At 40.4% G+C, this 72,089-nt stretch overlaps 1 protein-coding gene and 1 long non-coding RNA gene across 5 annotated transcripts; one reads left to right on the top strand and one right to left on the bottom strand.

Moving 5' to 3' along the window:
* Positions 1 to 22,177: 22,177 nt before the first annotated feature.
* On the top strand, positions 22,178 to 35,019 carry Arrdc3 (arrestin domain containing 3). 4 transcript variants are annotated; one of them, XR_004115679.1, is made up of 8 exons: positions 22,178 to 22,738; positions 26,237 to 26,318; positions 28,100 to 28,247; positions 29,128 to 29,230; positions 29,546 to 29,802; positions 30,070 to 30,232; positions 30,495 to 30,687; positions 32,343 to 35,019. XR_004115679.1 is itself a non-coding variant. In XM_031360120.1 (8 exons), the coding sequence occupies exons 1-8, from the start codon at positions 22,459 to 22,461 to the stop codon at positions 32,397 to 32,399; spliced, it is 1,245 nt and encodes a 414-aa protein (XP_031215980.1). In that variant the 5' UTR covers positions 22,178 to 22,458; the 3' UTR covers positions 32,400 to 35,019. The 4 variants fall into 4 exon arrangements, 3 of the variants coding, with proteins under 3 accessions (XP_031215980.1, XP_031215982.1, XP_031215981.1); XM_031360120.1 differs by having other exon boundaries at positions 30,533 to 30,687; XM_031360122.1 differs by lacking the exon at positions 22,178 to 22,738 and adding an exon at positions 24,910 to 25,024 and having other exon boundaries at positions 30,533 to 30,687.
* On the bottom strand, positions 23,171 to 24,946 carry LOC116083346. Its single transcript, XR_004115680.1, has 2 exons — positions 24,751 to 24,946; positions 23,171 to 23,720 (listed from the first exon to the last, which is right to left on the bottom strand). It is a non-coding gene; the product is annotated as an uncharacterized LOC116083346 (long non-coding RNA).
* Positions 35,020 to 72,089: the final 37,070 nt, after the last annotated feature.

Consider the following 72,089-nt stretch of genomic DNA (forward strand, 5'->3'; position numbering starts at 1 on the left):
GCACTGTGGGCAGACACGCTGCACTGTGTTGTATATAAGCAGTGCTGATTATTGGTTCGACCCTTTTTTTCCCTATGGATGAGGACAATAAACGTTGCTGCAGAAGGAACCTAGTGTCTGCATGTCTTCTTGCTGGTGAGACGACTGCGCGGGCTACAGTCAACAAAGATGAAAAAGGAGTTGAAGATCTGAAGACCACTTTGACAGCAGCCATGGAGATGCAGAGTTTGGAGTTTGCCCAGCTGGTTTCCTGTCTTGTTTTGGGGATTACAGTTAAGTGATTGGATGAATGTCAGAAGAGACTTTAAACTTTGGACTGTTAACATTGTTAAGACTGCTATAGACGATGGGGACTTCTGAAGTTGGACTAAATAGATATTGCATTATGCTATGTTTAGGTAAGGCCCCCATAGACTCATGAACAAGCTTATGGGGGCGAGGGAGTGGAATGTGATAGTTTGCATATGCTAGGTCCAGTGAGTGGCATTATTACAAGGTGTGGCCTTTTGAAGTGGGTGTGGCCTTGTTGGAGTAGGTGTGTTACTATGGGTGTGGGCTTTAAGACCCTTATCCTAACTCCTTGGAAGCCAGTTTTCTGCTAGCAGCCTTCAGATGAAGATGTAGAATTCTCAGCTCCTCCTGCACCATGCCTGCTTGGATGCTGCCATGCTCCTACCTTGATAATAATGGACTGAAACTCTGAACATGTAAGCCAGTACCAATTAAATGTTGTCCTTTATAAGACTTGCCTTGATCATGATATCTGTTCATAGAAGTAAGATCCTAACTAAGACAAGCCACAATGGTTGAAACTTTGTTTTAATTTATGAAACTGTTTACCATAAATTTTGAAAATCACAAGAGGAAAAAGATTTGATTTTAAGCATATAAGATGATAACATTTAGTAATTAGTCTAGCACAAAAATTACCCAGGTGTTTTGAAAAATAGTTTGTTCCCCCATTAATCTACTGTTGTTTGCTGGAGTTATATGAGCAATAATGTGTGCATCTACAAATCCAAATAAACTAAATATCCCAGACTTCCTTAACAACAGATTAAGTTCATCTTAAAAATCTGTTCTTCTTGCTGGGCAGTGGTGGCACACGTCTTTAATCCCAGCACTTGGAAAACAGAGGCAAGGGGATTTCTGAGTTCCAGGCCAGCCAGGCCTACACAGAGAAACGCTGTCACGAAAAAAAAAATCTGTTCTTTTTGATGCTCTTCTTCTGACTTTCTATTAGAGGTGGACTCTACAAATCATTAATGTGCTAGCCTTGCCATTTTAGCTTCTCTAGTTTTACTTTTGGCTAGCTGTTCTTGTTAACTGAAGAATGTCAACCCAGAGCATAGTGTTTGTGCTTAAAAACCCACCTGAGAAAGGCTTGCTGCTACACTGAGATCCAAAACACCCAGTGTAGTTGCAAGCTGACTAATAAAAACTTTCTATTGGCTATAAAAAAAACAAACAAACAAATAAAACTATCAAGAGGATGAGGGGATTAAAGAGAGGGTAATGTGGTGAATATCTTTATAATACATTCCACACATGTATGAAATTGTCATTAAAAATAAAAATTAAACTTTCAAAACAAAAGATTCTTAATATGTAGTGCAACCAGAAAGAGTTTAATTTAGGAGTCCTGGCTTCCAGTAACTGCCTCAATCCAAAAAATAAAAAACCCACCTATCTATCTAATACCAATATAACAACTCATGCTACAGCAAAAACTTGAGCAACTGCTACAGTTCTAACGCCCTCGTTTTTTTTTTCCTAAAATGTTAGTGTTAATGTCTTCAGCATCTTAGCCATTTCTTCATTTCCTGAGTTGGAACAGGAATGCCTAGTTTGGAGGGTTGTTGTGGAAGGTGATAGAGGCCAGCTGCTAAAAGTAAGGAATTTTGTTCTGTTCTGGGTACAAGATGCCCACCCACCTTATCCATGCATGGTGCATTTAATTTAATTGACAAAACCATCTCTAATGATTCTACAGTGTACACATAGGCCCAGGTTGCTAGCACACTGTAATCTTGGCTCCAAGGAGGGAAGAGCAGAGGGATTGAGAGGTCCAGACCAACCTGAACTAGAACGGGAAGACTCTATTAACTTAGCTGATGAGTTAAATGTTCACATATGCACATAAACCCCCTAGTTCCGTTTCATACATATTTCTTATTTAACATGCCAGTGTCTCCTTTACTAAGAAGAACTCTTTTATATTAAAGAAAAGGTTTCACTTTTGTGTATTCCATTCTCAAGAATGAAAAACAAATATTGAATCTGTCATGTAACTATATTTTTCTTAATCTGTCTTTGGAATTTGTAAAAGTTCCTGAGAGTGACATTTTGAATAATTTCACTTGTTTATTAATGATGTTCATTAGAACTTATGACTAAACCGTAATATTTCCTTTGTAAAAAAATCATAGGGGGAAAAAAACAATAAACCTCCAAAGAGAAACTTGATGTTGAGCCAGCAGATGGCGCCAAGTCCTCAGAAATGCTTAGGCAGGCTTCCTACCACATTCCAGAAGAGCCAAATGTTTGAATCATTTGTTTGCTTGGTTTGTTTGTTTGTTTGTTTTTAATGGATGTGAGTGCTTTGCCTGAATGTATGTACATATACCACATATACCATGCCTAGTGACTGCAGAGGTCAGAAAAGGGTGTCAGATCTAGAACTGGAGTTTCAGTCTGTTGGGTTTTGACTTTTGAATTTACCTGTATAATCACCTTGAATCATGAGAAACAATTTCCTGTGTGCTAAGACTTCTTTATGGAGTCTCAAACAGATTATTGGTTGCCATTTCTGTTTCAATATCTCCTATTGAGAATTTACTTCTCAGCAAACAGACCCATAAGCTTAATGAAGTACTTGTTCAATAAATAGTAAGCTGTAATTTTTAAAAGGGGGGAGGGTAAATAAAATGTCTTACAGATGGGAAATTTTTACTTCAAATTCAATAGAACAGTATAAACACTGAGATAATCAAATAAAAGAGAGTGTTTTAGTTCTATGTTTGAGACATGAAAATGTCCTTTGGGTACTTCCACTGGCCAGATTCAGAGCCGTGCACTGTAAATTGGCTTGTAAAACATGTTTTACATGGTTCTGTTGGAGATACTCTGAAATTCTGAATTTTAGTTTCCTCTTTAATTTTTAAAGATAAAAAATAGAATATGTTGAAGCAAAAGTAGTTGACATGTTCAATTAATTAAAGTAGAAACCATGGAAAAATAAAATTAGAGGGCCAACAAGGTAGCTTGACAGGTGAAAAGCCTGTAGTGCACTCCTGGTAGCCTGGAGGAGGAGAGAAGCAATTCTACAAGGTTGTCCTCTCCAGTCTCTACACTACCGGCATCCCATCGCAGGCAAGCACACATACACACACACACACACACACACACACACACACACGCACGCATGCACACGTACACTTACATACACAGGCATGCATGCATGCGAGCACACACAGATTCACATAATCACACACTCACATAATCACACACTCACACACACACACACACTCACGTACACTTACATACATAGGCATGCATGCACATGAGCACATACACACTCACATAAATCACAAACTCACAAACACACACACTCACACACGTATGCTTATATACACAGGCATGCATGCACATAAGCACATACACACAAGCACACTCACATGTGTTTACACACATGCACACACAATTTTTTAAAAACAAAGCATTACTAAAGAACAAGTTTCAGTCAGACAATGTGAAGACAGACGGTAGAAATGACTGTGCAGTAGGCAGGGGAAATCAAGATGGCTGAGTATGAACACACTAGACATGTGACCACATCACTAAGTTTCTCTGGGCAACAAAGGTTTTAAGAGACGAAGAGAGAAAATGTGTACAGGGGGCAGCTTGGAAAACTGGGGGATAGGAAGAACACAGCTTTCACAGATGCCAATTCCCACTTCTACCAAGAAAGGTCTTTAAAGGTAAGTTCCATTGTCAAGTACCACCATCCCTTCTTAATCACAAGAAGCAGCGAAAACAGTCTCAAAAGTAAAACATGACTATATAGCCATATTGTGTCCACTGTACTGTGGACCAGTAAAAACTACGACAAGACAACCTTTGTGTGTAAGGATACGAAAATGCAAAGTTCAGCCTTTGATTAATGACAGAGATAAAGAGTCCTCAAAGTGAAATTTCATCCAGTTCCAGCCAGTCACTACTATATATCCTTAAGAAGAGAGCAGACTGGAACTGGCGGGTGGGTGAGAGGGAAAAGCTAGAAAAAGAATTTTGAACATGACTACAGTAATCAGAATGTTGGGGGCTTGGTTAAGATGCACAAGAACAAACAAGCAAAAGGAGATCACAACATGAATGGGGCGCGGCGGGAGGGCTAAAGTAGACTTTCTTTTCTCACTACAACTGTCTTTCTCTCTCTTATTTTTTTTTCTTTTAATGATTTGTATAGAAATCAATGTTCTTGAATGTCTGGTGCATCAAAATGTTTCACAGATGTTGAACATGCTGTATAAATGAACCCATTACTCAGCAATGAGAAAAACCATTTGAACATCCCACCCTGGCAGGGCTATCACTTAACCCTTCGTCTGGAGGACTTAAGTCCTTGGTGGTATAGCAAGTAAGTCTTGCTTACGTAACTGTGGTCACACTCAGATTGTTATGTGTTATGACTCGTTCGGCCACACAGGAAAGGAATACTACTTAAGCAATAAATGATTGGTTATGTGTACTCTGGGGAAAAGCATTGCTTGTATTAGAGAGCAAAAGTTATTGTCACTAGGAACATTTTTATCCTCAAGTAGCTTTAACCAAAATAATTTAGTAATTTTCTTTGACATAACTTAGTACTTTGTTTTTCTGGGAGGGGGTGGATAAAGCTTTTTTTTTACTAAATGATCTCAAAAAATACATTTTTCTCCCTTTTTCTTTTCATGTGAATGTGTCTATATGTCTGCTCAAAGGTATGCAGATACACATGTACATGTGGATGATCATGCTCATGTGTACACCTGTATAAAGAAGCCCACAGTTGATGTCAACCATGGCTCTTCTTTGAGGATTTTTCCATGTTACTCTTTGAGACAAGGTCTTTCAATCAAATCCAAAGCTAGTCTCACTAATCAATTCACCCCAGGGATCTCTTGTCTCTTCCTTCCAAGGCTGAAATTATAGAAGGTAGCCAGCCATATCCACCTGACACTCCTGAGTTATTCCCCCAGGCCAAATCCACCACATTCTTTGTATATAGAGTACTTCAGGGCTGTAAATAGACAGACACCATAGCCTAGTCAGATGCCACAGGTAATCAAACTCATTGATCTGATCACCACAGTTGGAGAAAATGCCATTAACTAATGTTTTTAAGCAACAGCATCAGTGAATTTTACTCCAACTGTCCTACATTGCTGCAGATAGAGATTTGTTGGCTTCATGTCGTTTAATAAAATACTCAACAAAGGGGAGAGAGAACGTGTAGAGACCATATCCAGAGGTTAGGCACTGCCACTGGTTGAGGGATGGGGCCACCCACCAATCTCAAAACTATTAACACAGAATTATCCCTGTCTAAAGGAAATGCAGGGACAAAGAGTGGAGCAGAGACTGAAGAAAAAGCCATCCAATGACTCCCCTACCTAGGGATCCATCCCATCTGCAGACACCAAACCCAGACACCATTGCTGATGCCAAGAAGCGCTTGCTGACAGGAGCCTGGTATAGCTGTCTCCTGAGAGGCTCTGCCAGAACCTGACCAATACAGATGTGGATGCTTGCATCCAAGCATCAGACTGAGCATGGGGACCCCAATGGAGGAGTTGGGGGAATAACTGAAGAAGCTGAAGGGTTTTGCAACCCTATAGGAACAACCACATTATCAATAAACCAGACCCCCCAGAGTTCCCAGGGACGAAACCCCCAACCAAAAAGTATACACGGAGGGACTCATGGCTCCGGTTGCACATATAGCAGAGGATTGTCTTATCTAGCATCAATGGGAGGGGAGGCCCTTGGTCCTGTGAAGGCTCAATGCCCTGGCATAGGGAAATGCTAGGGCAGTGAGGTGAGAGTGAGTGGGGGAGCACCCTCATATATGCAGGGGAGGGAATATGGGATGGGAGAGTTGTGGAGGACAAACCAGAAAGGGGGAAAACATTTAAAATGCAAATAAAGAAAACATTTTTAAAAGATAATGTATTGTTGTGTCACTAAACATAAAATTTCATTCTATCAAACTGCTGGTGGAGAATAGCTATCAGCAGTCCAATCCAGCTGTAAACCCTGCAAACTACAGAATGACTGCCCCAGCAAGGTGTGTTCAGTGGTATAAATGGTTGCATTAATGTCTTGGAAACAACCAACGGCTGTCTCATTGTATTTAAGGACCCCTGTCTGAGTGATACTATTGCTATGATGTTGAAACACCACGACTAAAAGCATGTTGAGAATGAAAAGGTTTACATAGCTTACATTTTCACACCATAGGCCATCACTGAAGGAAGTCATGGCAGGAACTCAAACAGGGCAGGAACCTGGGGGCAGGAACTGATGTGAAGGCCATGGAGGAGTACTGCTTACTGACTTGCTCTCCACAGCTGGCTCAGCCTGTTTTCTTATAGAACGTAGGACTACTAGCCCAAAGGTAGCCCTATCCACAATGGGCTAGTCCTCCCACATCAATTACTAACTAAGAAATGCTCTATAGGCTCCAATCTTATGGAGACATTTTTTCAACTGAGTCTCCCTTCTCTCCAATGACTCTAATTTGTGTTAACTTGGCACAAAACTAGTGAACACACCCACTCAATAAGAAAAAACTTATGCCCGGTACTGTTAACCTAACCAAGAATCTGTGACTGGAGAGGTAAGAGGTCCTAGAGGAGACCTACTACTACCATTTTGCTGAATTGATATAGTATACAAGTGCCTTCCAATACTTATCTCTATACCTATAGGTAAGTGCTGTTTGCAGCCATCTTTAGAGAATCTCCTTTTTTCAACAAGCAGAGGCTATTACAGAGAACATAACTGGTTAAAGTGAATAGAATAAGTGACTATAGAGTGCACATTAAATTCCAATACTTGGAGAACATCACAGAAGAGGGGGCAGACAACACAAAGAGCCTGAAGACCACTTCAAAATAGGGCCTTCTGGACATGACAGGAGCACTTTTTATGAATTCTCAACAATATGGTTACCTGCATAAGAACACACTAGTCAACATTCCTACATATTTAGGGGAAGAATTCCCTAGTTGAAAAGCTGCAGGCAGTCTGTGACTACTGAGGGAGGGAGAGATTCTGATTTCTTCAGGTCCAGCCCACTGGTAGTTGTCCATGCCTAAATAGTCAGTCCTATACCAAGTGCCTATGGGCAACATTACCTGAATGTAGTAGGAGGAAGAGGACATGAACATGGGGGGAAATGGGATGAGTTGGAGGGGAAGAGAAAAGTGCATATAATGAACATACATTGTTATACATGAAAGTCTAAAACTAGTGCAAAATATTTTTGGAAAATTTAGTCCTAATTTAATAACAATTAAGTAATTCACAAAAATCACAATTGGGTGATAAACATTTTACAAATATTTTACTTAGAAATGGAAAGGGGCTTTATATTGACAATCTGCACTAAAAATTGCTCAACTGAGTGTGTACATGGGTTGGTGGTAAAGCACTTGCTTAACATGTGGGAAAGTCTTTCATTCAATCTCCAATACCAAAAAAAAAAAAAAAATAGAAAACAATTGTTTATAAATGTACAACTTCAAAAAATAGAAAACAATTGTTTAGAAATGTACAACTTCATTAATAAAGAATAAGATTTTAAACTCTACCCAAAATCCTGAAGAAGCTTTAGACTCTGCAATAATTATATTGATTGTCAACATGGCAAGATCTAGAATCATCTTAGGGACAAATATCTGAGCATATGTAGGAGGAAATTCTAGACTTGTTTGAGGTAGGGACTATACAAAAGGGAGAACTTTTGTTGGTATAGTTATTCACTACTCTGTTTCCTGTCTGTAGATGCAATATAACCAGATTCCCTGAGCTCTCAAGTCATAAGTTTCAGACTAGGACAGAATATGCCCTGGAACTATGAGCCAAGATATACCCCTTCTTTCTTAAGTTGATTTTGTCAGAATTTTTGCCCAGCAATGTATAAAGTAACTGTGGTGGTTTGAATAGATATGTCCTGCATATACTCATAGTATATGGCACTATTAGGAGGTGTTACCATGTGGAATTAGATATGGACTTCTTGGAAGAAGTGTGTCACTGTAGACTGGGCTTTGAAGTCACATATGTTCAAGCTATGCCTAGTCCTCTTCTGCTGCTATGGATCAAGTTGTAAAACTCTCAGCTTCTTTACCAGCACCATGCTGCCCACATACTGCCATGCTTCCTACCATGATGATGATGGACTAACCTCTGAAACTGTAAGCCAGCCCCAATTAAACACTTTCCTTTATAAGTTGCTTTGATCATTGTGTCCCTTCATAGAAATAAAATCCTAACTAAGGCAGTAACTAATGTAGACCTTATGATAAATGAAAATAATTTCTGAAAAAGGTTGACTACTGATGTGCAACATCAGATGCCAAGATAAAGTATTCGAGGTTGAGTAGATTAATTTGATGTCTGCTGCACACCATGGATGCTATAATTGAGATATGTCTACTCCCAAAGTTCATGGGTTAGAAGGTTGGTCCCCAGTCTAGCATTAGATTGAAATAGAAGGAAATATAGGATTTAAAGTCTAATGGAAGCATATTGAGGGGCTTTATCTACATCAACAGATTTATGCTATCTCCTGGAGTGAGTCAGATTTCAAGAGATGAGATCATTTCTAAGGAGAATAATTTATAATACTGTAGTGTGCCTGCTCCCCAACCTGTGTGTGTGTCTGTCTGTCTGTCTGTTTGTCTGTCTCTGTCTCTGTCTGTCTCTCTATCTCTGTCTCTGTCTCTGTCTCTGTCTCTCTCTGTCTCTCTCTCTCTCTCTCTCTCTCTCTCTCTCACACACACACACACACACACACACACACACACACACACACACACACACACAAGCCTCTTGCTTTATTATGTGACTTTTCTGTCCTCTCATGAATCCTACCATGGTGCCAGGGACCATATTGTATTAAAATCCAAATAAACCTCTTTTCTGAATAAAGTACAAAGCCTTTGGTATTTTGTAATAATTACATGAAACAGATCCATACAGAGAAATTGATTAGATAAGTAAATATCTTAAGGATAGTAAAATTTAGTCCAGTGATGCTAGATATGATCTGATGATGTAGTATAAGTGTGATGATTTGATTTGGATATGCTTGTCCCAGCCAGTGGCACTATTAGGAGATGTGGCCTTGTTGGAGTGGGTATGGCCTTGTTGGAGGAAGTGTGTCATTGTAAGGGTGAGCTTTGAGACCCTCCTCCTAGCCACCCTAGCCACATGGGTGCCAGTCTTCTCCTGGTTCCCTTTAAGATGAAAGATTCTCAGCTCCTTCTCCAGGGCTATGCCATGCTTCCCATCACCATGATGATGGACTAAATCTCTGAACCTGCAAGCTAGTCCCAATTAAACGTTATCCTTTATAAGAGTTGCCTTGGTCATGGTGTCTCTTCACAGCAATGGAAAGCCTAATTAAGACAATAGGTGTTAACTTATAACTTATTATATGGAAACAAATAAATACTTATTCAAATATGGTTCTTCTTAGCAAGTAGGAGCAGATACCTCCCAGTGGTCAAAGGCACTCAGAACAGGGATCCTGCTTACTGCTGTCCACAAGAGATTCTTCAAAGAAGGAAGAATTCTACATCAGAGTTAGGAATGTTCAAAATGAGACTGGACTTTGTGAGTTAGAAAACCAAACCATCTGCACAGAATGGTAGAGATGAGTCAAAGAGCACAGGAGACAGCTTGAAAGAGTTTCATTGACCAAATCTGCAACAAATGGAAGCAGTGACAGTATCAAGTCACAACCTACTGAATACAGCCTTTGAATAAGACTTGTTAGTTTATGCTGGTAGTACTAAAACAGTTGATAAAATGAATTTTCGTACCAAAAGACATATTTACAGAAACTTACAGTAACTTACCAAAAATATTAGCCACCAATTAAAAAATAAACTTGCAGTAGAGAATCCTGATAGTCTGCCCTTGAATCGAATGGGTAGAATGAATATGTCAGCAATGAGATAAGTCAAAACCACAGGTTTTGGGACTCCATCATGAGAACAACATCCATTCTACCCATTTCCTTCCAAGGGCACAATCTGAGTTACGAGGCAATATTAAAGTCACGAACATAAAGGAAAACAGGGAATTGTTTCAGACTGGTATTGGTTTGAGTCATAGCAACATTAAGGCACATCACAATTCTGGGCAGGGGACTTTTGCAACAGACTATGAACAACTAGCAAAATGTCAACAGAGCCTGAGGATTTGGTGTAGTAGCTTCAGAGTTCAAAGATAATTCCCTAATACTGATACTACATATTGCTATGAAGAGACACCAGGATGACAGGAACTCCTATAAAGGAAATAATTTAATTGAGGTTGGCTTACAGGTTTAGAGAGTGAGCCCATTATCACTATGGTGGGAAGCATTGCACCACACACACACACACAGACCTGGTGCTAGAAAAGGAGCCAAGAGCCTACAGCTGGATCCGAGGGCAGCAGGAAGAGAGACTGTGCCTGCTTTGGGCATTTGAAGCCTCAAAGCCCATCACAGTGACACTTCCTCTAACAAGACCACTCCACTCCAACAAGGTCACACCTCCTCATACCCCTCCCCAAGTATTCACATATGAGCCGATGGAAGCCATTCCTATTCAAACATCACAGATGCTTTGCTGCAGTTATGTAAGAAATACCCTGTAAGACATGTGAGTGGTCATATTCAGAGGTACAGACAAAATAGGTTTCGCCATTTATTAATGGTTGAAGCAGGGTGTGGTTTCATGTATTTGTAACTTTTCCATGTTTCCATTGTAACAGTTTCAAAAAGTATGAAATGAAACAAGGAGAGACAGAGAGAATAAAAGAATAAATGAGGTGTAAGGAAAGGACAGAGAGAAGGGTAGAAGGGAAGGAAAGGAAAAAAACATTTATCATAATCAAATTTGTGGAAATGTAAAAGCTTGGCAACATACGTTGCTGAAAACTCAGGCAGTTTTATTTATTCCTATGGAGCTCCATACACCATCATACAATTCTTTGTAAGGGGAGGTGGCTGTGGCTCTCAAAGTTATAATGGAATGCATCCTACTACCAGGCATTTGTCCCAGGTTACTCATAAAAAACCTAAAATATATTTAAATATCATAAAATATATTTTAAAAATCATAAAATATATTTTTAAAAATCATAAAATATATTTTAAAAAATGAGTTTAAACTCATTGTGTCCATTATGGTATATCAGTGAAACTGGATAGAATGAGACAATAAAAAAGAAGTAAAAATAATTAAAGGTGGTGACCAGGAGGGGGCAGCAGTGAGCTGGATAAAAAGTGATTAAGTAAAAAAAAAAAAAAAATTAATTAAAAAAATAATAAAAGGAAAGATAGCCAAAATTATAGCTGGAAAAATCAAAGCATAAATGATAGGAAATTGCAAATGCTGATTGCTTTGATTTAATCAGTACGCTTCAAATATCCTTATTGAAACATTACAATGTGTGCCATGATTATGTACAATTATTAAGTTATAATTAGCAACAAAACTAGTTTAAGATATATAAAATGTAGTGACAATTTTAAGGTAAAGATAACACACATAATGGAGTAATTCAGTATCACGGTAAAGAAGGAGAGAAAAATAATAATCAGGCCTTCTTGATTCTCTTTGCATAAAGGGTGTTGGAGCAAAGACCTAGGAAAGCAACAGCGATGGTTCTGGCAAGGAGAGGTGAGCACTGACTCTGATGGGTCCCCAGACTCTGGACACCTTCTGTCCCACATTTACACTTGAGGTGAAATGTGTGACACAAACACTAATTTTGAAGATTAATTTTGGAAGTTGATCATCTGACATTTTGGGCTTTCAAAGTAGTTTGTTAACCAAGAAGTGACATCTCTTTCCTCCTTAGAGAATGGACCCTGACTAGGTATGGTTACATATGTAAGGCAAGAGGATTCAGAGCCCTAGCACTGCCTGAGCTCCATAGTAAAGACCTTGCCTCAGAAGGCAAATAAGCAAACAAATAAAATAAAATGCAGAAAAAAAAATGGTGCCTTCCAGTATGCCCCCAAATCTTACATTCTATCCTTCTCATAAGGAATGCACAACTTAGCCTTGCCCTCAATTCTGCCTTCAAACTCCTTAGGGAACAATCCAAAGCCTGTATCTTGAAGGGCAACTTGTCTTTACAAGTTATAAAGAAGGGAGAGAACTAGGCCGAAACAAACAGCTTATCAAGTATGCTTTCAAAGTATGTATGTCATTTATCAACAGAACCCACTAAGGTTTCCTTACCACTAAGTTGTAGCCACTAGCTCCTTCCGCGCACCCCTACCTCCACAAACAGCCCTGTTCACGAAGATGCTCTCCGTGTTGGTAAGTTCCAACTCAGTTCCAACTGAGATCCAAGTACCAAGAATCCCAAGAATGAATGCTGAACTAAGTGACATCTATCTCAAAGTAGGTTGCAAAGGCTCTGCCCAAATTTAGAGAGACATTTAGAAACGAGTCAAAACTGAAGATTTGGGGCTCAAATTCAAGATAAGAAGGATAAACAAAGCCTGCCCCATGGAACCTAGTTCTGAATGTATTCTTCCGCCTTTCTAATTAAAGCCAAATGTTTGACTATTTCCCAAATTACCTCTGATAAAATCCACTGTGTTATTTTGCTCTGCAAAATACAAATGAACTAAATACCACTAATCAATTTGGTTTTTAGTTTATGTTCTTGGGGCTTCTAAATCTCAATCAGGAAGCCCGCTTGCTCTCTGGTCCTTGACGGATTGACATGCTCATCTGCTCTCTGAGCCAATTACAGAACTGTGGTACTGAAAGTGGTCAGAAGCTCCTCTCACAGGACATCTTTTCAGCGAGAATACAGAAAGAACTAGGGAAACAATGGTGGGAGTGTAGGAAAAACTTCATACTGGCAAAGGAATGTAAACTCTTGCTACAGCTCTTATTTCAACCCAATTCTGACACCAAGCACCAAGCACTGGCAAAGGAACGTAAACTCTTGCTATGGCTCTTATTTCAACCCAATTCCAACACCAAGCCCTCCAGCAGCACTCTAGAGTCCACTGGGGATCTACTCCATTTTCTTTCTTCAACTTAAAGTCTGTAAGTTAACTCCCATTCTACATCAAGACAACAAAGTTTCCAAATCATTCCAGTGGAGAAAACAAGCCATTAAGGGGCTAGAATTATGTGGGTTAAAATGGTGTCCCACGTTGGCTCAGGGCTCAGACCTGCTGGGTGAGGTGAGACAACAGCTGCCTCCCTGGCTGTGAGAAGCTGCAGGACTCTACTCGACTCTCTGGCACCACAGACACTGCTGAGCTCCGCAGAAGGCCAGGGACAGCAGGGTCTAGCTCATGGACACCACAGATGTCACTGGATGCTTTGGAGGAGCTGAGAACAGAATGGTTCTGGAGGGACGAGAGTGTCCTAGGCTTGCTTGGACAGGGAGGTGCGGGGGTTGGCTTGGCTTGGTCAGGCAGGTAGCTTGGTGGAAGCCATGTCTGGGAACTCAGGGAGGCCTCCTGCATGACACTGGGCACAGCTCTTTAGTGGGGGACCTGCTTCACTGCTCCAGCACAGCAGATCCTCATGAGAAGACGCAGTTCATGGTTTTAAGGCATTTGTTGTAGAAAGGCAGAGAAGGGGAGAGAGTAGAGAAATAGAGGCCGGCCATGGCCATGTGGAGAGAAGAGGGAAGAAAATGCAGAGAGGGGGGGAGCAAGAGGACAAGAGAGAAGCAAGAGTAAGAGAGTAAGAATAAGAGAGTAAGAAGTAAGAGAGGGAGGAAGGAGCAAGCAGCCACTTTTATAGTGGGCCAGGCCTACCTGGCTATTGCCAGGTAACCTTGAGGAGGAGCATACCTGGCTGCTGCCAGGTAATTGTGGGGGTGGAGTCCAGACAGAAACCCAGAAGCTTGGGCATTGCCCTACATGACTGATGGCCACAGAATTATGGAGCTGAGGCTTCCTGTCAGGAGCCTAGTGTCTGGGAGCATGGCAAATGCCTTCTGTCCCTTGCAGAGTTATCTGCTGGGTCTCCAGGGTTTAAACCTAGCTCAACCAGAAAACAGGCTGCTTTTCATGGTCCCACAAGATTATGCTTATCTTCCATGATCTGTGAAAATCCCTGTGATTAGTAAGTTTAATAATCCTATTAATTAATGGCATTTCAAAGTTCACATGAGTTTTAAATTTTATGAGGCTATCAAATGCCTCAAGAATGATATCTAAGGACATTGAATTAAAGAGGTTAATTTATTCTGACAGGAGGATGATTAATGTAAAGTAAAATTACTTAATCTCTAATTAACCTAGTACATTATTGAGTTCTTAACAGGAGCCACTCAGAAAGAATTCTGTGGAGAACGTCTGAAGACAGTACTGCTTCAGGAGACAATCATTGTGTCTGCCACTGGAGGATACCCAAAATCATCTTCATATCTAAGTCACAACCTAAATTTTTTTTTGTTTAAATCTTTGTTAAAGAAACTATGATGCATAATATTATCAAGTATCTTTTAACATCAACTTTACTGATAGAGGTCTTTCAAAAGTCTTAATGGAAAATTTATTTTTTAATCATCCCAATTGTGCTTACAAACAAAAGTCCTTTTAACGAAAACAGCTCAGCATGGGTGTTTAACTGTGTCTTCATGTGTTGTTGTTGTTGTTGTTGTTGTTGTTGTTGTTTTTTGATAAAATGTCATTTATAGGAAATGGATGGAAGTTAGAGCATATGTTAAGCAAAATAAGCCAGACTCAGACAAGTATAATCTAGACTTAAAAGAAAACAGATATGTACTATTGGGGCATGTAGAGGGAAATGAGCAGGAAAGGTACAATGGACTTCTGAGAGTGATAGTATGAAGAAAATGAGCAATGTACAATGATACCTATGTGAAAGTGACCAATGTGTGAAGATAGACTCATAAGTGTAATAGTGGCACTCATAGTATGGGGGTAACCCTCTGTTTTCTGATTAGATTTTAGGCTCACTCCAATGAAGAAAGCAAATGAATGGTGCTGTAAATCTGGCTTAGAACCCATGGTTGGGGAGTTCCCAGGCTCCAGGGATGAATCTTCTACTACCATTCTGTTAAATGGGCATTATCCCTGTCTTAGTTAGAATTTTACTGCTATGAACAGACACTATGACCAAGGCAACTTTTACAAGGATACATTTAATTGTGGACTCGTGGACTCGTTTACAGGTTCAGAGGTGCAGTCCACTATCATCAAGGCAGAAGCATGGCAGTGTCCAGGCAGGCATGGTGCAGACAGGCTGAGAGTTCAATGTCTTCATCTGAAGGCTGCTAGCAGAGTTCTCACCTCCAGGCAGCTAGGACTAGGGTATTAAAGCCACATGCAGTGACACACCTACTCTGACAAGGTCATACTTCCTAATAGTGTCACTCTCTGGCCCAAGCATATACAAACCATCATATTCCACTCCCTGGCCCCCATAGGCTTGTTCATACATATGAGTCTATGAGGTCATACCTAAACATAGCATAATGCAAAATATATTTAGCCCAACTTCAAAAGTTCCCATAGTCTATAGCAGTCTCAACAATGTTAAAAGTTCAAACCTTCTTCAGTGATTCATCCAATCACTTAACTGTAATCAACAAAGCAAGACAGGAAACCAGCTGGGCAAACTCCAAACTCTGCATCTCCATGGCTGATGTCTAAGCAGTCTTCAGATTTTCAACTCCTTTTTCACCTTTGTTGACAGCAACACATTTCTTTCTCCTGGGCTGGTTATACTCATGTTAACAGCTTTCTTCAGTAGATAGCCCATGGCTCTGGCATCTCAAATATCTTGATGTCTCCAAGGCAGCTTCAATGTTACAGCGTCTTGTTCCAGTGTCTGGGATCCACACATGATCTTCAGGGCTCCTCCAAAGGGTTGATGTCACTTCTCCAGTTCTGCCCTCTGTAGCATTCTAAGCTCAGGTTGATCCACTCCACTGCTGTTGCTGTTCTTGGTGATCATGCCATGGTGCTGGCATCTCCAGTACACTGTGATCTTCTGTTGCAATTAGGCTTCACCAATAGCCTCTCATAGGTTTTCTTCATAGTGCCAAGCTTCAAATCCCTTGGATGACCCTTCAGTCTTGGGCCATGAACTGAAACCGAGGCTGTGCCTTCATCAATGGTCTTCCATGGCCTCTCACAGTGCCAAGCCTCAGCTGCTCTTCATGACCCCTTCATGCCTTCAAAACCAGTACCACCTGGGTGATCCTTAAACATTACCAAGTACAGCTGCAGCATGTACAACAGTACAACCTTGGCTATCTCTGGAACACAGCCTCTGTGCTCTCAGAAAACACTTCCCAGAAGATTTCACCTCAGTAATGCTGGCCTCTTCTTAATCACCACTAATTTCTTAGCTCCAGCCAACCAGCATCAATTGTCCCAGTAGTCCCTTCTATACTGGACTCTAAAGCCAGAGCCACGTGGCTGAAGCTGCTGTATTCTGTTGCTTGCTGGGGCTTTATTCTAGTTTTCTGTTTTCCAACTCCCTCACTGCCAAAGGTTAGCTATCCTGGAACTTGCTCTGTAGATTGACCCTGAACTCAGAGATCTGTGTGGCTCTGTCTCCTGTGATTAAAGGTGTGTACCACCATGTCTGGATCTAAACTTAACTGGGTGGGATCTTGCTGCAAAGTCCCACTCCCTTAATCCATTATCTTCTAGGACATAGGATTCAGCTCTATTCTCCTTCCTGGTGCCCCTTTAATGTTTAAACCATACATTTTACATTTTTCCTTTGTAAGCTTGCTACTCTTGTTCAAAATGCGCTTCATGAGAATTAGCCAGGGAATAATGTCTCTGCTGGGCATTTCTGAGACTTCCTTTGTACTGAATTGTTCTTCCTTTGTACTGATTCAGTACTCACAACAACTAGAAAATCATGCATAAAAGTCATAAAGTAGAAACCTACTAAATAAAATCTGTGTGTTTTAATACTGATATTGCTTTTTAACCAACAAAACTATAGCAAATCCTGTCTTCCTTTATTTTCTATTGCAGTGATAAAGACCAGGACTAAAAGGAACTTGGAGAAGAAAGGGTTAATTGGCTTTCAAATCACAGTCCACAGCAGGAACTTAAGACAGGGAGCTCAGTACAGAAACTAAGTCAGAAACCATGAAGGATGCTTACTGGCCAGCTCTCCATAGCTTACTGAGCCTGTTCCGTATAATGCCCAGGGTCATTTTCCAATTATGCCCATCTTCCCCCAACGCTGGGTTTCCCACATAAATGATTAGTTAAGAAAATGCCGTACAGACTTGTCTACAGGCCAACATTATGGAGATATTTTCTTAACTAAGATTCCCTCTGCCTAAATATATGTAGATTTGTGTAAAGTTAACAAAAAATATCCAGCACAAATCCTTAATTTTTTAAAACAAGGTTGGATATTATACCATGGTAAGGTTATCATGATGTAGCATTCACTTTTTAAAAAATGATTTTCTTTTTATTTATTTTATGTACATTGGTATTTTGACCACATGTGTGTCTGGGTAAAGGTGTCAGATTCCCGGGAACTGAGTTACAGACAGTTTATAAACTGCCAAGTGGATGCCACGAATAGAACCCAGGCCCTCTGGAAGGACAGCCAGTGCTCTTAACCTCTGAGCCATCTCTCCAGCCCCAAAGATTCCCTTTTTTTTTCTTTTTCTTTTTCTTTTTTGTTTTTTGTTTTTTGATTTTTTTGTTTGGTTGGTTTTTTTGAGACAGGGTTTCTCTGTGTAGCCCTGGCTGTCCTGGAACTCACTCTGTAGACTCTCTGGCCTCAAACTTAGAAATCTGCCTGCCTCTGCCTCCCAAGTGCTGGGATTAAAAGTGTGCACCACAATAAGGGTGATTTGAACTTATTTTTAATTCATCAGTCTCATGTGACTTTTCTTTGTGTGCTGTTAGCTGAAAAAAAAAATACCTTCCCATAAAATTCTATAACCTTATAGTGAACTTATGCTTAAAATTGGTACATTAACATTTATCGAGCCAAATGAGGGCAAAGAGGGCAGTGAAATGCTGTCTTCTGGCTGGAGTACTCATGAATTCACAGAAACTGTATGTTACTTGCACAAGACCAAGCCAAGGAAAATCCCAGCATAGATGAGAAAGGTGCTCTGTAGCCCCATCTCTTCCTGGGGAGCTAATGGCAGTTGGTAGCTGCTGGAGGAGGAAGAATCACTCTTTGGTGGGTTTCTTTCCGGGGATACGCAAGTGTCCCACAGATAAGACTGCCCGATACATGTGTTTCAAAGTTCAAAATGATAAAGCATTAAGTCTTACAGATTCTCTCAAGTGAAATACATACATAACTGTAAGGAGGTCAGGTTAATCCTGAGTGGGAATTTCTGATGCATCTTCTCTCCTGTGAAATATGTTGGTTTACACAGTTGCTACAAAACTCAAAAGGTTTATGTTACAAAAATAATAAACATAATAAATCCAAGTGCCTATTATGCATGAGAATTTACTAGGCCATAGATGAAATGTGCTATTTCACAACTTGAGCGACCATCTGTTTCCTGACCCTGAAATAAAAGGTCACTTGAAAAAAGCTTCTGAAAGAAGCATGCCCTCAACCAACTTTTAAACTTAAATTGCCTCACCTTGCCCGTGTCCCTTGTGGACATTCTCTTGATTGTTTTTAATCATAGCAAGTCAAGTAAAATTCTCCCCAAACAAGAACAACAGCAGCATAAACAGTGAGCGGATGGTGGATTAAGTAACAACCATCTCCTTCAGATGTTCAATGACTGTCAATAAGAATAGTTAACAATGGTGAGTAACACTAACTGGAGGCTTGAACCCCTCCACTAAGCATATGGAAAAAGTGGCAGCCACAGGTAAAGTCTGTGGTTTATTGTATTTTTTGACATTTTGTTTGTCTTGTCTTATTGGTTGCTGCTGGTGTTTTTTTGTTTTTGTTTTTGTTTGTTTTTGGTTTTTTTTGTCTGTTTGTTTTGTTTTGTTTTGAACAGAATCTCAGGTAGCCAAGACTGGCCTTGAATTCCTGATACTTCTGCCTCTACCCCTACCCCTAAATCTAGGATTACACTTGCCCTAACCATGTCTGGCTTGTTAGATCATTTATAAACCTCATCATCAACAGAGACTCCTAGGTGACTGGAAGGGCCACATGCTCCTAATACAAACTTTCAGTCAGTAAAATGTGAATTTGCTATACAAAACTAGGAATCAATTCCTCTTGGTGACTCTTGCCTTCAAATTACATATTGGCAACAACAAGCCAACCCAACCAAGGGGGCAGAAGATGTACTTGTCGGGAGGAGAGACTTAGCAGATGAGTAGGAGGGGAAGGCAGATGAGATGTAGGCTGCGTTGCAGCAGGAAAGAGCCTGGGTGTGAAGATGAATAGCTGAAATCTAAAGCAAAATACAATACTGTCCCAGGGAAACATCAGAGAAGCCCAAGATAGCATGCCACAGCCCGGCACCCCCAGCTGTCTCCAGGGGAGACATTTTGAGTTGGCAAATGTAAAGTTATTAAAATCAGGAGAAACAATACACAAAATTTGATCTAAGCAGAGCATTTCTTTCAGAAATGAAAATATCAACAAATATTTAGAGGTACCAGAATGTTTGTTTGTTTGTTCATCCTGCTTTTGTGGTTTCAATAACTAGGAGGGGAAAGCAAAATGAATCAAATATATTTGTTTAAACACTTGAAGAATAATATGAAACAAAATCTAAAAAGGAAAAGGGGAACCAAGGCAAAATAAATGCAACATGGGTAAAAATTACTGCTGGTTAAGGTTTAGTATGTGTCCATTACTGAAGTGTTTGAGAAGTCTCATTAGAAAAATAGCAAAGTAAATACAATGAAGCAAAAGATCTTAGGAGCATCTAATAGAAGAGGGAGCTCTACAGGGATGGGGGTGATTTCCCTATTAGAAACTTTGCAAAGTACAAGTAATACCAGGATCCTTTTCCATTAAATGCAATTTTCATGCACTTAAATAGTGATTCTTAATTTTCAGAAATGTGATTTTATGTATATAAACTGGAGAGATTTTACCGAGACCACAGTCATTCAGCAGCCTTCAATAATTTTAATGTAAGTTTGGTAAAGAATTTCTGTACAAGGACATGGAGAACTGAGTCCACTCTTAGGACTTTTGTTGCTCTCCTGGAGGATCTGAGTACAGTTCACAGCACCCACGTAGCCAGGTTGGCATCTATAACTCCAGTATAGTTATACTGGGAGTCTGAGGCCACCTACCTTCTGGCTTAACAGGTACCAGAACATACAATGCATGCTCTTACACAGATATACATACATAAATAAATAAAAAATTAAAAATAAGGTAGGTTCTCATTGTGCCCACTTTTAACTCCACTCCTTGCTCCATCTTATGTGATGTCTAATGCATTATCCACCTTATACTGAACGAAACGACATTCTAGCAAAGTCGTGGCTGTTACCACTAGGGGGAGAAAAACACCAGTAGTTATTTGTTAGCAACCCTTAGCCCAAGGGTTAGGTACTTTACCTAGATTATCCACCAGGTGTCAACCGAGAGAAGAAAGTCCCCCTCTCCCTCCTCGAAATACACAAATGCGTAATTTTATGCATAACAAGCTAAACTCTTCAGACAAATGGCCTGCCCAGTACTTATTCTTGACATAGTTATATTCTAGATTTTTTTAGTTCAAGTGTCAAGTTAAATCTAACTAAATAAAAATGTAGATTTTTTTTCTTTTTTTAAATAAAGAAAACAGCAAGATGAATGTGTTCAGCTTGTGATTTGACCTATCCAGATTTACCATGCAAAAAGAATCTAATGTTTAACTATGGCCAACCTCACCCCCACATTTTTGGTTACACATAATACAGGATTTTATAACATAGTCCTGTTATGAAGTTATGTTGATTGTTAATAATCTTAGCTTATGCCATTACCAGCTAAATCCTTGGTGATGTTTATCACCCACTACGTTTTTTACCCAAGGCATTAAAAAAGGAGAAATGTGCCTGTATTTAAAGATGTAGCATGGCAATTAGCATGTTGAATTAAAAGTAAGGCTTAACAAAATTAAGCCTCACTTATGTAACAAATCATACTTAAAAACCAAAAACCACTGTATATGCTTTTCTAGCTAAGACTTTTCAGTCTGTTGTAAACAGTGTCAGCTAAATGACTATGTTCAAACTGCCTCTTATGAGGTGGTAATTAGGGGTGTGGGCTCTATTCTTATTCCTGAGGATACAGGAGTTGTAATTGCGTCATTCCCGGCAAAAGGAGCAGTAGGTGGTGTCTTGAAAAAGGACTTTTTCTCCCTTTGAGGAAGTGGTCAGGCCTACACGCTACACAGACAACTCGGTTGGGTTTGATGCTGTAGGAGTCGGGGAAGGCAGCTGAAGACAGGAGCTGCCTGGAGCATTGTTCTTTGATTCCTCAGGCCTTGGCTTAGTCCACTGCCACCCAGCCTACAAAGTCCTGCTTGCTTTTGTTGTTTCTATCCAAGTCAACAATGCTTTCTTCCATGAACAATATTTGTCTGCTTTTTATTACGTTTTCTTTTGAAATTCATTAGCTTAGACTCCGGCCACCAGCGGCTTGCCCAACCGGTTTCTCCCCCTTCCCCCACGGCTCGCACGTCCTCCAGGTCCGCGGCCCAGGCGCACACTCCTGGCCTGGCGCCGCCGGGTCCCTCTACCCAGCTTAGAGAGCGCGTGCGGGGCCGGCGCTGTGGCTGCGGCCGCGGCGGGGGTGGCGGAGTGCCCGCCTGCCAATCGCAGCCGCCCATGCACCGAAGTCGGCGGCGCCGGCTCCACACCTACTGTACCGGGAGCGCGCGGCAAGAGCGGGGCGCGCGCCGCGCGGAGGGGAGCGCGCAGGAAGGCTGGCCGCAGTCGCAGCCTGCGCCTGCGCACTAGGGTTGTTTTTCACAAAGCTGCTCTTAAAGTGAGCTGGCAGGCTCCAGCCGCCCGTCTTTGTAAGGAGACCACTGAGACGAGCAGGAGCGTGGAGCAGCGGCTTCCCTGCTGCCCTGACTTTTTAAGAAATCTCAATGAACTATTTGTAGACAATCACTGATCCTGCCTGCAAGATTTTTTTTTTTCTTTTTGCACGGCAAAGACACCGGTCAGTGTTAAGTGAAGATCACATCTTATATGCGATCTTGACTTTTCTTTTGGTCCTACATTATATTTTTATAGATTTTGTTATAATCATGGTGCTGGGAAAGGTAAAGAGTTTGACAATAAGCTTTGACTGTCTTAATGACAGTAATGTCCCCGTGTATTCTAGCGGGGACACTGTCTCAGGAAGGGTAAATTTAGAAGTTACTGGGGAAATCAGAGTAAAATCTCTTAAAATTCATGCAAGAGGACATGCGAAAGTACGCTGGACTGAATCAAGAAACGCCGGCTCCAATACTGCCTACACACAGAATTACACTGAAGAAGTAGAATATTTCAACCATAAAGACATCTTAATTGGGCACGAAAGAGGTAAGTTTTTATATTAGTCACTACATTCGACTTCTTTGCATGAGAACTTTAATTTCACATAGTGCAGTTTTAATCGGCAGTTTGATAAAGGTTAGCAAACTTAGAAGATGTAGTTTCTCCTTGACGTTCAAGCGTGTTAAGCCGTAATCCTTGCAGGCGTCTGCATAAGTGAGTGCAAACTGCACCTAACTATATCTGTAACCGGCTTCATATCTGCCATACGCACCTTACAGCGTGTTTAAATGTGACTCAGTCGTTTACTAATATTTTCAAATTCGTTTGCAAAAGCTGCAGTCCAATATTGGATTTCTCCTTTTATTTTATAATCTTAGATCCAGAAATGAGCTCCAATAAAAAAAAAAAACTGTAGTGACATTTTAAGAAGGTTGCTGAATTTAACTGATTTGATATTAACGTACAAACGACTTTGAGGACTTGATTATTGTTCTTTGATAAAGGGCTTCCGTGGCTTATTTTGACATATGGCATCAACACCCCCCACGTGTTTTCCCCCTATTTCTCCCAATACCTTTAAAAATGTACACCAAGCATCATTTATTTTAAAGGATAATATCTATCATTATGCAAACTATTAGGTCAGTTTTAGAAGCCATTCGGGGTCAGTAATTTTCTTCTCGGAGCATCATGTCTAACTTTGGAACGTGGATTCAATGAAACCCATGGCAGACAGATGGAATTGAAAAGTATATGGCACATCGGATTTGAGTTTGGGGTACAAGATGAAGATTAAGGCATTGTCAAAGGGAGAAGGGGTCCTGAGATTTGCGATCTGTTGTTTAAGTGGCTACAATGTGGAAATATAGGCGACTCCAAGCTTGTTTTTCTAAGTTTCCACCCTTTGTTAGAAGCGGTTCAATCCTGTTTCGGACCAGTTCTGGGGGATGGTGAGGAGGGGCGCTTGTTCTGCTCTCAGCAGATTGGTTACACGCGTCAGGTGGTGGCGATGACTTAATTCCTAGTCCTAGAAGAATATAATGTTAAAACTGGTTATGTAATTTGTTTCTCTTTTCTAATGCAGTATTTTAGTGCAAATACTGGCGACTTTTTCAGATAGAGGCATACTTTCGTTTTTTTTTTTAATATCTAAAATGTACATCCTGGGGAGATGTTAATTGAACTTAAGGCAAGTGAGAAATGGAGGATGCTTTAAGTTACACAGAATTAATGTATCGTCTTTTAAATATGAAGGCGAAGCCAATTCTTAGGTATTCCTACACGGAGGGCTTCCACATACTGAAATGATCCCCTAATGGTTCTCCTTCCGCGGCGTCCACACGGATGGGCCATACAATACCTAATGACAGCGCTCTTATTTGTGTGGGTTTTTTGTTTGTTTTTTAAAAAGGGGGGCCAGACACATGAATTTGCTTTTGAACCTACTTGGACGTTGCAGCCTTTTAATAAAATGAGGAAGAGACAAAGGCTTTTGCCTCGGAGAGTTAAGACTTGTAGTAGGGGAAGGATAGAGAGTTCGGTGGGCAAACACTTGATCTGCTGCACCACGATCTCACGGTTAGGATAACTACCTGCACCCGGCGAGGTGCCCCGGCAAGCCTGGCTACGCGTGGACGGGCTGCCGGGGCTGGAATAGTTTCAATGACTTCAAACTGGCAGCTCGCTCTCAAACTAGCCTGGTCGCTGAGCGCCCGCCCCGGGCGCCCGGCGATAGGCGGAGCCGCGTTTGTTAGCCTGTTGCTAAGGCGATGCCCAGCGTTGATTGGCTTGGGGGTGAGGGGGGGGGGATCGAGCCGGCTCGCGCCGGTTGGGGCGAGGCTTGGAACCGGCGTGCGCCGGTAAAGGTCCCTACCGGCCGGCCGCCTCCGCCCCTGGGCGCGCCCCTCTCCGGGCGACCCGGGCCCCCCACCCCCCAGCCGCTCACGCACCGCATTCGCCGCAGGTGCCTTTGCCCTGGGTGCAGGCTCGGTTAAAAAATGTCCCCACTGGGCACTGAGGGACGTGCGGGCGCGCCAGGGTCGCCCCGTGGCTGGTACCTGTCGGACCCGAGGGGACGTGACAGAGGCTGGGCTTTGGAGAGAGCGCTGCGCTGCCGCCAGATCGGCCTCGCCCATTGTTCCCTCGGGCCTTCGCCGCCCCAGTTCCCCCCTTGCTGTAACAGCGAAGGTGTCAGGGTGGCTTGAGCCAGATTGAACCGGTCACCGGCAGGGGCGTGGAGAGCGGAAGCGCGGCGCGCCGTGGCCCCACCCCCCCCCGACTCAGCAGGCTAGGCTGCGCGGGCGCGAGCGCCAGCGCCGCGCGACGTATGCCGTATGTATAGCGGGGCGCGCGCGCCGAGCTCCGAGCGCGGCCGCGCGCGGGCGGGCCGGCTGGGATCTGCTCAGCGCCGGTTTAGGCCGGTCCTCTCCTGCTCCAGTCTAGTTCTTGATTGACAGCCCGGCACTTGTTTACCTCGGCGCGGCGGCCGCAGCTCGCCTCAATGAGACTGCTGAGCTGGCACAAAAGGGAGCCGGGAGGAAGAAAAGGGAGAGGGAGGCGAAGTTTGGGCGCCTTGGAGGGAGCGAATGGACGGGCCACGGATCCCCCGGCCGGTCCTCGGGGCCCACACTGGAGAGGGGCTCCCCAGGGGGCGCGGGAAGCAGCGCGCAGATAGGGGCGGCTCACCATGATCTGGGGAGGGAAGTCATAGATGTATTTTCAGTACTTAGGTGAAGTGTAATGACACAGCGCCAGCCCCCACTCCCCCCACCCCATTCTAATTAAAAAGGACTGCACTCCAAGTAAAATCTACTAAGATTTTGGTATATTACCTAGACAGCCAGGACGACCTTTTTCACATTTTGATTTATTTTCACGACACACATACAAAATAAATAAATAATCAGAGGAAAAGAAATGAGTTAAGTGAAAGCTTATACTCCCCCACCCCCGCCCACTCCTCTGCAAATGGAAACTACCCAATTAGACTTAAGGATGTTAAACAAAATGTTTCATTGTACAAAAGCAGATTTTAGTCGGCCGCTAACACCAGTTGAGTGTTGAATATTGTCTAAAAGTAAACAATTCCCTTACCCTTCTCTTTTTGACAGGGGCCCCTCTGGGTGGCTCTGAGTCCCAAGGGTTCTCCCAACTCTGCTTCCTGGGTGCAACAGGAATAGTCTTCCCTAGAAAGTCAGTAGTCACCAAAACCTGGCAATTTGAAAAACATTCTACAAACAATTTTTATTTTATTCACTCTTAAATAAACAACTGGTGCCCAAGAAAACAGTGTAGTCGGGCACTTAATTTTTTCTTTTTTTCACTAAAATAAAACAACCTATAAAGTGAAACTACTCATCATCCCCGTTTGAGGAATGAGGAAAAATGAAAAGTATGGATTTTTATTTTAGCCAGAGCAAATAATGAAGTTGGGGTTAGAACTCAGATAGCTTAAAATGAAAGCTTGTGGCTTTGATCCTGGAGAACATCCTTGGTTATCACCTGAGAATGACAAGGTTTTGTTTTGTTGTTTTTTCTTTTTAGATGATGATAATTCTGAAGAAGGCTTCCATACTATTCATTCAGGAAGGCATGAATATGCATTTAGCTTCGAGCTTCCACAGACGTAAGTATTCTGAGTAATAGGCATTTTCTATGGATACTTTTAGTCAAGCACAGTCTTATAAAATTAGATACTCCATATTTAAATACAGAGTTTTTAATTTTTTAGTTTAAAAAAAAACCCTTTTCATTACAGAAATTTGATAGAGGAAAACAATGTATTAAATAGGAGCTATTTTTAATCTCATGTGGCAAAATTACAGAAAGCACACTCAATTGTTAGAATTTACAGTAGTGTTTGAAGCTTATAAAACAATAATTTAGGACTGGTGATTCAGTAGGTGCTAAACAAGTAGTAAACCTTCAATCAGCTACTTATTTTTTTAAAAAAATATATGAGTACACTGTAGCTGTCTTCAGATACACCAGAAGAGGATATCATATCCCATTATAGATGGTTGTGAGCCATCATATGGTTGCTGTGAATTGATCTCGGGACCTTTGGAAGAGCAGTCAGTGCTCTTAACTGCTGAGCTGTCTCTCCAGCCCAATCAGCTACTTATTATTCGCTTTATTAGAAGAGAGCTGAGGCTCACTGGACTAAAATTCAGTAGTCTGTCTTTTCTTCTGCTGTGAATGATTAGCAGTACATTGAGAATGTAAAGCTAACACTCAGAGAGTCCTGTTCTTTAGACACAGATTGGGTAGCTTCTGTGCACAGAGTTACTGAGGACATTGCATAAGCTATCATAACCCGGACTTAAAAGGCAACGTCTTGTCAGAGCCACCAGAGTGGAAAGCCTGAAATATAGTACATTCTTAGCATTTTAGCAGATTGTTGGGATAGGATATATAAACATTTTTGCATAATGCCTTTTAACAGATACTATAGCCTAGCCTATAAACTGGCACCTGCATTGATCTATAGAATGAACTTAGCTCATATAACAGTTTATCATGCGTTGACTATCTAATTCTGTGTTTACTCATTCTATATTAGAATTTTATGTAGAGTTCATAACCATTGTAAAATAGTGGCACTTCTACCAGGATGATCTAGCTTTCTGCCTTCTAAGTAAGAGCACTGGACAGTTCTCTAGTGGGACAATATACTTCTTAAAACCTTTTATAAACACCAAAACCTACAATCTGGCCAACTTGAGAAATAGTTTTGACTCTTTGACATAGGCTTAATGGGAATATTTTTCTTTTTGAGCCTTAGAAAATAAAGCTAGGAAACAGCAGACAGGAGAGTTGAATATGAGTGGACAGGGGTGTAAAAAAAAAATTCCCATTTCTGTGAATTTTTAAAAAAGGAAATTGCAAGAGTATCCTAGACCTTTTTATGCTATACTTAATTAGTTGCTATAAAAAGGCTCTAATTCCTGGCTAATGAAAGTAGAGCAGTTTAGAGACTCTTTTCTGAATGTATGATTAGGTTCTAGGATTTTAAAATAGAAATAGTGAGTCCAGTCTTTACTTTTGTATTAAAATTTGTACCTTTTCAAGAATAGTGTATTTAACTTTCATAATTTTGCCACCAATATTAAAAGTATGCTCTTTAGTTTAAAGGGATTGTATTATTCTGCCTTTAAAAACAAATTTTCTGTTACATTTACCTCTCAGCACTATTTGAAAATAAAAGATCTTTCCCCAGTGACTTATCCCTTTGGAAAGCTTTAAGAACTCTCACTTGTGGTGCCTCCTTGGTCCACAAACAGCACATGTCTCTCTATACGTGGTACCTCATAAACAGTTCAACATGCTAACAGTTTATTCTGATCTAATACTGAATTTTTAGAAAGAGGTATAAGATTAATATATCCATCTTTATATTTTACACAGACCACTTGCTACCTCATTCGAAGGCCGACATGGCAGTGTGCGCTATTGGGTGAAAGCCGAATTGCATAGGCCTTGGCTTCTACCAGTAAAATTAAAGAAGGAATTTACAGTCTTTGAGCACATAGATATCAACACTCCTTCATTACTGGTAAGAATTGACTGAATTCTGGATTGCTTTTTAACCTAAGAATACAGAAAGAATAGCTACTTAATCTGTGTAATCTCCATAGCTCTGATAAAGCAATTTTATTAAATTCCATTAAAAATGCTTATTTTAAAATACAATAGAAATAGAGCACACAAGCAAATGAATAATGTGCTCCTATTTTTCATGCTACACTAAGTAAATTTAAAAGACCAGTGTGTGATGTAAAGTATCTTACTCAGAACATGGCAATAACAAGGCCTGGTTCCTAAATGAATTGATGAACAATATTATTGTTTAAGACAATAACATCTACTCTTACTTGACACTGTCGCAATCTAAACTTTGTACTACATTGCATTATTCCAATTAGGGATAGGTGTCAGATGATGGGGATTCATCATTTTCATGAAAAACCAAAAACATCTTAATTTATTTTTAATTACATTTTATAAGACTAACTCAAATTTGACTTCAGAACTATTGGATTTAAACAAATGATGACATCTTTAAAGAAATAAAACTCAAGCTTTAAAATGGACAGCTTACTAACTTTTTACATTTTCAAAGTAAGATGTTACCATTTGAAATTACAACCAAGTTTCAAACAGTTTATGCAGAATTTGGAAAGGGTTTTTTTGTTTGTTTTGATTAGCTTTTATTTGTACATGATGGGTTAAAACTTTGCTTTGGAATAAGGTGTAAAGCCTTTAACCCATTTTTTTTCTTTATTGAATGGAAATTTATATAAAGACAGAAGTTTGGTGTCATTTAAAACCATTGATTAGGGGAACAAAATCAATTTTCTAAGTTGATTTTTAAAGTGTGGCATTTTTATGAGTTTGTACATTGATTTTTTTTTTTCTTAATTTATTTTTTACAGTCACCCCAAGCAGGCACAAAAGAAAAGACACTCTGTTGCTGGTTCTGCACCTCAGGCCCCATATCCTTAAGTGCCAAGATTGAGAGGAAGGGCTACACCCCAGGTATGTGTGAGGTTGAAAAGGTTGTTTACTAAATATTTGTGTATACACTTAGAATATAACAAGTACTGAAAGTAAGCACCCAACCTTCCTTAGTACAAGTGTGTCTGTTGTCCCTGTCCATTTTCTTTTTACAATCATGGGCTCCTTTACTCCTGTGACGCCATGAGTGAGCAGTTTGTGTTTTATGCTCACTTCTAAGATAGTTTCTCTGCCATAGAGTTAGCTGGGCTTCATAATTGAGCTTCAGAAGTCTACACGTCAATAGTGGGTGTTGGCTTGTTTTCTGATAGTAAATGTAATGGCTTCCCTGTGCAGGTGAATCAATACAGATATTCGCTGAGATTGAGAACTGCTCTTCCCGAATGGTAGTGCCAAAGGCAGCCATTTACCAAACGCAGGCCTTCTACGCCAAAGGGAAAATGAAGGAAGTAAAACAGCTTGTGGCAAACTTACGTGGGGAGTCTTTATCATCTGGGAAGACAGAGACGTGGAATGGCAAGCTGCTCAAAATCCCACCAGTTTCACCCTCCATCCTTGACTGTAGTATAATCCGCGTGGAGTATTCGCTAATGGTAGGTGTTACTGTATGAGGGTTTTATGCCTTATCTTAAAGTTGTGGGGTTGTAGTGTTGGCTTATCCAAGTATGGTTTTTATAGTCTGCTTATAGTAAATGTGTGTGTGAAACTTTACATGTTTCTACCTCACATAAGCCTAGAACATGGCACATAAAAGAGAAATTGACTAGAAACTAAAAGGGAACCTCCGCTAATACAAGAATTAGGTTGTGTTTTAAAGAAAGTTGTACCTGGAGTGCTGACTGCAACCTTTATCCCTGTAGGTATACGTGGATATTCCTGGGGCCATGGATTTGCTTCTCACTTTGCCGCTAGTCATCGGGACCATCCCTCTGCATCCATTTGGTAGCAGAACCTCAAGTGTGAGCAGTCAGTGTAGCATGAATATGAACTGGCTCGGTCTGTCCCTTCCTGAAAGACCTGAAGGTAATTAGATAATACATTTTAAACGTACTCTATTATTATTATTATTATTATTATTATTATTATTATTATTATTAAGACTTTCTCTTTTATTTTTGGTATATTACATCCCTAGTTAAATTGTACCTTTCCTTACATAGCACATGTGACCTTAACGTTAAGTTTGGTTATATGTCTCCCTTGTTTTAATCACCAAACAAATAATTATGCTTTCACATGACACTTTTTTAATATCTACTATTCTGTGTATTTTGACATGCATAAGAACATGTTGTTCGAATTGCGTGTATCTTTCTCCTTCAGCACCACCCAGCTATGCAGAAGTCGTGACAGAGGAACAGAGACGGAATAATCTTGCACCAGTGAGTGCTTGTGATGATTTTGAGAGAGCTCTTCAAGGACCACTGTTTGCTTATATCCAGGAGTTTCGGTTCTTGCCTCCACCTCTTTATTCAGAGGTAAGCACCAAGACAAATATGAATGTCCTGAGTCTCCTAGGAAACAGCAGTGTAGGGTTTTAAAAAGATACAAGTTTAACAAGACAGTTGCTTCTTGGTTATCCCGAGTAAAAAATTTTATAACAACAGCTTAATCTAACTTCAGCACATAAGACTTCACCCAGGAAATATGATGTTCAAACTCTAGTTGATTAATTAACATTTTTAAGAAATAACCTTATAATTTCATAAATATTAAATACTTAGAATTTACTTATATTATTCATAATCCTCCAATCTAGTTCTTGCATAGTTTAACATTCTTACTCATAAGAAAAATAGCATATTTCCAAATGACTTTTTCAAAAACACTGCTAAATTATTTATGTTCTTCATGTTGATCACAGTGGGCACACGTGAGTAAAGATGAGCACGTTGGATAAGCTCACAAATTAGTGAAAAAAAAATAAGATTCAAAGTGAAATACTGCTTCAACAGTTGAAGAAACACCACTCCGGTAGTGAGCAGTTAATTGGAGCTTAGGAAATGAGAGTGGCTTCTCTGAGAAGGTGACACCTAAGCTGAATCTTAACATACGAGTATCCGCCCAAAGGTGGGACTTGGGACAGTGTAGGCAGGAAGGGCAGGCCAACGGGACTGGTTCAGCAGTCTCAGGACTTTCTTACATGACCAGAGCCAACAGTAGACATTTTTATAGGACCCTTCAAATTGACCTTGATAACTACAAATCAAGAGAATCATTTTCTGGGTTATGTAATTTATTCCACTATTTTATAGTAGGACTCTATTACTGTTTTATTACTTTGAAACTAACTGCTATGACACCATAATTGAAGACATGGCTCCCTAAAACCATCTTATTGACTATAGGGTACTCAGAATCTGTTCATGCACATTTTTAATTAGACATCTTCCTGTCTTACATGTGTTAGATTCTGAAAATGTTCTACCATTTCTCACAAATTCTATTACTGTATTTTTATTCTTATATTTCTTATTTTGCTTCTGCCTTATTTTGAGTATTTTCATGGGGAGAGTTTTTTTTTAATGAATATATAAATAGTATTAGTTTCATCTAATTTTTCATAAATTCTACCCATTTCAAGATGAATATACGTTAATTTAAAACTTGTGCAACACTAAAATAGCTCTGGAATGTGACTTAACTACAAGGCAACAACTGGCTGTTTTCTTCAGAATTGTGTGTTTGAAGGAAAACTTCTGAGGCACTTTGGGTGTCTCACATTGAAGTTCAGATGGACCAGTCTTGTCCAAAAGACCCTTGAGTTTCACGGGAACCACAGAACCTCAGGAAAAGGTGCACGGGCCCTTAGGACTTGAACAAAAGAGACACTTTACATGTTACATTCCAGTGTATGACTGAGTGTATGCACCGCTGATGTTGAGTGTAACTGCCCTGCTATAAGAGAGCCCACCAAGTATAAGAGAAGTGTGCAGTTGAACTAGTCATGCAGAACTATAAGTAATGCTAGTAACCTAGTACCCTTGCATTCTCATGAAGCACTTCCGAGGGAGGGAACACCAGGGTATAATTAGCTTAGAAGATATGCTTGTCTTCTGATTACATAGTAAGTGTTGCACTCTTCCTACAGCTTACCAAGTTAACTTTGTACATTTTATTTCATCCCTACTAGATTGATCCAAATCCTGATCAGTCATCCGAGGACAGACCATCGTGCCCCTCCCGCTGAAGGAACACTTGACTGAATCAAGTTGACATGGGTTCCGAACTGTATCTCTTCCGGCTGAGGACAGAGAAGTATCTTGGAGACACGTTTTCAGAGGAAGTGGAATTGCTTTTGCCCAGACAGATGGCAAACACATGAAACAACCAGTGATCATGCTTTAGAATCCTACAGCATCATTCGGGGCTGCTCCAACATGCTTGAAGATCTGAGCTTTCCTTCTTTAAAACTGGCACATGTTAAGGGCAATCTTCTTAGCCTGTGGTCATACGTGTCAAGACACCGTTGCAAAGAAGGATGTTGTCCTTCCTGTTTGAAAATTTGCACATGCTCAATGCTTACATTGTGCAGTTCAATGTCACTACAGCGTTTTGGGTTTTTTTTTTTTCCATTTATACCAGACTCTTGATACTCTTACAACTTGTTTGTGGTCAGCACAACATGGAACAAAAGAAAGCTTTGAAAAACTTTGACATTAAAAAAAAAACAAAATGCACTGACAGGTATTTTTCTTTTTTTTTTTTTTTTGGTTTGTTTTTTTAAGTTAATGTAGCCTGGACTCTACCTGCGTATGCACATGCTCAGAATTGTCCTACTAGGCTGACCATGTATCACCTCTTCAGCTTGGATCCTATTGTGGATTTATTTACAAACATCAAATGCCTTCAAGCCAATCCTTTTGCTGTATGTTTTGCAGCCTACTATAGTAGATAAGCAACAGATACAAGAAGAAAAGAGACAGGGAGGAGGCCGGCGAGAGACTTTGTAGGGCTGTTGTTTGGTTTCTGTGAGAGTGTTGCCTTTCTACTATTGACAGCAGAGCAGCATTGTGTTACTGACTGCCTAACATCACTCAATCTCAGGTGAATGCATCACTTGCCAAACTGTCGGAATGCCGTCTGTGTTTGTTGCACTGTTACGTTGTTGTTGTCGTCGTCGTCCTTGTTGTCATTGTTGTTATTTGGTTGGCTTTTTTTGGAGAGGGATATTCAGAAATGGGACATACACAAAACTGATAACCCACCCACATTCCCCTTTTTATCATTACGTATAAGAAGAAACAAAGTTCAGAGTGGAGAAAGACAGTAAAGGTGGGCACCAGCAGAGTCAAGGGCTGTTGCTCTGAAAAAATATTTTTATTATTTTAAAAATGAATAGAAGCTGTCCAGTCACTAGGGAAGGGAGGGGAAAGTGCATTTATTTTTATACAGAGTTACTTAATTACCTCCAAAACACATATGTTGGAAATCATTTTTGCTGATGCAAAGTACTTCAATAAGCCAGAATGTGTATATCAAGGTCATGATGAGAGAAGCTTTGTTTATACATTTGCTCAATTTTGAGAGACTAAAATCCCAAATTTGTTTCGGAAATGTGTAACTTTATAAGTAGAAATATTAGACTGTTTAATGGGATAAGTAGCTTTAGTTTGTACTTGTGTATAGTACTGTTTTTCAACAATTTTTTCTGTCATCTAAGAGGAATTGGTAGGTGTCTAGCTTTGAGTATATATAGGTAGAGCTACACATGAGTAAATTATTTTTAAAGATAATTTATGGTTGGATCGTAACCATATACTAACATTCATGTAACAACTGAAATGCCCATCTTCTCAAAGTCAAACTAGAGTGGTTTCGTAAGAGTTGACTTGTGTTTTAGTGGCACCAGCATCTCTGATGTTACAACATATGTGTGAGATGGAGCTTGGCATGTATGTGTTCACCTTGCCATCTGACCCACAGTTAGAGTGACTGAGAATAATAGGAACTCTGGCCTGGTGCTTGACCTGCTTAAATACTGTCTTAAAGCTTCATACAAAATAGGCTTTTCCATAAGTGGCCTTTAAGAAAACATGGAAGATATTCATGTTTGAAATAATGCTGACAGGGTGAAGAAAGCCCATTGTAAAAATGAATCGCGTTTTAAGTGATTCAGTTAAAGGGTTTGTGCTCCCGTAGCAAACTAATACTAGATAATAAGGAAATGGGGGTGATTTATTTTTTTAATTGTTATATCATTTTGTGAATGTCCCCCCTCAGAAGAAGCTGATGGGATATTTGGCATAAAGGGCATTTGTTGGTTTTGTTTTTGTTGGGAGGAATTGTCTGAAAACACCTGACTCTCTGTGTTATGTCTAACTAGGGAACAATTGTTGGTGTGCATGGCCTCGGGGCACTCACTACCATGTTCTGCAGAATACTATATTAAGCAAGAATGACCGATATTCTGATAATTGGCACTGGTGACAAAATTCTTTTAAGATTTGGCAAAATAAAGTTTTATTTTTCCCATTAAGTATTTCTTTACTCTTTTAGAGGCATTACACTTCTAAATATTGGTCAATTCCTGGCATAACATTAGAGGGCCACAGTTGCGCTCTAGTATTCAAGATAGCTTCCTAATTTTTCATTTAGGAAAAGTCAAGTCCAAAATGTTCGCGAAACAAAGTGCAATATTAAATGTTTGCTTTATAGATTATATTCTATGGCTGTTGTAATCTTTTATTTGGTGCTGAATATGTCCTTGTAGGCTCTGTTTTAAGAAAACCATGTGGGAAATGATTTAACTTTTCCTATTGCTCTTCCTTGTGGAAAATAAAAGGTTTTTTTTTCTTTTTTTGTATAAATGTTTGGCAGTTTATTTGAAGTTGGTCGCATTAGTGATGCACTACATTCAAACATTATTACCATTACAGTTGAACTCTTAGATCCTTCTAAATGCTTTGTTTCCTAGTTTGTGCTCATGGACATTACTTAAGATTTAAAAGATGTGAATTCAGGTCTTAAATAATGAACCAAATGTAATCAGGTAATTTAGCATTTAGATGCCAGCCCCCACCACCAAACACACAAGTGCCTCTGGTACACCTTGTCCTAACATAATAGGAGGACCTATATTATAAGTAGGTTGAAAACCACTGAACTGTTTTTCCAAATTTTAAAAACAGCAGTAAATAACTTTTTTAAAAATAGGTCTGACTATTAGAGTGATTGGCAACCTTCAAAATCTTTTCTTGTTCATTATTTACACATACATAAGGATATCTATTTATGTGTCTTAGAATGGGAATTACCAAGAGACATACATTTTGAATGCAATTGTAATGTGTTACATAAATAGCTGAACTGCAAATTTGCCACACAAGCCAGTGGAAGGCACAGGTCTTTCAGTAATTAACAAATGAGAGGGGTCAGTGAGGAGGAAATGACCTCAGATCACAGAGTGGACCGGGCATGGAACAAAAGGCTCAAGTTGATTTCCTCTTATGGAAATCAGGTTATATAAAGATGCTCACTCCTGAAGGTGTGAATTTGTTTGTCTATTAAGGAAGTAAAAAACAATATGCACTACCCCCAGTGACTGCCAGTTCTGGGCACTCCTGTGAAACTGACTTTAGAGTGCATTGAGACTAAACTACTCAACTCAGTTAAATGATGGGTCCTCCACTGCCAAGCTGCTCCATGAGTTTGTTGAATGGCTGACCTTTCTGTATTCAATCAGGACTTTTGATTCTACAGAAAAGAAACTGCATTCTAGCTTCAGTGAAACAATGTATTAACTAATAATTCCAGGAATTAGATAGATAGATAGTTTTTTTTTTTTTTTTTTTTTTTTTTTTTTTTTTTTTTTTTTTTGGTTTTTCGAAACAGGGTTTTTCTGGATCGCCCTGGCTGTCCTGGAACTCACTCCGTAGCCTAGGCTGGGCTCGAACTCAGAAGTCCACCTGCCTCTGCCTCCCAAGTGTTGGGATTAAAGGCGTGGGCCACCACTGCCCAGCTCAGGAACGATCTATATTAAACACATCTAGATCTAGGAATGCCCTGGGGATGTTCTCTTTTAATTTCTCAAGATGAGTGGTTTTATACTGAAACTTCTCATATTTTTTTCATCCTAGCTTCTAAGCTAAACAGACCAGAAAAAACTTTTATGTTCTCCAAAGACAAATAGAAGACTTGTTCAAACTGGCTGCAAACTCACGATCTGCCTTCCTTACAAGTGTGTGCCAGCCACCATGTCCAGTTAATAACATAGGTGGGTTTTCCAATAGAAAAACTTACAACTGAGTATTATCCTGCTCCATCAATTGGGCTCAAGCCAGCAACCACAGTATATGCCCTGGAAGTTGGTCCACCTCCTAATATTGAGTCAAAATCTACCTACTCAAAAATTTCTGGGTGCAGTTTGAATGAGAACGGCCCCATAGGCTCATGTATTTGAATGTCTAGACCTTAGCTGATTTAAGGAAGGATTAGGAGGTGGCCTTGTTGGAGGAGGCATGTCACTGGGGTTGGGCTTTGAAGTTTCAAAAGCCTGAGCTAGGCCCAGACTTGTGTGCATCCCCACCGTGTGTGTGTGTGTGTGTGTGTGTGTGTGTGTGTGTGTGTGTGTGTGTGTGTGTGTGTGTGTGTGTGTTGTGCCTGTCTGCTTTCAGCCATGACAAGCATGGACTAACTGAAATTGTATATAAGCAAGCCCCCAATTGAATCCTTTTCTTTGTAAGAGTTGCCTTGGTCATGGTGCCTTTTCACAGCAATGAAACATTAACTAAGATACCAGGTAATATTTTTGAGGTAGAATTATGTAATCTCTGAAATAATAGGCAGTTATATCTTTGGAGTTCAGCGTCAACAGTATGCCTTTCCAAAAGCACTTGACTGTGGTGAAATAGTTATCTTTTCATTCTTTGATTTCATACTACAAAGAGGAGACATGTTTCAACTCATAAAACATTTTATGGGTCAGGGGGAAAAGGTTTTCTGTGTAAGCATGAAGACTTTCTTTCAGCACCCCGAAAATAAAAAATTAAGTAAAAAAGCCAGGTGTGGTAGTAAGAGCCTTCCTTTAATCCCAGTCCTCATCAGAAGCAGGCCAGTCTCTATCACATTCAGCACATTGCATGCAGAGAGGCCCAGGCCAGCCAACTCTGTCTCACATAAGTAAAAAACTTGAGCACTGCTGTCCACACTGAGAGGCAAAGTCAGATCCTTCTGAGTGGATCCCAGACCACTGCCAGTCAGCTAGTCTAGCCCCATCAGCAAGGTCCAGATTCTGGGAGAGAGACTCTTGTGTCCAAAAATAAGGTAAAGAGTGATAGATAGATGCTCCTGGTATGGCCTTCTGGCCTGAAACGGGCCCACATAAGCATGAGCTCACATATGCATACACTACACACAGAACTTTTTTTTCTTTAACTGTGAACGAAGTGTTCATGGAGATCAAAAGAATGTGCCAGATCCCCTGAAGCTATAGTTATGAGCCACAGTGTGCGTGCTGAGAACCAAACTTGGGTCATCTGTAAGAACAGCAAATACTCTTGACCAAAATGAGCCATCTCTCTGGTACCCCCACATGTACAGTTTTTAAAAAGCAAGGTTATTTTGATTTTTGAAGAATGTAATATGCAATATTTTCAAAAGAGAAGAGAAACAAGGATATGCTGGGAATGAGTGAATATGCAAAGTGTTTGTGGCTTAGATCTGAATGTCCCAGAGCAGCTATATGGAGAGAAGTAGGGCTTTGGGGAAGTAGGCTGACCAGCAGTGTGCTTGGGTATCTTGTCCCAGGCTCCTCCATGTGGTTTCCTCTCTGTGTATCCTGTCCTCTATGAGAAGATGAGACTCTTCGCCATGTCTTCAACCCTCTAAGACCGTGAACCAAAACCTTTTAGGTTGCTTACATAAGATATGTTGGTCACAGCATAATAAAGTAAGAAATCCCAATAGGTTCTAGATGGATGTATTAAAAGTGTATGTGTATGCATTGTTGCTAGCCTAATACAACTCAAAAAATAAAAATGTGGGGAACTGGGATGTAGCTCAATGGTTAGGGTATTTAATTAGTACACATGAAGCCCTGAGTTCCCAAACACCACATAACAACAGATACAGTGGCACATACAGTATAACCTCGGCACTTGAGAATGGACTCAGCATATCCTTTTAAGAATTCACCTCAACTCAGCATCACCCAGTTCTCTTCTTGGTGACACAATAGTGTGCAGTTTACAGGACTGTCAGACTATAAGGTGTGCACTGAGTTAAACCTCACAGCACAGTCTCAGTCCTCAACTGTGAAATCAGAAGTTTAAAGGAAGCTTATCTCAACCTCCACCTTCTTAGACCGTCCTGGTGCAGATACTGTGGCAGAGGTTTTTGTAGCCTCACTTCTTGTTTTTGCATGTATTAAAAACATACATGTCTTCAAAACGACTTTGGTGACCCAGCAGCATCCATTCATAGTGCCTAAAAATGTCACATCCTGGTATGTCACCCGTAACCTTTAAGATCCATATTGTTGTAAACTATATAAATATTTAAATACTGCACCTTAAAATTTGCACAAATTAATTTCACTCTAGGAAATAATTAGCTTGAGTTTCCATAGATAGATAGATGACACTATCTTACTTCAGAGAGTAGAATCTGGGCATGTTTTCAAACTAGCCACAATCTCATCTAGTAACGGCAGTGTTTGAGGAAGCATATGCGGCCAGGAGTTAGTGAACTTCATCATAGTCTCCCTCTGTGCAGCCACAAGGAACACAGCAGTGACATCCTAAATGCCATTCTTATCATTAAAAGTGAAAGTTCCCACAACTTTCAAATTTTCTTCCATCTAAATAGACCCTTTTGTCACAGGAGTGACAGTGAGGAGAGACCTTCTGCCACATGCCACAAATGGGATTTGCAGCTACTTTGATTATTTATACATGACAAACCTTACTTAAGATAGCATAATACCCAACTTTGGCATAACGATATACATTTTTACCTGGCTATCAGAGTTCTAGTGTGGAGACTTAAAGATAAGACGTGCATACAAGAAATCAAAATGAAAAAATACTCCGGCACTTCTAACGCTCTATAGAACAATGAAATTGCTAAGATTGACAACAATTAGTTGTACATTTCAAATAATTAGAGAACTGGGCTTGGTGGCGCACACCGTTGATTCCAGGACTTAGGAGTCAGAGGCAGACAGATCTCTGTAAGTTCAGGGCCAGCCTGGTCTACATAGTGAGTTTTAAGAACAGCCAGGATTATTATGTACAGGAAGCTTATCTAAAAGAAAACAAACTAATAGGATTTTGAATGTTCCTAACACAAATAATGGTCTATAATGCAAGTAATAAATAATAGACCTCATTACTTGTATATATGTGCTGAAATGTGCATTATAACTCATAAAATAATAAATATATAATAAAATATATAGCACATTTCTAGAATGTGACCAGTAAATAAGGAACACATTTGTAACAGGAAACATTGACCTACATGAAAGCCATTTGGGCCTCAGTTGGAACAAGAGTCAGAAGGAAGGAAATTTCTAAAGAGTTGGCCAGTCATGTCTGACTACAAAGCCACCTGCCCACTTATTTTGCCTGCTTATTTATGGTGACAGGCTTTCCTGAAAGGAGACTGGAGCGGGGAGCAGGGCAGAGCAAGAAAGAGGGAAAGTGTCCTCCCATTCGCACCATTGTATTCTATAGTGATCTTCCAGATGGTGTTAACATTAGATTAAGAAGAAATAGAGTGCTAAGCATGATTTCCCATGAAATAAATGCTCTAAGCTACGAAAACCCTTTATTTCATAGTGAAATTTGCTCCCAAAACACTGTGTTACCTTCCTATGTCTCTTGACGGTTTCTTTTCTTCATTTAATAAAGAAAATAAAATTGCTCCTATTAAGGAAAATAAACTCTTTCCATTCTCTAAGGATCCATTTTTTTTTAAACACTGATGAGTTAGCTTGCCCAACAGAAATCACAAAGCTCTGATCAGGTAGCAATCTGAAGTATATATTTCTAAATTAGGGAAAAGACTATAGTTCTGTCTCTCTTAATCTCTAAACTTGTAAGTCCTTATAGATTGACTTGGGATGTGGAAAAGTGTCATACATGTCTATCTAAGTATTAAAAAAATAATAAATTTATATAACTAGTGCTTGTTATATAAATACTATTCTATTAAGTTCCTGGAATATTACAATATACAATCTCTTTATAAACATTACCTTAAATAAACCTTTTTTCAATTTTATATTTTTACTTTTTTGTATTTTATGTTCTAAATTTTAAAAGAGAAGCCATGATTAATAAAGGCTGAGTAGCTGTCTTAAATCTCACACTGTCAAAAATTATTCAGATCCAGAATTACCATAATTTAAAGTCCTTATATTTTATTGAAACCCATCATATATTATTAATTGGCTCTGACCCGTGGTTTGACCCCTAGTCTTTATTTTAAGGAAGCCCCAACAGCATAAAACATATTTGTGTACAATTTAATCCCACAAGACTAAGTACCATAAAGATAAATAACTATAGCCAAAGAAGAAACTAGCTTGGGAAATCTTGAAATCTTTGATACCTGAGCTCCTAAAGGAGAGCCATGTGGGCATAGCATATTTAAAGGGGAGCACTGCACATTGTCTACACAGAAGTCTCTAAGGCCAGAATGACAGCAGAAGGGCTGGCATGAGAAAAAAAGGTCACTGAGAGCTGACCTGCCAAGGGGAGGAGAGGCCATGGTAGACCCAAGAGAGAAACTGGGTCACAGAGGAGTGTGTGCCCAGGCTTCCTGCCCACTGGGAATGCCTCTGTGAATATACGTGATGTTCTGACAGTCAGATGATGTGGCTGAAAACTAAGCTAATTAACCCCTTCATCTGATGGGAAAACCAGCTCTGTTCACCGTGTCTTCAAGTGTCTGATGGCCAACTGACCACAAAGCACTCCATTCAATGGAAGTGGAAGAGCTGGATGAACTCCAACACATGCCTGATACATACCAGGCTTTGTGAGGTATAGAGTCCAAGCATTCATGCACGTTCATTTGTCACAGCATGGATATAGTGTGTACCCTGAGAAAGTCAGAACTGGGTCCGTTATTTCCTTTTCAGTAGTTCCATACAGTCATGCGGCTGTTGATGAGCAGATGTTTCATGGTGAAGTGATGGCTGTTTGGTGCTTACTTTACACATTATCTCTCTTCATATTTTCTCAGGAAGATTTATTATTTCTTCAGCCTCAATTTTCAGTCCTATCATGATCTGAACATCCACTATCTCCAGCTTTTTCTCCTTTTTATCTGTATTCTCAGTGACATTATAAATAACTTAGTTGTTAAATGCCACAACCAGAGCTCTTACAAAGAAAGCATTTAATTGGAGGCTGCCTCACAGCTTCAGAGGTTTAGTCCATTATCATCAGGGTGGGATGCAAGCAGCCTAGTTTGGGGAAAGAGCTGAGAGTTCTACATCTGGGTTGGCAGGCAGCGGGAAAAGAAAGTCTGTCACTAAGCCTGGCCTGAGCTTCTGCGGCCTCCAAGCCCACCCTCAGTGATACACTTCCTCCAACAAGGCCACGCCTCCTAATTGATAAGACCTTTGGGAGATGCTAGGGTCTTGAAGACTCTGCCTACATGAATGGGGCAGTTTTAGTCATACCGCCACACTGTCCCAAATTAATAATATGTAGACAGATGAGAGATAGTTAGATGATAGATAGATGTTATAGTTAACATATATTTTATTCATATTTATTTATATAAACATATTTATATACACATTATGTACTATCTATAATAAAATTCTGACTTAAATGTCAACCCCAAAGAGTCTTGAGATCATTGTAACTCTCAGTTGACCCTGTCACTGATTCTACCTCTAACATGTTTGTTCTGGTTATTGCTGTACTGGTGCTAGTTTTTATAGTGCTGCAAGGAGCTGTACAGGCTGCTGGGAGAGAAAGATCACAGGCAGTCTTAAAAATCTATGAACCTAGCTGGGCAGTGGTGCGGACTTTAATCCCAGTACTGGGGAAGCAGAGGCAGACGCAGACAGATCTCTGTAGGTTCAAGATCGAGAGAGCTAGTTCCAGGACAACCGAGGACACAAAGCAACCCTGCCTTTAAAACACAACAATCAAAAAGTGTGGTTCTTGCATGATACATGCTGACATGCCAGGCCGTTTGTGCCTCCCCGCCCCCCGATGCGATAGGAACATGACTGTTATAGGGTCAGCAAATGCTTTCTTATTAGATTTGAGACCAGCTTCTCACGAGGAAATTCTTGCCTCGTACTGTAAACCTGATCAAAAGCCCAAAGCTAGAGAACTCATAGAACCTAACAGGCAATCCACTGCTGTTATTTCCATAAATGAATGTGTTGACAAACTGCCTTCTGAATCGATATATTTACAGATAGTACTACTCTTAGCTTTGGTCAGAGCACCTTCTGATTTCAGACACTCCTCGTTGGTCAAAGTGCTAAGAATAAGTGGAGATTGGGTGGATTGCTCAGCCCTAAACAGACATCTTTATCACCCTTTCAGTGTTCAGCAACAAGCAAAGGAGGGGACAGAAAGAATGTGAGAGCCAGGGAATGGAAAAGAGTACTGGGAAACAGTATCCTTAACAGGAAGTGAAAGACAAAAAAATAAATAAATAAATAAAACCATCTGTCTCTCCTCTGCCACGTTAGGACAGCAAGAAGATGACAGAGGTTTGGTTGTTGTTGTGGAGGTGGTTGTTTTGAGACAAGATCTTTCTATGCAGCCCTGGGTATCCTGGAATTTGCTGTGTAAAACAAGCTAGCTCAAACTCACAGAGACCCTTCTGCGTCAGGATGCTGGAACTAAAGGCACAGATATGAGCCAGGATGTGGGCTCTCACTGGAGTCCTGAAGCAGCCTGACTCTTAGGCTTCCAGCCTCCTGAACTGTAAGAGACTAAGATTCTGTTGTTTGAGCTACCCGGGTCTTTATCACTTTGATAGGGCTGCCTTAGAGGATTAAGACTGACACTGAGAAAAGAGTTAACGTTACCAACAGAACTTCTCCTAGCCATTTACTTTTATGGAGAAAAGGGGGAGAAAAGGGGGAGAGAGACACAAAGAGAGAGACATATACACAGAAACAGATGGACAGAGAGACACACACATACACTGGGATAGGCAGACAGACAGAGAAAGAGAGACAGACACAGAAAGACACAAGGCACTGTATATGGAAGAATACTTAAGGAAATTACCGTAGTTGTGGGAAATTACCATAGTTACTTCTGGCTGTTAAGGTGTAGTGAAAGCCTCGTGCAGTCTTGTCCTCTTTCTTTCAATGAAGCGTTCCCCTGACCCACAGCTCTCACCAAAAGTAGTCCATAAGCCACTATAGAGCACATTCTTCTGTTAGCTTAATCTTGTTCCCTAGGCCATGATGAATCACTCAGGCCAGACAACGTTGCCCAAAAGGACATCAGAAGCATTTTATGAGAGTTTGAGGAAACTCCCATTAGCTTAATAGTTACCGGGTCAGGGTTCTCTTTCTCTGTAAGCTCCTGTAGATGGAACAATTTCAGTCACTGTCAAGCTAAAGCTGGGGTGGACTGCTTTGTTTTGTGAGTCTTGTGTATTTCATGTGTTAGGAATGTAATCCGAGGATTCATGTGTTAGTGATTATAGACAGGACCTTTGGGAGTTGATAAGGTTTTGAGGACTCTGCCTGAATGAATGGTTGAATGGGTTCCTGAGGGGTGGCTTGGTTGTAAATGTAAGCTCTGTCCCATGTGCCTCATCTGATTTGACAGAGAGACCTTCAATAGATGCAGCACCATGTTCCTGGACATCTCAGCCCTGCAGAACATAAATTACTCAGGTTGAAGTATTCAGTTATAGCAACATAAAATGAACTAAGACACAGGCCTGGGCAGAACTAGAAACTCTAAAGGTCAACTGAGCTGGAAAGCTGACCTGATTATCCCTGAAATCTGACCTCACCATGCAATTCAGAGCTCTATGAGCTAGTAAATTTCCTTCCTTGCCTAAGCCAGGCTGAGTCTGGCTTTCAATTCTTTATAGCCAGAAACATTCTTCTTATAGAAGAAAAGACTAAGCTGTCTCATGGGGGAAGGATTTATTCATAAGAGAAAACATATTCCCTCTCATTCAACGATTACCCCAAATGCCTTGGATGTGCCATTTTCTTTCATATACACTAAAAAGTGTCTCTGCTAATCCATCCCTCAGGCCAAGGCTCTTGACATCAGCATATTCGATTGTGATTCCATTGGTTTGTCCTCCCACATAAACAAACCATGCTTTCTGAACTGAGCAGTAGGAGAAGAGAGTGGACACAGAACAGGCAGTGCCTGAGGAGCAGAACAGACTGGGCAATCAAGATCCACTAGGAGAGGTGGAGGATGGACTGGAAAGCAGTATAAAGACTTTTCAATCATATTCAGAGCTAGCAAGGAGCCAGTTGCAAGCAGCAGGAGGCCCAGAACGATGGAGTTTTCTTATAGCTGGGATAATATACATCAGCTAAAGTGTTGTGGTTTAGGGGTCAGACATTTAAGTCACTTTTGAGTTGGAAAACTTACCGAAGATCTAATGACTGCAGATTAATGAAACCTGTAGGGAAGAGAATGAAGGAGGGAGAATCTAGCTTAATATTAAAGCATGTAGTTAGCTTGTGTTCATTTTCTAACACACACACACACACACACACACTACACAAACCAGATTGTTACCACTCAAAGCTCACAAACTCAGTGACCACTGGACTCTGTGTACAAATGAGTTGTGTACAAAGTGGACACAGGCTACTCAATTCTGTCAGATCCTGCCCATAGAAATAGCAACACAAAATGCTAGATTTTTCAAGATATTTCAAAGAGAAATTAGAATTGGGTGTTTAAGGACTATGGGGGCTTTAATTAGAAAATAATAATAATTGTTGAGAGAACAAAGAGGAGGGAAGAAATAGAAAGTCAGCGAGCCACATTTCTATTCTGTTGTAGAGATGCCGCCTTAGATGACCTAGAGGACACATCCCCAGTATACTTTCCACCCACATGCTTTTCTGCTGTGATACTCTTTGCTTCCCTACATCCCTGCAAGAGCTGGAGCGGGGCTTCCCCACCTCAGAGTGTGAAGGGAATGACCTCAGAATCCTGTTAAGACGAACATCATGATCCTAGCAAGTTTGGGATTGAGCTTTACCGTTCAAAAGAGCTCCCAGGCATGAAGCTGCTGGTTCAAATTTGCAGCAACAAAACTCAGGGTGGCTGGCCCCCACTCTTTAACTATAACCATATTTAATTTAGCAACCAAGAATATATACATACCAATAGACATATGTATTGGGATAAATCTCACAAGAGAACACTTCCTTTAGGGAAGGAGATGGGTCTACAGGTGAAGCACGAGCGGTATAAGACTAACAGACTGAGTTCAATCCCTAGAGCCACATAAAGGAGGCAGGAGAAGGTCATCTCCACAGAGCTATTCTCTGACTTCTACTCGGGCAACAGGGCATACATGCACACACACACTGCACATTATTCCCTCAACACACACACAGACACATACACATAGATACATCCATATACACACACAGACACATAGACACACACATACATACATATACACACAGACACATACACACATAGACACATAGACATACACACAGAGACATATATAGAGAGAGACATATACATAGAGACACAATAATAATAATAATAATAATGAATAGAATAAATTTAAAATATGGTGTACATCTTGATGTTTTTAATTGTATTTGATTGTTATGACCCATCTACTCATATTTTATCTTTTAAATGCTGTTAGATCACTAAACAGATTGTATGGCCTGCTAATAGCTTATGAGATTTGGTTTTAAAGCATATCTATTAAATTTTTATTTTTTTTACTAGCTTTTTTACATAAGTCTTACTGGCAATGAGACTGGGCTTGAACTCACTTTGCAGTAATAGTTGACCTTTCTTCCTGCCTGTTTCCTAAGTGTCACCAAGTATACTTTAGTATAGTTCTTAAAGTGTTTTTCCATCTCTTCAAAGGCTAGAATATAAAAGAGGAACCTGTAAACTTTGCTGAAATGCAGTCCAGTGGATATGACAGTAACAGCCAACATTAGTTGGCCATTTGCTACTTTCCAGGTAACTAACTCTGTTCACTCTTCTATAAGAGCCTGGCTAATTTACAAAGGATACAGATATACCTTCTTAGAGCTAGAGAGATGTCTCAGTGGTTATGAATGCTTGCTAAGCAACCAAAGGAACTAAGTCCCTGTCTGCTCAGCACCTGCGTAACAAGCCTGGTGTCTCCTGCATGCCTGACACCAACTTTAAGGCGGGTGTAGGTGAAAGGATAGCTGGAGCTTGCTGGCTTTGGGACTAGCTGAAACAAGTTTCAGGGAGTTTCAGGGAGTATGATGGCTAATTATGGTTGTTTCCTTGACTATATCTGAAATTAACTGAAACCCAAAACATGGAGGGTGCACACCTATGAGGAATTTATTTGAAGTGGGAAGATCCATTGCTAATCGAGATCTTTGAGATAGGAAGATGTGCCTTTAATTCAGATCATCAGAGCTGGGAAAACCCATCTCTAATCTGGGTCACACCTTCTGATGAAAGCCCAGATAAGGATGCTTTTGATCCTTTGCCTGCTTGCCCTAGCCTTACTACCAAGTCCATTCCTACACTGGCATTAGAGACTACTTCTTTGAAATTCCAGCGTCCACTTGAAGATCAGCTGAGACATCAAACGTCATAGACTGAGCAACTACTGGTTTCTTGGACTTTCTGTTCACAGCTAGCCACCACTGAATTAGCTATATGAAACCTATAAGTCATTCTACTAAATTATATATATATATAATATATGTATATATTATGTATATACATATGTAAATGTATATAATATATAATTATGTGTGTATATATATATATATATCACACACATGGTACATTCACATGTATGTGTGTGTATGTATGTATGTATGAATGTATGTTGTGGGTTACCAGAGAAGACCACTTAGACATGAATTTAAGCCAATAGAAAGTGTTTATTAGCCAGCCTGCAATTGCACTGGGTGTTTGGAATCCCAGTGTAGCATCAAGCCTTTCTCAGGTGAGTTTTTTAAGTACAAAAACCATATTCTGGGTTAACATAATTCATTGAACGAGAACAATTAGCCAGAAGTGGAACTAAAGAAGCCAAAAAGCCCAAACTTCCCCAGAACTATATGGACATTTATGAATTAAGCCTTTGACTTAGTTTTGGAAGGTGGTACTATCTGTGTGCTGCATTTTATAGTCTGAATGGCACTTCCATCATGTAGTCAGCTGTGCTAAGGCCTACACAGTTTGGGGCCTTCTTACATTCCCACTGGTCTTAGTGAATGAGTTAAATCATGGCCTCATCCTTCTCTAGAGAGGTGTGGCTTGTTCTAAGCACCATTCATTTTACTGAACTGATACATAATGGGCCATATAGTTTAAAATACAGGAGCGCACTGTTAATCCAAATAGAATAAAAATTAAAGACTCAGTCAATGTTGGTAGCAGAGCAGTTAGCCAGGGGGACCAAGAGAATAGAGACTAGTATTAATTAACTGACCCCTCCCCCCTGAGGTTTTTTTCAACCATGTTAAAACTTTTAAAATATAAATTAGCAGAGAAATGTCAGGGATTTTTCTTTCAAAACCAGACATAGTTTTCTTTATCTCATGAGAAGTAAGTCTAAGTCTCTCCATTTTGCAGAACCATTTTTTTTTTTGCAAGGGAATCTGTTGTTTTAATATCTCTAGGTCCTGATCTATCTGTCTACTTAGTTTGGAAAGCATAGAAGAGGCACATTTAGTCAAACCACTGGTACATACCCACCAAGTAGTCTCAGGGCTTTGTAATCTTATTATCCAGATGAACTAACCCATACAGCGAAAGAGAAGACAACAGAATAATGGAAAGAACCTAGGTGGATATTAGACAAGATTTTGATACTTATACATTTTCTAATGTTATTTTGGGCTGCCTCAGTCACAGGACGTTTTGTTAGTCAATGGGTGGAAAGTCTTGTCACTTCCCATTCCTATGTAGTCCATAGCCAGCAACCCTGGATGATTTTTGGCTAGGAATTACTAACTTTATCTCCAGGGTCTCTTCCTGTGGCACAGTGTCTGACTCCTCAGGAATTTCTTTTTATCCAAAGGATAAAATATTTTCTAAAATAAATTTTCAAAAAAACCTCAGTTTTACAGCTCCAATTTTTGCAATAGAACATAGGGCATACATAGAACTGTAAACTTCATATTCTTAATCATATGTGTATCCAGATAAATATATTTATATTTGTATATATACTGTAGTAGTATATACTGTATATGTATATACTAATGATTTGTCTGGATCTATCTCTACCTCTATTTATATATCTATCTGGATATATATATCTATATCCGGACAAATCAGTGGTCACATTAGCTAATATCTTCACTGTATCTGTCATCCTCAGTTCCCAGGTCCAGGCTTGAGGTCTCATAAGGGTTAAACTATAACTCTGTGGTCATACAAAACACAAGTGTCAGAAGGAGATAGAGAGACAGGGAGTGGAAGTCCTGAGGCCCAGGGAAACCTTACTTTCGATGGGTCTATCGTCTGGAGACAGTCCATTTGGCAACAGCATCTGTGGCTTCTGCTTTCCTAGGTGTGGTGGATCCATGGTGTGATCTCAGCGATTTTCACTGCCATAGGAGCGGAGAGACTCACTGCATAGTCTTTTCCAAGTTGGTTTTACTCTGTCTCTTTGGCTCCTTGCCTAACCCAGACAGTATCACTGGACTAGAATAAGGGCAAACTGGTGGTGAACACAGAGGTTAGCTGGTTCTTTCAGATGGTCCAGTGAATAGCTTTTATGGAAGACTGGAGTATCTGTGATGACTTGAAAGGAAATGGTTAGAGATTTTTGCCAGCTGCTGCTCCCTGGCCCTGGGAAGATTATGTTGTCCAAGAATAATCTCATAGGCAGGTAAATTCCTCCCTATATGGGGTGCAAAAGGCCAAAGCAAAGCAAAGCAAAGGAGGCCTATCTATCTTCTGGTAGACTCTAATGAGAGTTTTGTTTTCTATGTATCATGTATATACGTATGACATATATATGGTATGTATATTTACACGTACTGAGAGAGACTCGCTTCTTATCCTTAAGAACCCTGACTCAAGCTGGGCAGTGGTGGTGCACACCTTTAATCCCAGCACTTGGGAGGCAGAGGCAGGCAGATTTCTGAGTTTGAGGCCAGCCTGGTCTACAGAGTGAGTTCCAGGACAGCCAGGACTACACAGAGAAACCCTGTCTCGGAAAAAACCAACAACAACAAAAAAGAACCCCGACTCAAAGGAATAGACAAGGTGAGGGACAGAGGAGAGCATCTGATATCTTCTTCTAGTTTCTATACATGCACACACACACACACACACACACACACACACACATTAAACAAACTTTAATAAAGAGATAAAATGCCTTCTCACATTGCTGGAGTCTGAGAGGCCTAAAGAAAAGGAGGGGCAGGTTCAACTGTGCAGTTAGACTGCTCTTTACTAAGATGTCCTCGCCTAACGCAGCATGGAAGGCTGGTAAGACAAGTGCTACCTGAAACCTCCATTCTAAGGGCATCCTTGTAACCCAGTCATACCCTAAACACCATCACGTTAGCTGCTAGATTTCAACATTTGGATTGTTTGAGGTAATATATTCATGTTATAATACTAGTAATATACTTGACAACATTGGTGGTTGAATAGGAATGCCCCCAGAGGCTAATATATTTCAATACTTGGGCATTAGGGAGTGGTGCTTTTGGAAGGGATTAGGAGATCCCTTGTTAAAGTAGGGGTGTCACTAGGGGGTTTTGGGGTTTCAAATACTCTCTCTCTCTCTCTCTCTCTCTCTCTCTCTCTCTCTCTCTCTCTCTCTTTCTTTCTCTCTTCCTGCTAATCTGATATAAAATTCTCAGCTCATTCTTCAGCACCATGTCTGCCTGCATGACACCATGCTTCCAGCCACTCTGAAACTGTAAGCCAGCCCCAATTAAATGTTTTCCTTTATAAGAGTTGTCATGGTGTCTCTTCACAGCAATAAGACCCTAAGAGCCGTAACAGGGACAGACATGGATTAGATTAAGTATGCTTCTTCCAGAGGCAAACTGCCTAGTCTTGAATCCCAACTCAGCCACTTGAAGAGATTATTTTATTTATTTGTGCCCAGTTATATATTACACATAGAAGTGCCATTATCATTATTATTACCTATGATTATCTGACTGCTACTATTATATAATAATATATAATCTGCTATTACCATTGTTATTACTTCTCTATGTATACATGCCACTGTATTCTTTTATACAATAGCTGCCATCATCATTATTATTACCTATTGTTACCTAATATTACTATTACATAATAGTATGTAATCTATTGCTACTATTGTTATTACTATTTTACATACTCATAGCAATGTGTTATTCCACATGGCAAGCACCATTATCATCATTATTTTTACCAAGAACTTTATGACAGTAACACCATCGTCTTTTGTAATTATCCTGTCAGCAAGTAAAGCAGGGAGATTAGGTGGCTTGGATAATCCTTTCACTCATCTCTTTACTGACAGAACTACATTTTCTTCAGGATATCCATCTCTCTTGCGTGATGTAAGGAGTGATCCTCGTTAGCAAACTCTTGTAATGAGTCTGGATGTTTGTGTGTCCAGCTTTTTGCCGATAGCTGCTTAGTGCAAAGCATTTGAGAGAGTTCTTTCCAGAGAGAATGAGGTATCAGGAAAGAGTCTCCTTCTGTTCCAAGGGAAGACCATAGTGAGAAGCATGCTCTCAGACACAGGAAGAGTTGTCTTCTCTAGAGAAGGTGGCTGGATGAGGTCTGAGGATGTGTAAGAAACGCCCCAAAGTCTCACTCAGCCACTGTTATGTCTTCCTCCACCATGCTACCGTAGTCTCGTTTTCAAAGAACATATAACCATTCTTTTAAATACCCTCAAGATATTAAATGATATCAAAAGCACTCCAAATCTAGTTGTCCATCTGGAGACTTCCAGCATCAGTTACAGGGGGCTTATAGGGGTTAGACAGGGTGTGTAGCTGTTAGCACAGACAATGTGTATATACAGGCATGCACCTCATTACGTTTCTACCTCTATCAGGCTACATGTACAAAGAAAGGTGGCCCCATAGGTTTGAATGGAGTCTGGAGCATCCTTATCACCCAGTGATGTCCCATGATGCTTCACTGGCATGTCTGTGATACTGCTCATCTAAACAAACCCATTGTACTCTCAGTCATATGAAAGTACAATGTGTGTTATTGTATATAATTCCAAAGACATGGTAGTGATAATAAATGACTGTTACTGGCTTATCTATTTTTACAAGGTACATATAAAACATTAACTGGAAGACAGTGTACCCTGTTACACCACACCAATCCTGTATATCTTGAACTTATTATGTCTCTTGATTGCGTCATTTTCTCTTGTGCTTGATTTAATCTCTTGTTGTTTTGTGCACCGTGGCCTCAAACATCTACTGGCTAGACTTTGTACATATACTATATAGTCTAGGTATGCATTAGACTATACCACCTAGGTCTGAACAGGTCATTCTACAATGCTCACACAACAAAATTACTTAATGATACATTTCTAAGAACATAGTCTTGTTGTTAAGTAGTACATGACTCTATTTAATTAGTAGCATACCCCATAATGTGGATATGCTTCTTCCTTTATGATTGTTATCATCTTGTTTCATGTGGCTGAATTAGCTTCTTTATAATGAGACTATCAATTCTGTGCTTATTATGATAAATAACTTTAGCCATAGATAGTTTTGATGCATTCCTACTCCAGCATACATGATTAACATATATTTTTCTTAAAATAATTTAAATGTTATTTCAGAGTCTTTGATAGAGACAGATAGGATATCTGGAGGCAGAGTAATGACAGTAACACTTCTAATGACAATACTTCTTAAGAAAATGCCTCAGATTCTTCAGGTTCTGGAGTCTAACATTTGTCTTTTAAATATAATATTCTATGTATACATAAGAGATGTATATGTAAGGCTGAACAGGTTATATTACAAATATGTATTTGATACATATACATTTAGCATGTAATAACAGCTAATGAAAAAAGAACATGAATTTAAAAGCATGCAAGGAGGGGAACATTGAAGGGTTTGGAAAGAGAAAAGGGAAATAATGTAATTGTGGTACAATCTCAGAATAAAGAAAAAATATGAATTCATATAGAAACATAAAACATCCTAGATAGTCAAAAACAACTCTTAGCAATAACAACAATCCTGGACATATGATAGACCTGATTTCAAGTAGTGTTACAGAGCCATAGTAATAAAAACAGCATGGCTGTGTGGATAGATGGAATGTCTATCTACATTGACAATGAGACGGCCTCTTCAGCAGCTGGGGCTAGGAAAACTGGATCTCAACACATGGATATGAGGCTCACTCCACTGAGGGGAATTCATGCCTGGTTCTGTACCTGATTAAAAGTCCATGGCTGGGGTGAGGGGACATGAGCCCTATCAGCGAACCTAAATGGACATATGGACACATGGTCACATTGTCAAAGAACCTTCTCAGCATTTGTGTTTACACTCATAATTAATGGGTCAGAGAAGGTTCTGTTTATAGTGGGCAGAGGTTAACTGAGACACTTAACTATTCAAAGTGCTGAAAATATTGACCGTTGAGTACTCAGTCCTAAGTAGGACCTTTATGTATCTCACACACACACATATGCACACACACAGACAAGACCTCCACAGCTTAGAAAACACCACAGAAGAATGATGTAAAAAGCCAGAGAATGGAACAGGACACTATGAAACTTCTTTTAGACATGACATCACTGCTTCATCCACAAGCTTACAGCAGCACTGGTTACCTGCATAAGACTTGGAAAAGAATGCAGTACTCAATATTCCAGCATGGATGAGTTGGGGGCTCACATGGTCTCACCCCTCCCCGGGAGCTATAGGCGAGCAATAACTACATGAAACAGGAGTCATAGTCCTCCCTGGCACAGCCACTGCTATGTTGCTCTGGCTCAAGTAAACTCAAATAAATACAGAACTCTTGATCATTCAGGCAACCATGCTCAGATGCAAAGGCCAGCCCCCCCCCCATACACACACCAAAAAAGGCATGAAAGTAAGAGGAGGATATGTTGACAAAAGAGTTTGTGAGAGCAGAAGGATTATAGGAGAGGATAATGGGAGGGGAATACAATCAAAGTATATTATATGGGTAAGAACTGGGAAAGAATAAATACAGTGTAAAAATCCATTGTAAAACCTGATAGCAAGCCCCCTCCACTGGAGAGCCTGACTGAAACAAGACAAAACAAAAACTGATAAGAAATCCATTTACTGTTATTTCCTGTTTTTAAGAAAAGATTTCACTGAGCCTAAGTAGCCCTCAAACTTGCTTCGTAACTAATGATGGCCTTGAACTCCCAATCTTCATGCCTCCACCTCCTGTGACCTTACAGTACAAGCATGCATCAGTGAGTATGGCTCATTTTGTTTTGTTGTCGTTGTTCAGTACATATTTTGAGTCTAAAGACTATAATTCCTGGACCTTCTCCCCCAACCCCCAACACACACACATATTTCAAGACCTATAACGTTAGGAAGCATATTGCAATCTTTTAGGAAACATCTATTTTATTTTCTGCGTATGGATGTTTTTATGCTAGCATTTGTTTCTATGTGTTACATCCATGCAGTAGTAGGGGAGGTCAGAAGGGAATGTTGGATGTCCTGGAACTAGAGATTCAGGTTTTTTGTGAGCTGCCATGTTGATGTTCTGTGAATCAAACCTAGCTCCTTGGGGAAAACAGGCAGCGCCCTTGACTGGCAAGCCATCTCTTGTCCAGTATGTTGCAATCTTTCTTCGCTGGGAAGGTGTTATAGTACAATGGTCATTGACTTGGATATACACACATTTTTTTAGTTATTTCCGATGACAAGATCAGAATACTGTACCTCCCTGTTATTTTAGGAACACAACAGTTGTTTTTTTGTTTTTTTGTTTTGTTTTGTTATGTTTTGTTTGAGACAGGGTTTCTCTATGTAGCCCTGGCTATCCTGGAACTCACTCTGTAGACCAGGCTGGCCTCAAACTCAGAAATCTGCCTGCCTCTGCCTCCCAAGTGCTGGGATTAAAGGTGTGCTACCACTCCTCAGCTACAACAGTTGTTATTATTGTCCAAAACCTTTTGGCGATTCCTTTTGATTACCTAAAAAGAGGTAGACAAGGTGGCACACACCTGTTAAGCACATCTGTAACCTCAGCACTCTAGAGGCCAAGGCTTGGTGGTGCATACCTGTGATGTATGTCTATAATCTCAATACTCTGAAGGTTGAGACTCAGCTCAAGGCCAGGATAGTGAGTTTGGGAATTGTTTGGGATATATAGCAAAGCCATATTTCAAGAACAAACAAACAAAAACAAAGCAAGGTCATGAATAAATTTTTAACAAAAAAAAAGATAAATCCACAGTATCAGCACTTGTCCATTCATTTCAGGAATACTCTGCCCTGTCCCCCAATATACAAGAACAAAACACAAGAAGATAGCTACAAAGGAACTTCAATGAGTGTAAGAACAAAGGAAAAGAAGGAAGGAAGGGAAGGAGAGAGAGGAAGAGGAGGCAAGGAAAAGGAAAAGGAAAAGCGGGTCTTTAATGACAAGGTATCCTCTCACAGACTGCCACCACTTTTTTTTTCTTTCTTACCAGTATTTAGGGTACTTTTATCTTTTAGTCAATGGCATCTTGAAGTCTGTGGATAAAGTCTTTATGTATGAGTCCAAAAGACAGAAAGTCTTAGACCTGCACCCACACCACTAACCCCACTTTCCCTGGGAGTGGAGTATCAGTTACCTCAGCATTTCAGAGAGTGGAGAGTGTCTGTATATAAAACAATTTGCTGGGGTCCTTCTATCCAGTGGTTCCAGTTTGGAGATAGTACTTGCTACTCATGTAAAGTTATGTTTTTTTTTTTTCCTAAAAGGCATTGCATATACAAAATGTAAATGAACATAAACAACAAAAAAAATAAACAAAATGTAAATGATACAGAATTACCTGGTTTCTCTTAACACAAGTCACTGTAAAGGAGATGGGGATGTAGATTCTAGATAGAGAGTCCAATGGTGTAGCTAAGGCTAGATCTGTTGGAGAGAAAGACACACTGTGCACATATGTTCTGTCTTCATGGGACAAGTATGCTTTCACAGAGTGTGCCAGTTGCTAGGGAAAGTGACATGGTTGTGCTGGGCTCAACTGCAAAGGCCACAGTAGAAACTGTCCTGAGGTCTAGATCCTATTGCAGTGTTTGACTCCACTGGTCAGTGCACAGAGAAGTGTTGGAAACCCTTGAGAAGGCACTGAAAGGGGACCCTAGCTTGACACCACCACAATAATTGTAAACTCATATTCTTACAAGACTCCACTTAACAACAATTAAATCCTAATTTTATAACAATTATTCTTCAGTCAGTCAACAAAACAATGTTTCACTGAGATTCCCATACATGTCTGTCATCCAGTTTGTTCATACTCAATCTTCTTACCTCCTATCCTTCCTTCCAACATCATCTCTCTCCCAGGTATCTCTTATGCCTTCATGTCAGATGTATGTATGTATGTATGTATGTATGTATGACATATGTGTGTGTGGGTGTATAAATTCATACATAAATATAGATTCTGCCGATAAGAAGAATTCAGAAAAAGGAGACCCTGCTGCTTGATCATGCCAAAGTCTTAAGAAAGATCTTGTCAGCAGAGCAAAGAGAGCCTTGAAAAGTATCTTCTTAAAACAGTTTCAGCCACAGTGCAGTTCTCAGACCTCATCAGAAACCAATCAAAGTTTGAGAGAGTATAGCTGGGCGGTGGTGGCACACGCCTTTAATCCCAGCACTTGGGAGGCAGAGGCAGGCAGATTTCTGAGTTCGAGGCCAGCCTGGTCTACAGAGTGAGTTCCAGGACAGCCAGGGCTATACAGAGAAACCCTGTCTTGAAAAACCAAACCAAACCAAACCAAAAAGTTTGAGAGAGTAAGTGGGGTAGGACACACACACACACACACACACACACACACCAGCACCACCACTAACCATAACAACAAAGAACAGCAATGCTCAGGAACCATGAGGAGTTACAAGCTGAAGTCTAGCCTGGACTATAAGACACTTTGAAAAATAAAATAAATAGAAACAAGTATATTACAAATAATACTCTGAGGCCTACACTTAGAGCATAGTGTGTTAAATTAAAGACAATGAATTTATTAAACTTGTAATCTGCCAATAATTCTTTGGAAACAGTACCATAGACGATTTCAACCAACGGGCCCATTAAAGAAGAGAATGAAATCAATAGGAAAGTGCCTGACACAGGTTTGGTTTGGTTTGGTTTTTGAGAACAGATTTCTCTGTGTTACAGTCCTGGTTGTCCTGAAACTCACTTCATAGGTCAGGTTGGCCTCATAGACATCTACCTATCTTTGCATGTGCTGCCGTGCCTGGCTTTGCCACAAGGTCTTTGGTAGAATTCTTCCTTCTTCTTTAAAGCAAGCTACAACTATTTAAAAAATTGACATGAAGCCGGGCGGTGGTGGCTCACACCTTTAATCCCAGCACTTGGGAGGCAGAGACAGGCGAATTTCTGAGTTCGAGGCCAGCCTGGTCTACAGAGTGAGTTCTAGGACAGCCAGGGCTACACAGAGAAACCCTGTCTCGAAAAAACAAAAAACAACAAAAAAAAACAAAACAAAAAAAAACAAAAAACAAACAAAAAAACAAAAAAAAAAAACAAAAAATTGACATGAGCTCAGTTTTTTTCTAGTGCATTCTCAATGCTAGAATGCTTTGAGAATGCTAGTGCATTCTCAAATTCAGAGATTCTTGGTCACCTATGCAACAAAGTTTTTAGGAGTCATGAAAAATAAAACTTCATAGGGAGGCTCGAGCCCTCTTATCTGTGGGCTACAGTTCACAGAAGTCTAAAGAGGAAAACCTAACTTCACCCTAACTGGTTACATTACTGTCTCCCTATCTACTACGTGCTTTTCTTCTGCTGAGAAAAAATGTGTGCACATGTAGGGACTCATTCTAGTCATTTGGAAGGTTTTGTCAGAGCAAAGAGAGCCTTGAAAAGTATCTTCTTACAGTTTCAGCTATAGTGCAGTTCTCAGACCTCAACAGAAACCAATCAAAGTTTGAGAGAGTAAATGGGGTAGAACACACACACACACACACACACACACACACACACACCAGAAGCAATAACAACAACAACAAAACAACAATACTCAGGGATCATTGTAGAAGGTCAGGGCAAAGCAGTGTCATGACCAGGCCACTGTAGGCCAGCCTGGTCTACATAACAAGTTCCAGGCCACCAGAGATATACAGTGAGATTCTGTGTAAAACAAAACAAAACAAACAAACAAAAACCACAATCAAAACCAACTCAAACCAAAACATCAAAAAAGAACTAGTTGCCTGCAGCAATCAAGACAGTCCCAGTTCCAACTTTGGGGGAGGAGGGAGGAACTATTGATGTAAGGTCTTGGTGAGGGGGAGGCAATTTTCTTTATGGATATGACCACTTGGAGCTCTACCAAGCTCCAAGATGGCTTCCCACCATGAGTACATAGACGGTATAAACTGGTCTTGGTGTTTTGTTTTGTTTTTTAATTTTTATTTTCATTGTTATTGTTTTGGTTTTGTTTGTTTGTTTTGTATTTTGAGACAGGGTTTCCCTAGGTAGCAGCCTCCACTGTCTTAGAACTGATTTGTAGACCAGGCTGGCCTTGAACTCACAGAGATCTATTTGCCTTTCAAGTACTGGAACTAAGGCGTGTACCAGTACTCCTGGCTCTTCCCCTCATTCTGCAATGGTCCTTTAGCCTTGAGATTAGGGGAATGAGATATATGCCATTTGTGACTAAGCACACCAACTTATTCTCTGGACTTAGACCAACAGTGAGTTTCTATGTTAATGACATTTACTGTAAAGAAACTTCTCTGATGATGTCTAAAAGCTACTTTAATCTATGAGTACAGAGTTACTAATTTAGAGGGAAGTTTGATACTACATCCATTTGTCAAAATAAGAGGGGTTTAATCCTGGGCCCCAACCATGGTTACATGGCCAGATTTATAGACCCATTCTTCTGTGGAGCAGACCTCAAATCCATTGGGAAAGCAGTTAGTTACCAACATATCCTTCATGCTATTATTGTAGCATGGGCATATCTTGACAGTCAATTGGATATTGTAGCTCATAGTGTTCATAATTCAGTAAAACTGTTTGTAGCTTTTCTTTCCCAACAGCCAGCATAGGACCTTCCAGTAATGTGAGAGGTAGCTAGCTGTCAGAAGGAGATAGCTTCCTGGTCAGTACCAACTCGATATCTCTATGTCCTGTAACCAAAGTATAGAATGTCTTCAGCAATGGGGGCTTCCCAACAAGTCCACTGAACTTTCCTTGCTTGAGCTTTTCCAACACCATTCCCATTGGTTTCTATGTTTCTGTTTCTGCCTCTTTATTCCTCTCACTATAGAAGCAGACAGCTATGGCTTCCTCCAGTTCTGGGCAATGCTAATGGTACACTCTTAGTTCATGTTTCCTATAACAAACCAGCTTAGAGTCATTGATTGAATTGACTCACAGTTCTGAGCCTGTAAAGTTGGTGCTGAACATCTTTGAGCTTCCCTACTGTGTCATAACTCTTGTGTGGTAGCAGAAGCATTGAGATATGAGGTCTACGCTCCCCTGCTACCGGACACAGAAGCAAACAGCTATAAAACAGGACATTTCTCAAAACAGAACAAATCACTCATACCATTAGGAGGCCTGACCCTCACGACCTCATCCAACCCTAATTCTTCTGCCTTCATGAATCTCACCTCCAAACAACTTAAACATACAAATGTGTTTAGAACACATAAATGTCGTATGTATACATTCCAACGTTGGCATTCACCCTCCTGTGAGGACCTGTGGAGTTTACCTTCTGCCTCCTGTGACATGCTGGCACTGCCTTGGTGGATGCTTTGCACCTAAAGCATTTCAGCTCTGCCTAGGTTGTCTTATCTTTTCTTAATTTTCATATCTAATCTCAGGTTCAGGAAGTCTTCCTTAATCTGTTTTCACTAAAAGATAGCACACATCCACAGTGTGTTTCCTGTACTGTTTTCTTTAGAGTTGGCATAACAAGTTTGCTGATTTTTTTTTTTTACCTTCCCTTTCCTCTGTTTTCTTTCATTTTGTTTGGTTTTGGGGTTTTTGTTTGTTTGTTTTGTTTTGTTTTTGCATATCTGTAGCTTCTGGTCCAGACTGGCCTATCTGGCTGCAGCGGTGTCCACGCTGGCCTATCTGGATACAGATGATTTTATCTTCCTGCCTTACCTACCACACACTGGGATTCTACCCTGCTTGGGTGGCTATGCATCATCCCGCTCAGGTTAGGGTTGCTAAGGTTTCCCTCTCCTATTCCTTCTTTTAAATATTACCTCTCCCTGCCAGTTCATTGTAGGTTTTCTTTTTTCTTTTTTCTTTTTTTAGATTTATTTATTTCATTTAAATGCAGCTGTCTTCAGACACACCAGAAGAGGGCATCAGATCCCAGTACAGATGGCTGTGAGCCACCATGTGGTTGCTGGGAATTGAACTCAGGACCTCTGGAAGAACAGTCAATGCTCTTAACCGCTAAGCCATCTCTCCAGCCCTCATTTTAAGTTTTGTCATGACAAGGTCACCACCTATTACCCTGGCTGTTTCTCAGAGACTCAGGCATTACCTTGTTTTGTAGATCAGTTGATATTATCAAAGAGGGAGACTTGGGGGACAACTCCTCAAATGGAAGCACTGGCCATGCAAGACTGAACTCAGTCCCCAGAGCCAAGAATTTGTAATCCCATTAATAAGGCAAGATGGCAAGGTGAAAGGCAGTGGCAGAACAATCAGCAGTAGCTTGAGGGCAGCTAATCTGGAGTATGAACAAGGGAGATCGCTTCTCAACCATACAAGAGAGATCCTGCCTTAAGACCAAGACCTGGCCTCCAGGTTCTCCTGGCATCCTTCTGTCCCTAGCTGTTACAGGATATGGCAGGCATACCCTGTTCTCTCCCTTAAACTGTCCAGCAGAGGAGTTGGACTTCCCCTCCCTGAGAAGATCTTCCCCATATAATCCAGATATTTTGGGTCCCCTCCTCTTTCTGTATTTTCTTTCTCCCTGCATGCCCAAGATCTTTCTGTCTTCTCTCTTTCCCTTCCTACTCCGCTCTCTCTCCCTCCCCATGGCAACTTGCCTGGTCTAGTTCCTTAGGAACAGTGACTCTTCCCTAGAGTGGCTTCTCAATAAACCTGCCTCAATATACTTTAATTTGGTTTGAATTGGCTCATTTCCTTGGGGCAAGACAACTGCCTCAACAGAAAAAGATAGATCCTGCCTCAGCTAGGTTGGAAGATGAGAATGAGCTCCTAAAAGATGCCCTCTGACCTCCACAGGCACTCACTCACACATATACATGCACACACAAACTAAGACATTTGTAAATTAAATAATTTAAGTTTTAAAAGAAACGAGTCAGCCGGGCGGTGGTGGCACATGCCTTTAATCCTAGCACTTGGGAGGCAGAGGCAGGCAGATTTCTGAGTTCGAGGCCAGCCTGGTCTACAGAGTGAGTTCCAGGGCAGCCAGGGCTACACAGAGAAACCCTGTCTCGAAAAACAAACAAAAAAAAAAATTAAAAAAAAATGCCTCTTACATTTATCAGCATACCTCAGGATAGTCGAGGAAGTATCAAAACCAAACCAAAACAAACAAACAAACAAACAAAAAAACCACCCAAAAAATAAAAACAAAACTCAGTTTAGATTTGAAGAGTTAAACTGATTTCCATAATAGAGTAAGAACTTAAATGACTTAAGAGTGAGGGGTACCTGAAAGAAGAAAGATCTTGGGCCTTAAAAAACAGAACTTAGAGCTATAATAGACTAAGGATATATAGAAAGTCTTGCCAGTTTTCAGGGAGCCAGGGTGGGAAGAGTACAAATTTAAGGCCACCTGGAATATATAGCAAGGCTATTCCAAAAAAGGAAAATAACAAACCCAGAAAACCTCTACCTAGTGGAATGGCAGACACAGCTAGATTTTAGGAGAGTCGCAGGTTTTTGAACACAACTTTGAAGCTGTTCTCTGCTCTGGATAGAACTTTTACAGTCTAGTTTAGTTCAGTTTGATTGGAGATTGTTCTGTTTGTTTGAGATTGGATTTCATGTAGCTCAGGTTGGCCTGTAACTTGCTATGTAGCCAAGGATAAATTTGAACTCTTGATCTTCCTGCCTCTGTTCCTTAGATCCCAATGCTGGTGTGTTCCACTAGGCTAGATATTCTTGTGGTTAATCAGAACTTAATCACATTTAGTCAATATGGTGTTTTATAAAATGGGTGTCAGTCCTAGTCAAGTTAAATGTTGGAAAATAGGATTTAAAAACAAAACAAACAGAGAAGCATGTCAAAATTCCCACAGAAAACAGCAATTGGAAGATGGGGACTGAAAATGGAAGAGCTTCCAAGGTCATTGTCTTACACAGGGTTTTACTTCTGTGAACAGACACCATGACCAAGGCAGCTCTTATAAGGACAACATTTAATTTGGGCTGGCTTACAGGTTCAGAGGTTCAGTTCATTATCATCAAGGCAGGAACATGGCAGTGTCTAGGCAGACATGCTGCAAGAGGAGCTGAGAGTTCTGCATCTTCATCTGAAGACTGCTAGGAAAAGAATGACTTCCAGGCAGCTAGGATGAAACATTCCATAAATGTTTCTAGCACCATGAGGCAGGAATATCACCTTTATCCTCATTATTTCTGAGGAGGAATTGGAGGCACAGAGATGCTAGTAGATGCTGTTAAGGAGACACTGTCAAGGATGAGGGTTTTAAAGCCCACACCCACAGTGATGCCCCTACTCCAAAAAGGCCACACCTATTCCATCAAGGCCACACCTCCAAACAGTGCTACTCCATGGGCCAAGCATATTCAAATCACCACAATCATAGAGGTCTAGCCTGAGTCTCCAGCCTTGAATGAATCTAAGAGGTATTCTTGCTCTGGGGAAGGGAATCATTCTGGAACTGGGCTGGATAGCAAACCAGAATAAATGAATAAGGGCAGGGCTAAGCACTGCAGTATTTCTGTCTCTTTTTCAGAATTCCCTCTTTCTATCTATTCAGTCTGGCATAATCAGCTACTAACGAGTGGATCTGAGCATAGGTGCAGAAAATGTCTGAATAGTTGCTTGTGTGTATGTGTTCCCTCTGTTATAGCCATGTATTTCTTGCTCTTATTTTAACATCATATGTCAGGCTAATGGAAATCATGCCTGCTCTATATTAGTCCCCAGAAAAGTTTGTAGCTTCCCAGCTGAGAGTCAGGCAGTGACTCAAGGGAAGAAAAAGTGGACACTCTTATGTGATAGAGAAAGAGTTACCATCTCTCACATGAACTGTTCACATTGTACTGTTAGCTAGCTATACAGACCCCTAGCCTCTGGGACAGTTGGTGGTGGTGGTGGTGGTGGTGGTGGTGGAATTATTTTGCTTTTGTGTAATAAGTTCTTGACCTGACTGGCCTGGTACTTGCTATGAAACCCAGGCTGGCCTTGAACTTGTCTCGACCTCCTGAGTGCTGGGATCACACTGGCCCCAGCTCCTGATTATAAGTTTTCATTTATCAAACCCATAAGTGTTTTTAACATCATGAGGCAGGAATATTACCTTTATCCTCAAATTTCTAAGAAGGAACTGGAGGCACAGAGATACTAGTAGATGCTGTCAAGGAGACACAGCTCACAAGTAATGAGGAAGGATTATTACCACCATACCTGCTCTTAGAGCTTCAAAATTATCTAACATGCATAGGCCTCATTTTTATTATGTTCATTAGGACAGATTGGCTTTTGACTACACTGAAAAGTTAGGCAGGACACACGAATATGTCCTGTCCATGCTTCTTCTGCCCTACGTCTCCTTAGTCTAAAGGAACATTCTTTAATTCTTTCTTTCTCTTATAACCCTGTCCCACTGTCAGGAAACTTCATCAATATGCCTTCAAAACATATCCTGTATCAGCGACATTTCCTGCCACCATGACAAATTGAGTAAGGGAGGACTTTGGGGACTCACAGTTCTAGCGCATTCAGTCCCTTGTGGTAGATGAAGTATGGTAGCTAAAACCATGTTGGTCCACATGATTGATACCGTTATACCACTGTTCTGTCCATGACTCTGACCAGTGGGGAACGCTGTACGGGTTAGCCACAGTTAGAGCACCTCACCATCTGGAGTCTCATTGTATTCACTTCTTCTTCGTGTAATTGTACAGTGCCCATGTCACAGTAGGTTCTCAGTAAAAGTTAAAATAGCCAGGTAAGGTGATACACACCTATAATCTAGCACTCGAGACAGACACAGGTGAATCTCTGTGAGTTCGAGGACAGCTAGCTATATAGTAAAACCTTATCTTTAAGAAAAGGGGAAAAAAGTTGAAACTTTTGTTGACTAAATAGATGGGTAGCTTAATGAATGTCTAAAAGTGACCCAGTGCCATATTCCTCTTATGACTCATCAAAAGTGAGAGTCCTAGTTTTGTCTTTTTCCATGTAATTTATACACATTTCCACAGCATTAATTATGTACATGATCCCATACCAGGTATAGTAAATAAAGCATAACAAAGGATAAAAAAATCTTTGTCTTATGAGTCTTAATATAGTTAATGATTTTAGTGGGACACAGAATTATCTGATAAAGAGATGACTTCAATAGCAAAAAAAGTACATTAAAAGAGGAAAACCCAGACTCAAGCAGTCACCAAGCTGGAGGAGGAGGCTGCTGAGTGGATGGCATTTGAACAGAGTCTTGAACGATGCTGATGAATATGCCATGAAAAGATCAGAGGGGCCATTGCCTTGGTCTTATGCTTACATTTCATTGGCTGGTATTGGTCACATGCCCTTGATCTTGCCTGATCACATATAATATGCCTCCAAAGAGGAGAATACAGATCATGATAAGTGGGTAAGGTTTTGCCAGAGTATCAGAAAGAGTGATAAAGGTAATGGCACCACTGCTGATCATCTGTATCTACAAATGGCTGGGCTGTTTGGTTTCAGACCCTGGGACAAGGGGGATGAGGTGCATATTTTACATATCAAAGCAGACTTAACCTCCAGCATCCCTCAGGCCCTTCCAGGCATACCCCATCTCCAACCCTGAACTTTCCAGTCCAGGGGCTGGGCTGCCCTTCCCCCAGTGGCTCTTCCCTATATAAACCAGATCTTTTGCTCTGCTCCCTCTCCTTCTCCCTTCCCCTCTCCCTCTCTCTTCTTCTTCTTCTTCTCTCTCTCTCCCCCTTCCCCCTTTTTTCCTCTTCCCCCTCCTTCTCATTCTCCTCTTCTCTCTGCCAAGCTCCTCCTTTCTCTCTTTATAAACTATATTAATGAAGAGAGCTGAGCACAAGCATTGATGGCTCCTTGCTTCCTGACTGTGGATGCAACATGACCATCTGCTTCACCTTCTGTCCTTCAGTGCTTACCCACAAGTTATAAATGGAAATCATCCCTCCCCCCTCCCATATGTTGTTTTTGTCAGGGTATTTTACTATGGCAACAGGAAAAGTGATGAAGATTGAGTCCTCTGGTTCCAGCTCTTGCTGGGGATTAAAATCAGAGCTTGTTGCATGCTAAGCAAACACTCTACCACTGAGCCACACCTCTGGTTCTATTTATGTCTGTTTTTCCAAAGTATGCTAGGTACAACTTTATCAGTTGGAGAAATTAGACAGGCAGAGCTGGTCCCAGACTGATCCATAGAAGTGATAATGTTTGCTGATGCTTGCCCATGGGTGCCAAGCCAGACTGCTTCTTAGAATGAGAGAGAATTCTTTATTCTTTTGTAGAGAACAAATTGCTCTCGTGGCAGTCAAGTTCAGACTGGCTCCATTACCACAGCCTCAGAGACAGCATCTTTCCTTATATTATATACATATATATAATATGTATGTGTATATATATGTATATACATATATATTATAATTCATTATATATTATTATATGATACATACAATATTATAAAGCATGGAATACAGAAGCATCTGGAATAAAAACACTGAAGGAAAAGGGGACACTAAGGAAAGGGGATAATCCAAGTGAAATGATTTTGTTTCCTTTGGCTTTTGGAGAAATGATTTTGTAACTTTGTGTGTGTGTTGGGGTGAGATTTCATTTCTTCCTCTTTAGATATGGGTTATGTCTTCCTCTGAGTTACCGTAATTGCATCTCTTTAGAGAGTTACTATTAAACACACAGCTGCTGCTCTCTTATTTTGCACCAAGTGAATGTTTAAATGTTTTAAATAAACATGTCTCTGCCGACTGCTGCACAAGATTCATTACAGCCAGGAGTCGCTCAGTGGAACTGCTGAGGAGATCTGGTTATTATCCCTGTGGTTTATGCTTGTGGTAGAAACTGCACTAATATTTACATAAAGGGCGTGGTTTGGGGGTAACAGCAAAGCCTGACTGAAGTGGGAATTTGTAGCCAATGCCCACTAATGAAAACAGCTACAGTTCAGTTGCCCTTTCCAAAAGCATAATTAGGCCCTCCACACAACATGTCATTTCTACCGACATGTCATTTCTACATTTTCACTCTTCAGCTACAAATTTCCTTACCATCCATTTCCTATGTTAAGACGATTACTTCGCAAAAAAAAAATAATTTAGCAAGATAATTCAATGTTTATGGATAGTTCTTTAAATATATATTATATATTTAATATTTCTGGTTTAGGTTTTACTAGTTAAAACAAATTCAGCCAGGCCTGGTGGAACACTTACACCTTACCACTAAGAACATAGAAATAGGCGTCTCCAAGTTTGAAGGCCAGCCTCAATTATACAGCAAGTCTGAGACAGCTTCAGCCACAGGAGATTTTTGTCTCAAAAAACAAAACAAAACACAAACAAACAAAGATTTTTGATCTTTAAGACAACAAAAAATCCAGCCAAACAAACAAACGAACAAAATTCTGAAGTTTCATGATCGTTACGAGGGGGGAAATGCCCTCCATCTTATCCAGGTTTGAACAACCCTGCAGCTGCAGCGCTCTCAACCTGTGGGTGAGCTATACCAGATGGAGAGACTCAGACACCGCTGCGCTCTGGTCCTCAGTGGCAAGGAAAGTCTCTAACAGGAGGTTGTGTCTTTTCTTGTTTGTGCTCTCCTCACTCAGACTTTTTTTTTTTTAACTTACTCAGGAAGCAGAACATTCTAGAACTCAGGCTGTTCATTGTTGCACAATGAAATACAGATATTATTTGTTTTAATCTGATTTAATGCAATAAGACTTATCTGTCTATATCTAGACACAGATCTCTAGGTAGCTTTACAGATGTTTATGTAACCATTTTACTTCTTTTCCCAGTTTACTTGATGCTGGTCATGTAAATCACCTCCCAGTCCTAATATTTATAAATAACACACGTCTGCTTCCGGCTTTCCAATAGAGGCCATTTCCGTCTTTTCCTGTCAGTATTTGGTATTTGTTCACACACTTTTCTACCTACCTAGCAGATAAGATGAAACTACTGAAGTTCGGAAAAAAAAAAATCAGAGAGGAAAAAAAACTTAAAAAAGTAATTCAACCAACTTGTTTGGTATTTTCTTTCTAAGGTCTGGGAAAATTCCATTATTTGATTTTAGCCCTGAAGATGTCGAGATGAGCCTAGCATTGCAGATTTTTGCTAGATTTGAACATGGCTTAAGGGTTATTCTGAGTTGAGAACCAGCTTTAATATATAATTGCTGCTAAGATGAGGAGGCAGCATTAATGTAGCCCACATGCAGGGCAGCTGTGTGGAGGGCCCAATCCCTTTCACTGAGCTCTGGCTACATACAAGGCACTCATTTAAGCTTATCATATGTCTTAATATTTTTATCTTTAAGACAACTGTAAGAAGCACATATTATATCATGTATTAATTCATTAATTTATGTGGAATTCCAATGCCACTCTAATGTCCTTAGGGTGGATCATGAACAAAGAGTCCTTATTTGGCTAGTCCACAATTCTCACAAGGGTACACACCTTCCTGTCTGCATTTGAATCTCTGCTCCAGCATTCCCTCACTCGGTGACCTTGGGAGGATTACGTAATCTCTGTATTCCACCTTGCGTATCTGTGAAGCACAAATAGTAACAGTTCCTACCATAGAAAGTTGATATGAAATGATAAGATGATCTTAATAAGTTAACATTTATAAGGCAAAGCAGTTCCTGGCAGGCTATAAGGATGGTTTGGGAGTGTGTACATTATCATGTTCATTGCCAACACAGTGAGCACATAAACACTTTCCTCTGTGTTAGGCACAGAGGAACATACAGCATGCACACATACACACACACACATACACACACACACACAGAGAGAGAGAGAGAGAGAGAGAGACAGAGACAGAGACAGAGACAGAGACAGAGACAGAGACAGAGACATATATTTGTTGTTGTGAAAGGTGATATAAAGATATAAAATGAATAAGGGAATTAAAGTATAGAAGTATTAGGATAAGATTTGCTTACACAGATAGATAGGAATATCCTTACAATGAAGGTGACATTTGAACAGAGATAGGACCAAAATATCAGATTGTGTGACCATTTACAGGAAGGACAATCTAAGCAGGGGGAACTACATATGTGAAGGACTCAGTACAGTGTATGCTTGATGAACCCAAAGCCCAGCAAGGAGGCCAGCATGACCAAGAAAGGAAACATCAGGATGAAGTTTTGTTCAGAAGTAGATATGGCAGCCGAGACACCAGCCCTATTACTCATAGAGGTCTGGTCCTAAGAAACTGTTTTAGGTTCAAGAGCCAACTGGATGTGCTAAGATGAGGTACTGACCAGCGGCATATCACTTAGTGGGAACAGGTGGAGTGGTGAGCCCTGGGATAGGCAGGTACTGACTTGAAAAATACTCCGCACAACACTTATGTGCTGAAAGGCTTACTGCCCAGCCTAAGGTGTAACATCCGGCCTCTGATGTTGCTTCCTTTCTTGGTCATGCTGGCCTCCTAGCTGGGCTTTGAGTTCATCAAGCATGTACTGTTCTGGGTCCTTCATATATGTAGTTTTCCCTGCCTAGATTGTCCTTCCTCTACATGGTCACATAATCTGATTCTTTGGTCAGATCTCTGTTCAAATGTCACCTTCACTGTGAGAATATTCCTATCCATCTGTGCACGCCAACCTAATTGGGAAATAGTGGAAGCTTTAGAAAGTAGGGTCTAGTGGGAGGAAGTTAGATCTCTTCTGAGTAACATAGGGCACAAATAGACCTTTGAAAAGGATAGTAGGCCAGGCATGATGGCACACACCTTTAATCTAAACACACAGGAGGCAGAGGCAGAGGCAGAGGCAGAGGCAGAGGCAGAGGCAGAGGCAGAGGCAGAGGCAGAGGCAGAGGCAGAGGCAGAGGCAGAGGCAGAGGCAGAGGCAGAGGCAGGTGGAGCTCTGTGTGTTTGAGGCCAACCTGGCCTACAAAGTAAATTCCAAAGCAGCCAGAAATACACAGAGACACTTGTCTCAAAAAGAAAAAAAGAAAAAAGGGACAATGGGAACCTGTCTTTCTCAACTCCATTTGCTTTCTGCCTGCCATGATGTAAGAAGGTCACTCTACTACACATACCCCTCTGAAACACTGCCTCGTCACAGGCTTAAACCAACAAGGCTGACTGTGCATGGGTTGGAAACTCAGCAGCTCTGACCCAAAATAAACCTCCCTTCAAAAGAAGGCCAGTCAGAATCTGTGGTAATAGGCTGGGCATAGTATTCGTGACTTTAATCCCAGCACTAGGACTGCAGAGGCAGATAAACCTATGTGAATTTGAGGCTAGTCTGGTCTACAAAGTGGATTCCAGGAAAGCCAGGTCTTTTACATAGAGAAACCCAAACAAAAAACAAAACAAACGGAAAAATCTATGATGATAATCCAGGTGAGAGAGAATGGCACTGTGCACATGGGTGCTCACTGGGTCATGAGAGACAGTGGAGAGTCAAGATGTAATTTGAGGACAGGACTCCCTGATGCAGTGGGTATAGGCTATAACAGGAAAATAGTGTCAAAAAGACTCCTCAGTTTGCAAATCCATGGAGCAGAAAGGTGCTATTTAGTGGTCTGACAGAGATGGAATGTACTGTGGTTTGGGGTTGCCCCCAACCCTGTCTTTAGATGCGGGAGGATATACTTCAAGAATCTGCAAAAATTGCTGTACGAAGGTTTTTCCTACTGGTGGTGTTCATCCCCACAATGTAATTCCTGGTGCCTGCCCTGTGGTCTTCTGTGGTTTCTCTGATGATCTCTAGCATTTTGCAAATATTTCCACTCGTGGGAATGAATTTTTCACCCACTTTAATTAAAACTCAAACCTGTATGTATGCCACGTAGCTGTTTTAGAAGGGAGAGGGCAATGCTTTTGACCAAATGGTTGGAAGCTGCTGCGCTTTCGTTAACTGCTCTCCCACAGGACGTGACTGTGCCTTTGTGAGCATTCTCCTCCCTGGAATGATGGTCCTCACTAGTCTGTGACTCTTACTATCTGAGTAGGCAGAATGAATGTGCACTCCTAAGACGTTCAATACCAGAGTATTCTATAGAAGCATAAGTGATGAAACAAAAACAAGGAAGGTAAAGGCAAAATTTTTTTTTTAATGCCCGGAATTATGGGTAATTTTTATTTCTCTTTAGACTTGATCATACTCAGGGTTTCTAAAAATAACATTATGAGTTTTAGAAGTAGCCTCTTCCTATGATGACTGAATCCTACAGTCAAAGTCCTCCCTGACCATGTATACCCCACTTTGACATAAGGACACACACGGGCTGCTTTATGACTCTTCCAAGTATACTTGGCAGCCTGTCTTTGTTATTTTTCTGTTACTGTAAAACACAATGACCAAGGCAACGTATAGAAAAAAGAGTGTGTTTGAGCTTACAGTTCCAGAGGGCTAAGAACTTATCAGCACAAGAGGCATAGCACCTGGAACAGGAAGATGAGAGCTTTACGTATTCAAATTTAAGCATGAAGCAGAGAGGATGACTTGAAAGTAGTATGAAGCTAAATAATCTCAAAGCCTGACCCCAGTGCAGTACTTCCTCCAGCAAGCCTCTCTGCCTAAACCTCCTCAAACAGCACCACTACCCAAGGGTTCAAATTCCTGAGCCTCTGGAGGATCATGTCTCATTCAAAGCACCACGCACCTTGAAATTAGACTATTTGTTGAGCACCTCTGTCCGTGTAGTTTAAATCTTTGGCCGCAGGGTCTTCGTTTTTCTTCTTCAATCTTCTAATGCTTAGAAAGGAATCCAAAATACGCTTTTTGTTATTTCTTGCTCAATAAATATTTCTCATTGGCTGTAGAGATGGCTCAGTGGTTAAGAATGTTTGACGCTTTTATTCTTGTTTGTTTGTTTGTTTTTCGAGACAGGGTTTCTCTGTGTTGTCCTGGCTGTCCCGGTACTCACTCTGTAGACCAGGCTGGCCTTGAACTCAGAAATCCACCTGCCTCTACCTCCCAAGCGCTGGGATTAAAGGCATGCGCTACCACCGCCCAGCTGTTTGACACTTTTAAAGTGGTCCAGAGTTCAATTCTTAGCACTCACAGGGAACGGCTCACAACTACCTCTAACTTCTGCCTCCATGGATCTTATGTCTTCTTCTGTTGTACACAATCCCATAAATTTTAAGAAAATGTTTTTAAGATAACTAAATATTTGTTAGCATATCCCTACATCATATTGTAAAATGATGAGAGTGAGAATCACAATCATTCTAGAACTCTCTAGCACTCTCAGGACTCTGAGTTGACAGTGTTTGATGAGAAGACCAAAGCAGGAAAATTTCAAACATAGTGAGTCCTTATCATGGAAAATAAAACAAAAACTTATAAAAAGAAAATTTACCAAGAATTTTAATCTGTTTTTTTTTTTAAAGATTTATTTATTTATTATATGTAAGTACACTGTAGCTGTCCTCAGACACTCCAGAAGAGGGAGTCAGATCTCATTATGGATGGCTGTGAGCCACCATGTGGTTGCTGGGATTTGAACTCAGGATCTTCAGAAGAGCAGTTGGTGCTCTTAACCACTGAGCCATCTCACCAGCCCAAGAATTTTAAAATTTCAGAAAGATCATAAACTTCAATTTAGGAACTTCTCAGGTCCAAACAAGATATTGCTAAAAAATTTACTTACCCATGTCTTTATGTAATTAATAGTGTAAGAAATACAGCAAATACATTAAATGCATTATGATGAAGCCCTAAAAAAATTCATGAGTTAAATTGCTATAGGAAGAAATGAATCATCTATTATTAAAATTTTAAAGTAATAAGATAGTATGCTCAAGTATGGCTCTGTACATATGGAAATTGTGTGTCCAATGTGTTAGCCAGGGTTCAGGCTTGGTTATGAGATTACATGCATCCCTGAATTTTTTCTGCATGCTTAACTATGTATTTATTTATTTTCAATTACATTTGTTTGTTCATCTATTTTTCTGTTGTGTGTGTGCATGTGCATGTGTGTGTGTGTGTGTGTGTGTGTGTGTGTGTGTGTGTGTGCATTCAGCACATCATAGACACGAAGATTGAAAGGCATCCTGCAGGATCTCCTTCTACCTCATGGGTGCCAGGGATTGAGCTCAGGACATC

The sequence above is a fragment of the Mastomys coucha genome, unplaced genomic scaffold, assembly GCF_008632895.1.
Source record: "Mastomys coucha isolate ucsf_1 unplaced genomic scaffold, UCSF_Mcou_1 pScaffold8, whole genome shotgun sequence".
Lineage (NCBI taxonomy): Eukaryota > Metazoa > Chordata > Mammalia > Rodentia > Muridae > Mastomys > Mastomys coucha.

What these genes read in the sequence shown, in the direction of transcription:
- Arrdc3 (XM_031360120.1), top strand. Translation starts at nt 22,459, where the DNA reads ATGGTGCTGGGAAAGGTAAAGAGTTTGACAATAAGCTTTGACTGTCTT. An exon ending in TCAACACTCCTTCATTACTG is followed by an intron (nt 28,248 to 29,127) that starts GTAAGAATTGAC and finishes TATTTTTTACAG; the next exon opens with TCACCCCAAGCAGGCACAAA. An exon ending in GAGGAAGGGCTACACCCCAG is followed by an intron (nt 29,231 to 29,545) that starts GTATGTGTGAGG and finishes TTCCCTGTGCAG; the next exon opens with GTGAATCAATACAGATATTC.